Source organism: Tiliqua scincoides, chromosome 4 (genome assembly GCF_035046505.1).
Source record: "Tiliqua scincoides isolate rTilSci1 chromosome 4, rTilSci1.hap2, whole genome shotgun sequence".
Taxonomy (NCBI): Eukaryota; Metazoa; Chordata; class Lepidosauria; order Squamata; family Scincidae; genus Tiliqua; species Tiliqua scincoides.
The window spans coordinates 176,311,832-176,383,920 of NC_089824.1; positions in this window are offsets into that span (position 1 = coordinate 176,311,832).

Genomic DNA, 72,089 nt, shown 5'->3' on the forward strand with positions numbered 1-72,089 from the left:
AACAAAAGCCAAGATTTTTGTACCAGCCAAATCATCCCTTTCTTGTTCCTGATATCTTCCGAGCAGGCTAAGAATGTCAGCTAAAATGTAAGTGTCTAAACAAATTATCTCGCCTTTGAAATATTCCTTCCACAGATCAAAGTCCCTCCAGTCTTCAAGAAAATGTGTTCGCTACACCTCTTGATGCCTTTTTTTTTTGTCAAGCAATGGCTCCCTGACCCTTAATTACTGCCTATCCATTTGCTTACTCTGTGCAACAGTTTTTGTGAGATGAATGTGTTTCTCCATATACGACCAGGATTTTGATCTGGTAGAAAATTATTGGTATCTATGTGGACATCTTGGGAATGGTGTTCTGACTAGCAATCTGGTATAAGCTTACTCAAATGGTCAGGTAGCATGCATAAATAAAAGGCCTCAAAGGTGGGGAGATGGACACATTTGTTGGGTTACAGTATATTCACACAAATCCTGAATTGTTGACCACCCAATCCTTCAATGTTCACTGAATAGGATGGGGTTTGTGAAAAGGCTAGAAAAACTCAAGTGACCAAAGACATACAGGTTGAGTTTCTTTTTTTCATGAGGGTTCTGTTCCCAGAACTCACAATGAATGGTGACAATCACAATAAAGTAAATCCATTTAAAAAACAATGTCCCTTTTCTAGGCAGTTTAGAAACAGCCTTGTTGACCTTTGAGATGTAAAACAAAGTCATTAGGCAGACAATCCATCAGTCTCCCTCCAGGTGCTTAGAAATGCTTCATTCTGAGCCAGTGATCCCTCTTTTCACCCAGAGTGCAGCACTGGGAAAGAATAAAAAGTGAGTTTTTCTCTCATGTGCTCAGGGGGAAAGCTGAGCTGTTGCTTGCTTTGGAGTGAAGCTGTTCTAAGTGCCTGGAGAGAGAATGATTGATGAATTGTCAGCCAGCTTCCCTCTCTCGCATTAACGAGGCTATTGTTAAACTACTTTTTTCATACTGTTGAGATAAAACCACAGATGAAAAATCCATTATTAGGTTATACCTGTATGTAATTGATGTGGCTGGGGCTTAGATAATGAGATTATCTACCTGCCTACCTGCCACTGAAATCTCACTCACCCCCAAAGGCTACTCACTGTATGTGCTTCAGTTCTCCAAAAACAGTTGGGGGGTGGGGGAGCTGATCTCTCATTTTGGCTTTCCACTCAAGCAAGACTATAATTAAAATGGACTCAAGTCAAAGCTTCCAGCTACTAATTATTAAGCCATCTGGTTTGAAAATGCTGAGCTTCAATGCAGTTTTTAATAGTGGGAAGGGACACTAGCCATCAGCTAAATATTCCTAAATATTCCTATATCCCAATGATTTTTCCCCCTCCAAATATCAGTGGGTGGGTGGCAGCAATTATCCTTGGATCAGATGTGCCAGTCTTAAATCTGGTAGTTTTGAGGCCCCATCCTAAGAAGGTATACTTAAGTGAGGGGAGGTAACTATCCTGCTCAGACAGCTCCAAATTCAGAGCTGTTATAGTATAGTAGCAAACTGTTCCATGTTATCTGTTAACAATTCCTCAAGGCAGCACTGTTGCTTCAACAGAAGGTGTGGCTCAGTGGTAGTGCACATACTCTGCATAAATCACCACAGATACCCACCTATAAGTCGATCCCACAGATAAGTAGAGGGCAGATAAGTCGAGGATTTGAGCTGACAATCATGGAATTTTCTATGACCCTCAGATAAGTCAGGGGTTAAACTTAGGGGGGTGTCTGACTATAGTTTTGTCTGATTTTACTGGAGGCCAGATCCTGAAAAATAACCCACCACTAATTGTTACCTAAGAACTGTAGTCTCCAATTTATTAAAAACATAGTAAAAGATCATAAGATACATTTTATGCTTTTTAAATTCTGGTCTTCATCACCTTTTTGTAAGCACTATCAGAGTAAGTGCACTGTAAATAACATACCAGTAAAACAGTGGTTCCCAACGTGGTATTCATGTACTCCCAGGGACACTCAACAGAACCTTTAGGGGTACTTGAAAAAGAATGGAAAAATGGTAGAAAATGGCAGGTCATGCTCTAGAATGCCTTGCAAGGACCAGGAAGGCAGGAACTTCCTGCCAGGACCAGGAAGGCAGGAGGTAGCTAGTTGGCTGTGAAAGCCCCACCAATAGCTAGTTTTTGGTCATCAATTCATGTATGAACCAGTGATTGAAAACCAGCACAGTAAAAAAGCTGAAACATAATATGGAAAGTGATCAATCACCCAGAATTTCTCAGCACACTTCTGCTGCAAAACAGTGCAAAGGCAGAGTCTTCTGTTCTTCAAACAGATAAAAAGAGAAAACACTGTGATAAATACATGAAGCCTGGGCTTTCCATATAGAGGAGATGAGGGCTTGTATTATTAATTACAAACATTTTGCTAATACGAAGGATACAATTTATGGAAATGGGCTGCCAAGGGATATGCAAGTGAAAAAGGTTGGGAACCACTGCAGGAATCAAATCCACCTTTAAGGTGTCTGGTGTGATAAGCCAGAAGCTCTCCATACAACATACAACCCATAACTGGGAGTGTGCAATTCAATTCACAGCAGAGAGATGCAGCTACATATATTTGCAACCCTTTTTACTCAGAAGTAGACCCACTGCTTTCCATGAGTGTTATTCTTATGTAAGGGTGCACTGAATTGTAGCCTGCTTCAGATGGAAAGGAGGATTCCCATCCTGGTGTTTCAAAAAACAGACCTGCTTTGCAAGCATTTGCAAAGCAGAACCCGGCTGCAGCAGAAGGAAGGAGAATAAAAGGTTAACAGATTGTTTCTAAGGAGCTGTGCCTGCCTGCTGCTTGAGAAACTTGGTGCCTGTCTGTCTGCTGCTTGAGAAATGAAACTTTTCAGAGCTGAAAGGCTTTGCCCTCTGATTGACCCAGAGATAAGGCGAAGTGATAATTTGAGCTTGATTACTTGGCAAAAATTTCACGTACTATAGGCCAGTATCTACTACGGTATATCCCAAGTTCAAGCCCTGGCATCTCTAGGTAGGGTAGAGAAATACCCCCTTTGCAATACCTTGGAAAGCTGGTATCAAGTAGTGTAGACAATACTGAGCTAGATGGAGCAAGGATCCCTCTTGGAAGCTATTCAAAATAGGGCAGCTCCCTATATTCAAAGATATGGCATTTCTCAGAGTAATCAAATGAACAATAACCTGTTCACTGCTATTTAAATTACAATGTTGAAGCAGATCAGGTGTCACAGGCACCTTTGGATATAGGTCTGGATACACTTAGTAACCACAGTTCTAGGGAATTTGCAATTTTGACAATTGTGTCTTGTTCAAATGTGTCCTGGTCATTGGCATTGGGAATATCCAGGATGCACCAAAAAAATGGCACAGATATCCTATACTGGGGCACAGTTGGGACACAGGATGCAATGGCCCTATTGAGACAAGGTCATGAAAGCCACTTATGCTACCAAACCAAATGTTTACAAGATTAATGAAGCAAGTGCGTATGCTATGCTATAGGTGTAAACTATAGGGAAAATATTCACAAATAAATTATTAATTAAAAAACTACATAGAAGTTTAATAGGGGATGCTCACATGTTTAAAACCAAAAAGCATTTTTCTGGTCTCTGTCTGCAAATTGCAAGCTGGCTGTTAAAAATAGTCTCAAGGAATGTCTCTTGGCAAACTGCCAAAGCATCAGATAGAAGTTCAAACAATACCCACTTCATGAATACAAGGGAGGAAGGGAGTGAAATACTCTCCCAAGCTTGAATGTCAAAACAAGTGGACAGGAGAAAACCTATGGAAAATCCCTGCTTGCTTCTAACCCATGGCAAGAAAGGCTTTTTTCAGACTTAGAACAATAATTCAGACAGGCTTTCCCTTTTAAACCAAAATACAGTCTAGTATGCACTGGGAAGAGCTATTTACACCAAAGCTTCATGTCAAAAAGAGCTATTTAGAAAGTATTATACAAAGATCACAAAGTTAGCATGCAAGCCAAATAATTAATAATTATGGCTTAAAAGTGTAACTAACACATATATAAGGAAGTAATAGTTTAGGAATGAGTTTTAACAGAATGGTTTGATTAAAGCATAAATACACAGAATAGTAGAAGCCATTACATTAAAAATGCTTAAGTCTCAGATATGACTCAGATGCAACCTTGAGAGGCAGATGTCTGGCAAAAGACATTCCAGCCAAAAATCAAAAGGGTCTGTCTCGCAGACAGCTCACAGATATGGAATGTGGGAGCCTGTATCTCCCCTGTAGACTCAAAGTCCTGTTTGATACTTTTAATGTGAACAAGGGAGTAAGCATCCCAGAGACTTTTTAGCAACACCACATGGGAAAGCAACAGGGGAGTAACATTTCAGACAGTTTGGTTACAATATGCTAGCAGAGGCAGGGACTTGCAACATTAAGGCGAGAGCAGTGATATCTGCTGGCACCAAGAAGTAGGAAAATTGAAAAGTTATTTGCACAGGACTTGTGCAAATGAAGGGATATATAGCCAGCTATATAGTGAGTAGAGTGGCAGATGAGGACTGGGGATAATCAGATCTGACACCTTAATCAGTCCTGAATCACCTTGATCAACTTGAGCCAATCACACTGTCTCTGCTTAGCTTACCCTCCTGAATCATTGCTAGGATAAAAGGGAAGATGGAAGAACCTTGTGTAGCACCCTGAGCTCCAGGAGGATGGGATATAAAGTAAGAAAATGCATCTGTCTTCCACACTGTACTTTCTGTCCATGCATTTTGCTGCTGGAGATATATGGATCCAGTTTTGTTATTGGGCTCCTTGTGATAAATCAGTTAATAGAGAAGATGCCCTATTCCATCCTGTAGGAAGAATTAATCTTTCTGATGAACCAGGTATCCGAACACCACAATAACCATTATGTTGTGTGCATGTGCATGTGTGCCTTGTGTTTGCAAACCTGCTACAGGCTCACATTCAAAGTCTTATCTCCCTAAACATCACTCCCTGAATCAACACCATTTTTGTTCTTTGTTGTCCCCCCCCCCCCCCCCACACACACACACATTTTGCAGTTCTTAGGAATTCTTTTGGGGTTTGCTCAGAACAGCTTTTATTTGTTCATTCCACTAACTGTGTCTTTTCTCAGCTCTGGAGCAGATAAAAATCATGTCTCATTACAACTATTTTTTTCTCACTGCCAAATTAATTCGCCTAGTTGGTTGTACAAGAAAATGATACATTGTTGAGGCACCACTTATGTAAAGCAATATGTACATGGCTGTTGTTATCTTGTTAGTAACAATAAGAGATCCAGCTTCAGTTTCTAGATCCTTTGAATGACCTGGGCTGTCTTACTTTCTCTGAAGGTCAGGACTCAGATACATATCTGTGCAAGTACAAATTCCTGAACTATACAGCATGTATCAAGTATGCAATTTGCAAAAATAAGAGTTGATCTAAAAAGAATTGAATAATAAAATTGGAAAAAGGGTATTTGTGAAAATGGGGGGAAAATAGGCATTTACAAATAAGAAAGGACCAGTGACAGGAATAGCAACAGGACTTGTAATTAAAAGCATAATGAAAACAAAGATAGCTAGATACGGCCCTGCCAAAATTAGCTCTGTTATAGTTTCTTCAGCACCCCCTCCCCCAGCCTGGGAGATGAGCTGGATCCCACAATACACAGAGGCACAGCCAAAGCAACAGTGGCTATTCCAGAGGTGATCAGAATTCAGGGATCTTTTTTAAAAGGGCCTTGGTCACCACTCCAAAACAAGTCGCAAGATACAAAAGAGAAAAGGGGCAATTCCCAACCACCCAGGCATAGTCCATTTTTAGAATTTCAGCATCACCACCTTAGGAGGTGATAAGAGCCCCATTAGGCTAATCCAAGCACTCCATTCAGGAGCCTGCAGAGTAGGTTACACCCATCAGCAGCCTTTTTTTCTTCCTGAGCTTTTGTAAACTCCCCTGGGAAGACCAGCCCCCCTTTCAATCAGGAAGGAAGGAGGGAGGAGGAGCCAGCCAGGAGTATAAAGCTAGGCCTGCCATCGCGTGAGGCTCTCTCCAGACGCATGTGGCCTCTGGGACCCCAAGTGTCAGGTAAACTGAGAGTTTAGCATCTGGGCGAGTTCAGCAGCAGGGCGAGGAGGCCAGGGCCCCATACACTGCCCTTCCTCTTCCCTTGAGAAGAGGGCTGCTATCCAGTGTAGGGTTTTTAAAAGGACCCCTAAATAAAACAACAACAACAACAAAAAAGCTATGCAGTCAGACAGCCAGCAGCAGGGAGGGGGCTATCCAGTGTTCTGCATTGAGTGCCACATGTATGATTATATGCCTCTGGGGCATAAGTCATGGGTGTGTCCTCGGTGCAAGGAGCTCCAGGGTCTCAGGGAACGCGTCCGCTCCCTTGATGCCTTGGTGGCCAACCTGGAGAAGCGCAGGTAGGCAGAGGAGGACCGTGGGGAGACTTCTGGGGATGATCAGGCTTCGTCCCAACCTCAGGCATGCAGCTCCTCAGCTGCCCGGGTGGGAAGTCTCGGGACTGGAGGACGTCATCCTGGAGAGGAGGGAAACAATGCCCTAGGGGGGACCCCTTCTCCAGGGGATGGGCCCGTATCCGAACGCACTCAGGATACTCCTCGGCGGGAGGGGGTCGGGAGCTTCTTGTAGTGGGGGATTCAATTATTAGAAACATAGAGAGGGGGGTTTGCGACGGATGTGAGGACCGCCTGGTGACTTGCCTGCCTGGTGCGAAGGTTGCGGACATCATTTCTCGTCTAGACAGGCTAATAGACAGTGCTGGGGGAGAGGTAGAGGCTGTGGTGCATGTCGGCACCAATGACGTGGGCAACTGTAGCTGGGAGGTCCTGGAGGCCAAATTTAGGCTTTTAGGCAGGAAGCTGAAAGCCAGGACCTCAAAGGTAGCATTCTCTGAAGTGCTACCTGTTCCACGCGCAGGGCCAGCTAGGCAGGCGGAGATCAGGAGTCTCAAAGCGTGGATGAGACAGTGGTGTAGGGAGGAGGGGTTTAGATTCGTTAGGCACTGGGAAACATTTTGGGACAAGCGGGGCCTGTACAAGAGGGACGGGCTCCACTTGAACCAGAATGGAACCAGACTGCTGGCGCATAACATTAAAAAGGTGGCAGAGCAGCTTTTAAATTGATCCCTGGGGGAAGGCTGACAGGAGCCGAGGGGCATCCGGTTCCGGACTCCTCATCCCTATGGGATGAGGATGGGGAGGTTAGAGAACAACAAGACAAAGGCAGAGTAGGAGAAGAAATTGGGAAAGGTAGCGTGATGGGATGTGATAGATGGTTTGGCACAATGAGAGGATGCGGGGACAAAGGAGCTAATAAGCAGCCCATCCTAGGGCATTCCGTGTACAAATGCTTTTATGCAAATGCCCGAAGTCTACGATCAAAGGTGGGAGAACTGGAATGTCTGGTGACAAGGGAAAACATTGACATAGTGGGCATAACGGAAGCCTGGTGGAATGCGGAGAATCAGTGGGATACCGCAATCCTGGGCTATAAACTCTACAGGAGGGACAGGCAGGGGCGTGTTGGAGGTGGGGTGGCCCTTTATGTTAAGGAAGGGATAGAATCCAGCAAAGTAGAGATTGAAGGTGGGTCTGACTCCACCATAGAATCTCTGTGGGTTAAATTACCAGGCTTGTGCAGCGATGTAATACTGGGGGCGTGCTATCGTCCTCCAGACCAGAAATCGGACGGGGACCTTGAAATGAGGAAACAGATCAGGGAGGTGACAAAGAGGGACAGGGTTGTAATCATGGGGGACTTCAATTATCCTCATATTGACTGGGTCAATTTGTGTTCTGGTCACGATAAGGAAACCAGATTTCTTGACATGCTAAATGACTGTGGCTTAGAGCAGCTAGTCAGGGAGCCCACCAGAGGACAGGTGACTCTGGATTTAATTTTGTGCGGTACGCAGGACCTGGTTAGAGATGTAAACATTACTGAGCCATTGGGGAACAGTGATCATGCTGCGATCCGTTTTGACATGCACATTGGGGGAAGAATACCAGGCAAATCTCTAACAAAAACCCTTGACTTCCGACAGGCGGACTTCCCCCAAATGAGGAGACTGGTTAGAAGGAGGTTGAAAGGGAGGTTAAAAAGAGTCCAATCTCTCCAGAGTGCATGGAGGCTGCTTAAAACAACAGTAATAGAGGCCCAGCAGAGGTGTATACCACAAAGAAAGAAGGGTTCCACTAAATCCAGGAGGGTGCCCACATGGCTAACCAGCCAAGTTAGAGAGGCTGTGAAGGGCAAGGAAGCTTCCTTCCATAAATGGAAGTCTTGCCCTAATGAGGAGAATAAAAAGGAACATAAACTGTGGCAAAAGAAATGTAAGAAGGTGATACGGGAGGCCAAGCGAGACTATGAGGAACGCATGGCCAGCAACATTAAGGGGAATAATAAAAGCTTCTTCAAATATGTTAGAAGCAGGAAACCCACCAGATAAGCGGTTGGCCCTCTGGATGGTGAGGGAGGGAAAGGGGAGATAAAAGGAGACTTAGAGATGGCCGAGAAATTAAATGAGTTCTTTGCATCTGTCTTCACGGCAGAAGACCTCGGGCAGATACCGCTGCCCGAACGGCCCCTCCTGACCGAGGAGTTAAGTCAGATAGAGGTTAAAAGAGAAGATGTTTCAGTCCTCATTGATAGATTAAAGATCAATAAGTCACAGGACCCTGATGGCATCCACCCAAGAGTTATTAAGGAATTGAAGAATGAAGTTGCAGATCTCTTGACTAAGGTATGCAACTTGTCCCTCAAAACGGCCACGGTGCCAGAAGATTGGAGGATAGCAAATGTCACGCCTATCTTTAAAAAGGGAAAGAGGGGGGACCCGGGAAACTATAGGTCAGTCAGCCTAACATCCATACCAGGTAAGATGGTGGAATGCCTCATCAAAGATAGGATCTCAAAACACATAGACAAACAGGCCTTGCTGAGGGAGAGTCAGCATGGCTTCTGTAAGGGTAAGTCTTGCCTCACGAACCTTATAGAATTCTTTGAAAAGATCAACAGGCATGTGGATGTGGGAGAACCCATGGACATTATCTATCTGGACTTTCAGAAGGCGTTCGACACGGTCCCTCACCAAAGGCTACTGAAAAAACTCCACAGTCAGGGAATTAGAGGACAGGTCCTCTCATGAATTGAGAACTGTTTGGAGGCCAGGAAGCAGAGAGTGGGTGTCAATGGGCAATTTTCACAATGGAGAGAGGTGAAAAGCGGTGTGCCCCAAGGATCTGTCCTGGGACCGGTGCTTTTCAACCTCTTCATAAATGACCTGGAGACAGGGTTGAGCAGTGAAATGGCAAAGTTTGCAGACGACACCAAACTTTTCCGAGTGATGAAGACCAGAAGTGATTGTGAGGAGCTCCAGAAGGATCTCTCCAGACTGGCAGAATGGGCAGCAAAATGGCAGATGCGCTTCAATGTCAGTAAGTGTAAAGTCATGCACATTGGGGCAAAAAATCAAAACTTTAGATATAGGCTGATGGGTTCTGAGCTGTCTGTGACAGATCAGGAGAGAGATCTTGGGGTGGTGGTGGACAGGACGATGAAAGTATTGACCCAATGTGCGGCAGCAGTGAAGAAGGCCAATTCTATGCTTGGGATCATTAGGAAGGGTATTGAGAACAAAACGGCTAGTATTATAATGCCGTTGTACAAATCTATGGTAAGGCCACACCTGGAGTATTGTGTCCAGTTCTGGTTGCCTCATCTCAAAAAAGACATAGTGGAAATGGAAAAGGTGCAAAAGAGAGCGACTAAGATGATTACGGGGCTGGGGCACTTTCCTTATGAGGAAAGGCTAGAAAAGAGACGCCTGAGGGGGGACATGATTGAGACATACAAAATTATGCAGGGGATGGACAGAATGGATAGGGAGATGCTCTTTACACTCTCACATAACACCAGAACCAGGGGACATCCACTAAAATTGTGTTGGGCGGGTTAGGACAGACAAAAGAAAATATTTCTTTACTCAGCGTGTGGTCGGTCTGTGGAAATCCTTGCCACAGGATGTGGTGCTGGCGTCTAGCCTAGACGCCTTTAAAAGGGGATTGGACAGGTTTCTGGAGGAAAAATCCATTATGGGGTACAAGCCATGATGTGTATGCGCAACCTCCTGATTTTAGGAATGGGTTAAGTCAGAATGCCAGATGTAGGGGAGAGCACCAGGATGAGGTCTCTTGTTATCTGGTGTGCTCCCTGGGGCATTTGGTGGGCCGCTGTGAGATACAGGAAGCTGGACTAGATGGGCCTATGGCCTGATCCAGTGGGGCTGTTCTTATGTTAAAAGGAACAACAAGGGGATTCATCACAATCCCTGGCTCACCTCCAGTATTTGGAGGCCAGGAATGGAGGTAATGGATTGAAGTTTAGTAGGTTTCAGGAGGGAAGAGGATTCACTGCCCCCCTCACGTTAACTAAGATTCAATCCTATCCAAATTTATTGGTGAAAAGGACAAACATATTAATGATCTGATTCATGTCTGATTTGATCCAAGTACTAGAGATAAATTATGAACATAGCAAGGACAACAACGGGCATCTTCTTTGCTGCACTGTATCTTGCCCATTCTCTAGGGTGCTGCTCATGTTGACAATGGGCCTTTTTTCAATTGAGAAGGAGGTTCCACGAGGGAAGCTTCAGTCTTCTAAACCAACATGAACTGCACTATTTTTTTGCTTTTATTTAAATGCCTGATTTAATATGAGAAGTTTGGAATCTCATGGCTTTAAGTATTTATATATATAAAAACAGAGAGGACTTGCTGCGAGAGGACATCCTGTGCCTCCCCTTTGAGTTCCTGGCGCTGCCCTAAAGAGCCGCGCCTCAGTTAGAATAACACTGCACTAACCTAAAGGTACAGCTAAACTCAGCCATTCTTGCTTGTTTTCTGAAATGCTGTCATGTTATACCCTTTGCAAGATAAATTTCTTCATACCAAACTTCCTACTGAACAAATTGGCAAATTTGTCTTGATTTATGATCAAAAGACTGTTCAGGCTTTATAATGACAGAATGCCGAAATATCTGCTCACCCTATAGAGCTGCTTCATGATTCTGTGATCAGGACGATGGCTATTTTGCCTTCTGACCTTAATGTATAACCTAAAGACAACTACAAATATATGGCCTTTTCCCAGAAAGTTTGGTCAACTGTTGTCATTTGCTAATTCACTTCCAGAAAATTATAAAATAAATTGGATGGCTTTGATTTTGGGTTCAAAGGAGAATGAGGATAATCAGGGGGCTGGAGGACAAGCCCAATGAGGAAAGGTTGAGGGAACTTGGCATGTTCAGCCTGGAGAAGAGAAGACTGAGTGAGAGGTGATATAACAGCTCTCTTCAAATACCTAAAGGGCTGTCATATGGAGGAAGGGAATAATTTATTCTCAACTGTTTTTGAAAGTGGAGCTAGAACCAACGGGTATGAACTGCAAGAGAGGAGATTTCGATTAGACATCAGGACAAAATTCCTGACAGTTGAGGTGGTTCAGCAGTGGAACAGATTGCAGAGAGAGGTGGTGGACTTTCCCTCACTGGAGATATTCAAGCAGAGGCTCGAGAAGCACCTGTTGGAGATGCTCTAAGAGGATTTCCTGCCTAAGGCAGGGGGTTGACCTATTAGGCCCCTTCTGCATCTGATACTATGATTTTAGGGTATTTTTTTTTTAAATACACAGGCAGCCTGTATATGTTCAAGGTTATGTTCCAGAGTCAGAGCATAAAGCTAAAATCATGTACTCTCAAAATTACTTTGAAAATCCCTTAAATCCTAAAAAATATGTATTCTCTTTAAAAATTATGAGAGGCAGGTGGGAACTGAAACTGGCTGAGGGAACAGCAGTTTTATTCTTTGATCTCACTTTCAGGCATGTATTTAGTAGGTGGAATGGTGGCTGGAGTCACCTTCACTATTCAGAAGTTTGTTTTTCTCTGATCTTGTTTGTCAAGTCCAGGTACTTAAATTTGTGCAAGTAAAGTGCACCTAAGATGCAGACCAGATGTACTGGTAACACTTGCAAAGCTGTTTTACTTGCCTGGCTTTTATGTTGCTCAAGTAATTGATCACTAATTGTTGTTGCTTCTTCATTATCCACCATCATTACTGCAAAGGGCAAGCCATAATGTGTGTGCTGGGTCTAGTGACTTGGGCAAAAGTCATGCCTGTATAGAAATGATCTAAGAGAGATCCTCCTGTGCTATTAAGTGCATCTCCATAGATCTCAGCAGCATCCTTCTGATTTATACAGGTTAAGGTTGTAACCCGGAATAAAACTCATGATCTGTCTTGCTCTTAATGGCCTCATTTAGTAATCTGGGGAAAATAAACTTTCCCTGTGACAGACAGCACAACCATCATCTCAGAATAAACAGGCTCTGGCATTTAGCTGTCCACAAATTATAGCTATGCTGAGTGTTTTATTAGTAACAGTTCTACCCTGACAATTTATATTTGGCCAGGCAAAACCTATTTGGAATACTAAAGCACTCTGACTCTTTGATAAGTTGTACTTTGGTCTTCAAATGCTTCTCATTATAAACAAAGGGAATGAGTTATATATAGTAAATGGGAACCCTGGCAGGATTGTTGGGTCAGAAATACATTCTCCACCTTGCAGCAATAATTGCATGAGGCTATGCATGTGATAACTTGCCTTTTACTATGTGAATGTAGTGCCTTTGTCAGATCCTTCTTTGACATGGAGCCAAAGAAACGGAAACTGACTGTGAATTCTGATTGGCCCTTAGCTTAGCTGATGAACAGATTCAACAGTATGTCTGTGCCAAAACCACAAAGCACTAAAGTTCAATACCCAGCCTGACACTATCCATTATGCTAAGCATGCAGCAAAGTTGGGCCATACTAGTTCTCCATTTGTGGTGTAATTATGAAGGATCTTCCCACTGTGAAGAGCATGACCTTAGCACTGAGATCAGAAAACTGTGGTTGCTCCTCAACACAGTTAACATTTCCAGTTATAACACCAGTGGGCAGGCCAATGTAAGGGGGGGAAAACACACCACAGTGTTTACAGAAGATGTCAGGGGCCACACTGGAAGCCACTTGTAATGTCTCACTGCATGTCTTATGTGGGATTGAACATGTCCAGAGTTCAAACTTTCAGTGCACTGAATCAGTTGTATCATAATTCCATGAAACACTCAGCTCATCTCCCTAACTGGTACAGGATGAAAGATTATATGCTTCATTGCAGACTGATGGGCCATTCAAACCTTGTTTGGCTACATGCAAAACACATGCCTTATCTGTGGGTTTATCTATGGAAAGTGTCTGGAAACATTTAGACTCAACTCTGTTCTATTTATTCAGGTTAAGAATTTTCCAGGCAACCCTCCTAAAAGATTAGTGAATGCCTTTGTGTGATAGTCCCCCAGATCCCACTTCAAAGACAATACGAGACTACATGTTCCATTTGAAAAACTGGAGAATGGGAAGAGGAAATTATCTGGTTGTGGACGAATAGCTAGACTGTTGCTTCTCTCTGTTTTTATTGGGTTGTTGTTTTTTTTAAAGAGGATGTAGAGGAGAAGCAGAGCCTTAAAAGAAGAAATGAAAAGAGTTCACAAAATAGTGTGCATTGCTGTGGGGGAAGAAGCTAACCTTGCTGGAGAAGGCTTAACTTTACTAGTGCCTACCAAGTATTAGATGTGTTCTTCTGCAAGGGAATGGTACAGTGAGATGGTGTTTTGCCTCCAGTTCAAGCCATTCCAAAACAAACAAACAAAAGCCACAACCAGCAAGAGCATTGGGTATAGAGGAGGGCTTAAGCTGCTTGTCACCATTCACATATTAGCATGGGGTGGGGAGCTGTGTTGCTTATGTCACCAGTCACATGACAGGCAATGTTCAACAGATGCCTGTAACACTTGCACAACCCCTTCCACTGGGCAATTACAATGCCACCACAATCTAGGCAAAGCTACATATTTCCTATAAGATGACATTTTGAGTCCTCTAGCTAGAGACAGGCATTGGGGGAGAAGTTCCCAGAAAACTGAGCCATATTGTCTATAGTGCAACTCTTAACCCATTTTTGCCCAGCCCACAGGTGTACACATTTGGTCCCTGTTGCATATATGCAACATTGGGCAGAAATGGCTTAATTCCATTTTTCCTCATTATCGTTGACATGTTTGCGCAATGCTTCAAAATGCTGCAGAGCCTGTTTGACCATGGGCAACAGGTGGACAAAGGGAATGGGCATTGAAGGAAGGGCCATGGGCAACAATGGCTCATCCCACTAGCTTTAGCTGCTTTCAACAGGATCGGCCTTAGGAGGTGCAGCGCCCAATGCTGCATGGTTCTTGTGGAGGGGTTCACTTCATGGTCCTTGCTGGGCCCCTCCATTTACCCACAATGAGCCGCAGCAAGCAGTCTGAGCCAGGCACCTACTGCTTCCAGAATGGCCCAAGTCAGGTCAATCGGAAGCAGCGATGGGCAGGAGGGCCCATGAGACCTCCATTTGCCAAGCTGGCCTCTGCGCTGGCTGCAGTGGGGGTCCCCCCAGGCACGGGGCCCAATTGGGAAAAATAACTGAAATTATGTTAAAGCCGGCCCTGACCTTCACAGTATCTGCAGTCTCAGAAGATATGAGTTCCTGCAAGAGAACATGCTCCTTTAAGAGAAGGCATCTGGAACACAAGCAACAAAAAGAGCAGTAATTGTGTATTTGTTGTGTGTGTGTGGGGGGGGCAGATAGTTGTATAAGAACCTCTGTGTTAACACCAGCAGAGCAGAGAGCCTATTTTATAGGTCAAGAGAGTGGGGCATCAGAATGTGAGCTCCCATGCCCTTTGAACTAAACTTACAAGGATTTGCTCATTCCAGAAAAGAAAAACCCTTTAGCCAAGGCACCAATGTCATGGAATATTTAGCATCAGCAGAACTGACTGACACTAGTCTATGGTACATGGCGATTTTATTTGCCAAGGTGCTCACAGCCCATTGGTCACAGATAATTGGACAGTCATGTCTTATATAGTGCATAACCAAGCGCACACATACCAGGAGAAATGCACTGCTTACCGAGGACTGGCATAAGATCTATGCACATGGATAGTGGAACCTTGTTAACTTTAAACTTCCTAAGCTGCCCATTTCATAACCCTTTTGAAGAAAGAAATTATCCCCTCCCTACTTCAGTTTAAATTTAATAGCAGATGCGTTCAGTTACAACTGATGGGTGGCGGGACACCATCTGATTGCTACAGAACATGAGCCTTATCTTATCTTCCTCCTTTGCAATTGCTCAGGGAAAGTAATATAAACTGGTTGCCTGGGAGACAAGAAAGGTGCTGCTTTGGGTAAAGAAGAGCTCTACACCCAGGGCTGGCTTAAGGCCACCTCACAGTATTACACAGCAATATAAACCCTGGTTTGTCACTGACTGAACATTCAATATGGAACTGCAGCCAAGCTCAGCTCCCTAAAAAGCACACAATATATTTGTTGCATTTACACTTTACATTTAAAGGGGTATACTTAAAATGTAGCCAAAAGGGGGAAGGAATACATAGAGGGTGAAACTCTAATAAGAGTGTTGGTGCTGAGGCTCAAAACCACCAAGAAGCTACATTTGTTACTGAGGACTCCTATCTCTAATCCAAAGGGTATGAGCCAAACTATGGTTGCTCAGTGAAGCAATTTTCATAAGCCACAGAAACCCCAACAGGGGTGGGCAGAGTAAGGAGACGTCCAAGATTATCTACTCTGGATTGCAAGCTCATTAAACATGAGGGAAGAAACAGGTGGCTAAATTGAAGCTCATGCTTTAGGAAGCTTATGTCAACACTTTCCTCTGCTTCTATGGGAAGGGGTGGGGTGTACCAGATTCTGTGAGATGTTCTAGAACAGTGGTTCCCAAACTCCCACAAGGGAGTTGGGAACCCTGTAAATCTTGGTGGGGTGCCTGTAAATGATAGGGGGTGCCATTGCCTCTGCAGCAGTTGCACTGCTGCCACAACCAAAGGGCATTTAAACTTATCTAGGTGGTAGCGCCAGTCATTGGGAAGGTGTGGGGGTTCACAGCCCCCTCTGCAGTCCTTCCCACTTCTGCAAACTGCTCTGATCAGAGTGTTACTAATGTGAAGTGGCTCTTGGAAATTCTAGTAAGGAAGCAGAGAAGACTGATACTACCATGTGTGTCTCTCCTGTTAGAGAGAGAGTTGCTGTTTGGAAGGCTAGTCCTGTTTCACTGGTTACAGGGGGGGGGGGAAATAACAGTTCAGTAATGCTAAATTTGTGCTATTCCATAGATCAGTACAAATTTCACAGATTTCAGGTGAGACCTTGCAGGTAAATTTAAACGCCCCTTGGTCACTGTGGTGCTGCGATCGCTGTGGCATCATCATGAATGTCCTTTCCAGGTCATTCCCCTTAAGGCGGAATGGCTGTCTTCTGGTTCCTCTGGTGGGTCATGGCCCACCAGTTTGGGAACCACTGTTCTAAAACCAACCCAAAGCCATGTTTGACCAGAACAAAGTTTTTTGTAAGCTGCTTTGAATCTTATTACTGGAAAAAGGTGGGGTGTACAATTATTAAATAAATGAAGTACAAATTAGGCAGCCAGAAACAGAAGGAACACAAATAAAGGGTTATGAAGAAATTCAAGGACACCAATGTTTTGTTTTTCCAAAACACACAAGGTCTTCTGTTGTGCGGGGGTGGGGAGCCCAAGTTTGTATTGGACCCAGGGAAATGATGCTTAGACACAGATGCCAAGAGGTTGTGCTCAAGCACAATATAAAGAAAACCAGTAACTGAGATTGCAGTTCTAGGAAGCAACAAGGGCATGCAACAATGGTGAGGGACTCAAAAGGAGGATGCAATCCTAATATCATTGAACTCAATGGAAGGCTGGGACTTGCCTTCTTTTCAGCCTCAGGTCTCATTTCCTCTAGAAAAACATTATGCTCTTGCTTCTATCAGCTCCTGCACATGTGCCCAGCAGAAGGAAAAAAAGACATTATCTCAAAGCACTCAGGGTCCTTAGACCTTATCTTTGCCACTCTAATTTCTCTAGGGAGGTTTTCTGTTTGCTGTCTCTACTTTTAGTGCTAATCAGCCATTTCCGGCTGCAAGGATGTATTGATCGGATAACGTGGGCTGATAGGCAGGGGTGGGAAAAGGGGAAGTGAGCAAGTACAGGAGAACATTCCCTTCTTTAGATAACAGAGCAGCCAGCTTGGAGAATGGCAGCCAATACAGAGCTATCTACTAGTGGACAAAAGCAAGGACTTTGGTATACCCTCTAAAGCAGCAATTTTCAATCTTTTTCATCTCATGGCACACTGACAAGGCACTAAAATTGTCAAGGTACTCTATCAGGTTTTTGCCAACTGACAAGGCACACCATGCTGCCAGTGGGGGCTCACAACCCCATTGGCCCTACTAATAAATGACTTTCCCCCAAATTCCTGTGGCACACCTGTGAACCACTCGTGGCACACCAGTGTGCCCACGGCATAGTGGTTGAAAATGACTGTTCTAAAGACTGTCACAGGACTGCTGCTGCATGTAGAAGATGCAGTCCAGGTGGTCAGACTGCCATTTCTGACTGCAGCTATTCCAGGAGCTTTGTTTTGATGCTGATTCCTGGAGATTCCAGGAGGGGTTGGCAATCTACAGCCCAGATCTGGCAAGCCAGTTGAAGTCATCCAGCCTGTGCAGCATTCAAGTCAGGAGGTAAAGCCCAAGTCACCATGCCCCAGATGGGGAATGGCAGAGCCACCCACCCAGGCTCACAGAGTCCCTGTGCCACTGCACTGCATAGAGACTATGAGCCTGGGCAGGTGGCTCTGCCATTCCCCATCTGGCATGGGAGAGGGTGCTTTGCCTCCAAAGTCAAGCTCTGCATAGTCACTTCTGGGTGCAAGGCAACAGGGCCAGCCTTAGGAGCTGCAGGGCCCAATTCAAAACCATTTTGTCCCCGTCCCCCCTGTCATGGATATGTACAGTTTAGGCCTAGGTTAGCATGGGAAGCCTGAACCAAACTAAGTCAGTAACAGAAGTGGCTAGCCATTCCTAGCTGCAAGAATGTGAACAAACAAACAAAAAGATTGCTGTCTCTCCTTTGCTGGCCAGAAAGGACAGACAAGAATTACAACCCATTGGAATGTTTAACACCTCAGTAGACTGAGGGGCGCCTGATCAAGCGGAATGGAATGCAGCTATGGATCTCTAGTTAGGAGGGGTAAGAACTAGGAGGGCTAGCAACCAGACCCACTCCAAGATGGTTCTGTCCTCAAAAGTTTGACTGGACAGTCTAAATAAGTATGAAGTCACCTCAGTACTATTAGCATAAGAAGTATAATAATGAGTTCCCCAAGGGGTGTGTCCGGTTCTTCTTGGGCAGAGTTTTTGGGTGCAACATCCTGCACGCTTTGAGCTCCATTGTCCACCATGGGCATCTGGTCTCACAGGTAGCCTGGAGCTAAGACCCAGGTGAGAGATAGGTATTAATAGAGATAGCCAGCTAGCTTTATTATTTTATTGCTCATATGTTTCCTAGATGTTTATGCCTCTAGCATTTGCTGCCTTATGTAACCTTATGTACTCAATAAACTAAAATCTCTTTTACCAAGTTGTTTCATTGTCTGTTGGGGACAAAGGTGCAGAATCCTGCCTAGCCGTTCAGCAAGCTGCCAAGTGCTCACTGAGGTATAGTAACTTGAGGACTGAAGCTTTAATTGGAGAAAGACCTCAGTGTCTGCAAGGGATAGAGTTAAGCCTAGAGGGTCTCAGTGTCCCTGGACTGAGGCACTGGCACATACAGGGTGGTGGCAGTACTACTGGACGGGGGGCCTTGAGGGCTTTAGGGTTTGAGAACCAAGAACTCTGAGCACCCCAAACCCCCCTAAGTTTGGCCACATCTGGAGTATTGTGTCCAGTTCACCACATCTCAAAAAGACATAGTGGAAATGGAAAAGGTGCAAAAGAGAGCAACTAAGATGATTACGGGGCTGGGGCACATGAGGAAAGGCTACAGCGTTTGGGCCTCTTCAGCCTAGAAAAGAGACGCCCGAGGGGGGACATGATTGAGACATACAAAATTATGCAGAGGATGGACAGAGTGGATAGGGAGATGCTCTTTACACTCTCACATAACACCAGAACCAGGGGACAGCCACTAAAATTGAGTGTTGGAGAGTTAGAACAGACAAAAGAAAATATTTCTTTACTCAGCGCGTGGTCGGTCTGTGGAACTCCTTGCCACAGGATGTGGTGCTGGCGTCTGGCCTGGGGATTGGACAAGTTTCTGGAGGAAAAATCCATTATGGGGTACAACCATGATGTGTATGCGCAACCTCCTGATTTTAGAAATGGGTTATGTCAGAATGCCAGATGCAAGGGAGGGCACCAGGATGAGGTCTCTTGTTATCTGGTGTGCTCCCTGGGGCATTTGGTGGGCCGCTGTGAGATACAGGAAGCTGGACTAGATGGGCCTATGGCCTGATCCAGTGGGGCTGTTCTTATGTTCTTAAGTTTAAGACACCCTCCCACTGCACAGTCCCCTACTCACCAGGAAGAGAGACAGGCTGGGGTCAAATGTCCGGCCCTGTTAAAAAGATTGCAAACCCCTGCTGTAGGCCAATCTTTGAGAACTGACTATTCTTAAAGGGGGATAGTACCTAACTTGAGCAATGCAACCCATAAGTTGGTCCTAAGGGAAGATTGTTTTCAAACCCCAGCAGATAAAAAAACGTCTTTCCTCTAGAACTGCTTTCATCCCATACCTCCTACACATAAACAGGCTTAGTCGGTCCTAATCTTATTTTAAATAAATACTGAATACAGTGAGACATTCTTCTGAGTAAACATGCCTAAGACTGTGCTGTTAGTCTGCTGGAGGACTGCTGGGGACACAGGTGGTTGGAGGCTGGATCTTATCAGGAGTCCTGGATTGAGACAGATACATCCTGATACTTGACACCATATGGAGTTTTATCCCAGCCAAACCGGCAAGTCTATCTTGTCTTGCCAATATGTCCATAAATATAGTATTTATGGACATATTGTAAGCTAACAGCAGCTGAGCCATGTGGAGTCAGGGCCAGTTTTAAGCCAACTGGACCAATTACTCCCAATGGGTCCTAATGCCTAAGGGGCTCCATTCTAGGGTAATGTAGTATGCAATTTATATTAAAATGTGCTTAAATCAACTCACATGCACTTTTTAACAGTGGCATCACTAAGGGAGGTGCAGGCCACACCAGGTGATGTGCACGGGGGGGAGGGAGAAGGAGTGACACCACTACTGGCCAAAATTTTTAAAATCTTGGTATTTTTGAATAATACCATCATGTTACATATCTCTTGATGGGTTATTTCATGCAGAATGCAATGAAACAAACCATGTTGCAATATCTCCATTTCAAAAGTTATAGCCAAAAAACCAGCAGGGGTGGGAGCGATGGTGCTTTACCATGCCCAATGCCCAGGGCACTGCCCCTCCCACTGCATGGGGAGGAGGTCCATCATGGGGGTGACATGTTGGTTACCTGCACAGGGTGATGCAAACCCTAGCAACTCCACTGCTTTTTAAGGGCACATTTTGATTGCTTTCCATTCTACCATAGGGAAAAAAGTTTATAATAAATTTAATTTGTATTTCTAAGATTCTACAGAACTTGGTGGTGAACATGGGGCCCCACAGCTCCTGTGGCTGGCCCTGGCTCACAATATAAATTCAGAATAAATGAAACTTCCCTCTCCCTCTGCAAAAAACTCAAGAGGAACATTACTCCTGTTGGATATCCACCCAATGTGCTCATCTGACTCCCTGCCCATGACACAAAGGACATGAGTTCTTTGCTATAGTGATTGTGATAAAATAATGCAGCTCTGCCCAGTATCAAAGCTGAGTGCCAGCTCATAATGAAAAATGGTATATAGTAAAACTTGCAAAAAGCACATGGTACTCAAGACTACAGCACAATTCTCCAAATGACACAGGAACAGCCATGGTATGGTACTGAGCAACCGTGATAACTTGTTAGCTTTGTGCATGTGCAAGGCTCTGTCTTGCCACAGCTCCTCCCCACTGGGCCTCATGCCCACTTAAGGCTGAGTAGTTTCCCTTATGGAACTCACCAGTGCAGCAAGCAAAAGTCAGAGTCCAGTTCCAGTCCACAGATTCCAAGTAAACCAGTCCAATCAATGAGAGTCCAGAGCCAATAAGTCAAGTTACAGTCCAAGATCAGATTCCAACGTCTATTCACCAATGTCACCAGCCTCTCCTCAAGCTTTTCCTCCTTCTGTTACCCACACCAAACTCTCCCTTCATCAGGTGCTTTTATACCTGAGGGCCTTATTGCCTTCAAGTGGCTGCAGCTGTGCAGCACACTCCCTGGAAGCCCAGGCCTTACCCTTAAAGGGACCACTGCTGACACCACACCCTACCTCCTTGCCAGATCTACTGAGATTCCAATACAGGCTCCAAAACAGGCAGGGACTTCAGAATGGGAGTAGGCAAAAGAAGAGTGGAGCAGAGCTGAAAAGGAACCCAAAGAATAGAGGGAAAGACACTGCAGAACCAGTGAGGTTCAGACAGCCTTACTTTCAGCCATCCACTTCAATGGTTACACTGCTCGTCAAAGTACCTAAAATGAGCTGCTCCTATGCAAAGGTCTCTTTCATCATTGTATGCGCTGCAGCATGTATTTCCTGCTAGCAGCACATACATTCTCCAAGTATAAAGCTGTCCTAAACAGTGTTTATTATTATAGTGAGGCTGCAGAGCTGTAAAGCAAGGAGCTTTGCACAGTGGAGTTTAATAGGTGCTGACTGTTTAGCAGAAAGCTGGGAAAGGAGGTGACAGGCTATTTCCTAAGCCATGGAGTTATATACAGTAATTATACAAGGCAGTGTTAGCAAGATGACTGACTGTGGCCAAAAACCCGCCAATGTCAAGCAGTGCTGCAACATTATATGTGGGGGAACTATTTTGGCTAACAGGAGCTGAAGAACACTAGCACTGCAAACAGAAAGACCACAGTTTTACAAGGTTGATATCAAAATAGTGCTGAGTTATTCTTTTGCATGGCTCATCTAGCAACTTTCAATGCATTTGTAGTGGTTGTCAAAAGCTTTTCCATACCATTATGGAAGACTTACATTTTCACTACATGATGTGGGGGTTGAGCAGATTCCAGCAGAACTGGTACTTCCAGTGTGCTTGTTACTGGTTCCAGGGTGTGCCTGGTCAGCCTCTATGTTTGTAGCAAGCACACAGATTATTACAAAGGTTTTAAGTCTCCAGCACTATCTCTTCCAAAGGAGTCATCGATCCATTTGTTGATGTGACATGGCCAGATAACACAAGGAAACTATTTACTTGGTTCACCAGCTTGTGACCAAACTGTGAGCTATTAGCATACTTGGGCTGCAATCAAACACACACTTATCTAGGAATAGGTTCCATTGAACTTGAACCTACTTCTGAGAAGACAGGCCTAGGGTTGTGCTGTTACAGCCTAATGCTAAACATGTACGTGTGAGGGTATGCGAATATACACTGGTAGTTCCATGTGTGCTGGATCAGGATTGCAGCCTTAATGGAATGCATCTGTTTTCCTTCTTTGGTACTGGAAGGTGTGGATCATTTTCAGAAGAGCACAACTGTTCAGGTTAATAGACGTTCAGCTCTCACCTGCAAAGTGGAGGTTGCCTAGCTGGAAATAGTGTCTATTCCTGATCGTGCATAAGGTAGGGAGAGGGGGCACCTGAGTCTTTCACATGTAGATACAAGCCATCCACAATTCTCACTACCACTTAGGTATCACCAGGACCATGATGCTGCACCTTTAAGATTTGCCACCTCCAGTTTTTTTGCAAAAGAGAGATCAAAGTTTCATCCTGTGTCTTTGCCTTGTAAAGCTATTGTGTTGAGGGCTAATCAGCACAATCAGCGCTTTGAAGTGCTTCAGAAGCTAATGGAGCCTTGTAAGCATTTAGTATTAATATTTATTACTCTTGATTAAGATAGGGACTAAATTGAGTTTCTCATCAGTGACCCTTACAACATCCTCTCAACAAATATCCTCTCTCAGCTGCAGCCCAGCTCTCCAGGATTGGGCCAGTATTGTGTTGACCTAAGAAATTCTCATGGGGGTGAGGTTGGGAATCAATTTCCAGGTCAGCAGACATATACAAATATGAAGCATTTAGTAACTTTGTTCAAGTGAGCTGTGTATTCCAGGGTGAAAGAGTTGACTTCCCAGTTCCAGGCAGGGAAGAGATGCTATAAACCCATCTTTTGAAGACAGCAGTGAAGTACTGTCACCTAGCCAGACATTTCAAGGATGCTGAGAGCACCAGTTGCCCAAACAATAGATTCACATGACTTCAAATAGTCCTTTGCAAGGCAGCAAGCTCCAGGAAAAGGACGCTGTCATTAAAATCCATTTTGGTCAGCCCATATGTGTACACATATGCAACATTGGACAGAAATGGCTTAACATAGCTGGGTATATTAAATGAGTATCTTCCTTTCAGATTTTTTTTTTTTTAAAAGAAGCAGGGAGGTAGCATCTGGAGCACAAAGGAGGAGGATTTTTTCTTCTCTTCCATGCTAGTTTTGAACCCCTACAGTACACCAACCCCGCAGCTGCTATTTGCCCCCAGAAAGCTGCTAGCAGGAGAAGGGCAAAATATTTGTCAAGGGACCATAGCACAGCACGAAAGTTTCTCCCTCCCCCCTCTGCTATTTTTTTTTTTTAAAGGATGTGTTTAATGTAACATGTAATTTGACCCCACGTAGCTGGCTAGAGAAATGAGAAGTCACATGGTTGCAGGAGCAAAGGCAGAATCATTAGTCAAAACAGGAGTTAATGACTGGCATCTTTAGTCAGCCATGAGATGCTGGCTTGATGTAGCTAAAACAGCGCAGCTTATTATGTTGGAAGGAAAGGAGAGCAACCAAAAAAGGTTTCTAAGGAAGCACACAGTGACTTCTAGCAAATAGATCAGATATCTGAGTCCCAAACCAAATTCTGCTTTCTGAAGAGTACCAGCTGGCAGTTCTTCTAGTTGAAATTGGTGGCCAGGGTGGTGTATGGAGGAAGTTTCATTTGAGACAAAAGAGACTTGCCAGCATTCCACTGTGGGCATATGGGGAAAAAGTGCACTGCCTTTCATCTGTTTAAAGCCACTCCCATCAGTGGCGTCACCAGGGTTCACGTCATCCGGTGTGGGAGGCCAGTGCGTCACCCCCATGCAGTGGGTGGAGCAACGCCCCAGGTGGTGGGCACTGGGTTTCTTGGCTGTACCTTTTGATAGAATAAAGATATTTCAACGCAGTTTGTTTCATCGCATTCTGCATGAAATTACACATCGATTGATATATAACATGATAGTATTATTTTTGCAAACTATGATTTTGGTCACTAGTGGTGTCACCTCCCCCCAGGGTGTCAACTTACTAACACCTTATTGCAGCAGTTCTCAAACCTTTAGCACTGGAACCCACTTTTTAGAATGACAATCCGTCCAGGACCCATCATAAAGCAAATTAAAATAAATAATTATAAATAAATTAAAGTAAAATAAATAAATAAGGGAAAGCCAGGCCTGTTCCACCAAGTGAATTTTCACTGTAGCCTGCCTGCAATAACACGCCCCCCCCAATCAGTAAGATTTTCACCTCTACCCAGTACCCAGTTCAATTTAATTTCTTATATTTCAAGCATATCACTATCAGGACCCACCTGGCTTTACAAGTCTGAGAGCCCAGTCCTATGCCTGACTACTCAGAAGTAAGTCCCATTATAGTCAGTGGGGCTTACTCCCAGGAAAGTGTGGATAGGATTGCAGCCTAAAACAAAAAGATTCACCTTATCCTGTCAAGCCTCTTTTTCATTCTTTTTATGGGGGGGGGGCTGCCTTCTGGAGCAATTGTTGAGCTCTGTTTGCATCAAATCAGGACCATTCTGGTCGCCTCACATTTCCCTTTGCCTGAACTGCCCAGGAGCCAAGGCACGTTTGCTTACTTGTGAGTAAACGTGACCATGTGGCTTAGTTTCGCTTTCCATAGGGCTCAATACATTCACCAGCTTGGAGGGAGGGACCTCCTTCTCGGGTGTTTTTGGGGGGCTACATTCATTGGATCAGGACCATTCTGGTGTTGTTGGATTCCCCTCAGCCTGCCCTTTCAGATGGACTAAGGCATGTTCGCCTACTGTAGAATAAACGCATGATATGGCTCGGTTTCCCTTTCCATTGGGCTCCATGCATTTTTTGTTTTCTGGTTTTTTGCCAATAACTTTTGATAGAAAGGAGATATTTCACTCCCATTTTTTGCATTGCATTCTGCTGGAAATTCCACATCCAACGGAATAAAACATGATGGTGTTACTCCTAACCACCGCAACTTTAGCACATCACCTTCCCAGTGTGCATCACCCCCCTTGCACGTCACCTGGTGCAGCCTGCACCCCCCGCACCCCTCTAGCAACGCCACTGACTCCCATAAAAGTGTTTGCTGTCTAGCACAGGGATGCTCAAACCCCGGCCCTGGGGCCACATGCAGCCCTTGAGGCTTCTCAATGCGGCCCTCAGGGAGCCCCCAGTCTCCAATGAGCCTCTGGCCCTCCGGAGATTTGCTGGAGCCCGCAATGGCCCGACACAACTGCTCTCAGCGTGAGGGCAACTGTTTGACCTCTTGCGCGAGCTGTGGGATGAGGGCTCCCTCCACTGCTTGCTGTTTCATGTCTGTGATGCAGCAGAGGCAACAAAGGAAAGGCTGGCCTTGCTTTGTGCCAGGCCTTTTATAGGCCTTGAGCTTTTGCAAGACTTTCATTCATTCATATAAGTTCATCTTTAATATATTCATTTATGTAAACTTATGCAAATTTATGCAAATTTTAAATGTAAATTAATTCTTTTTTCTCCTCAGCCCCTGCCCTGACACAGTGTCAGAGAGATGATGTGGCCCTCCAGCCAAAAACTTTGGACACCCCTGGTCTAGCACAAGGGCACATCATTACCATGAAACTCAGATGGTTTAGGCAGCTTCTTTTCTCCTGTCACACCCTTCTATGAATCCATGTAACTATTGGGCATTGGAAAACCACCACTCAGGGTGCAAATAGCTGCAGAGACATTCATGTTGCTGTGATTTCAACTGGATGCCCTCTCAAGTTGTCCTACATGAAACCTTAATATAAGCCCAGTCCATGCAATGAATTCAAGAGTGTGAACATATGACTGTAGTGGAAAGCAGAACTGTGCCTGCTTGGCCCCACACTTCATTCTTCTCTACCTATTCATCCAGAAATCCATCTGAACAATGCCTATGCAAGTAGGCTTTGTTCTCAGACCTTCATATGAATGAGTGATGGATGGGGGTGAGCCCAGCAGATGTAATCCCATTTTCTATCACTTCATGCACTGATATCTACAAATATCATGGACAGAGCAACTCTGTCTGCAGAGAGCTGCTGCAATCACAGGCTAGGCTCCTAAGCATAAACACTATTTTGACTTGTTCCTGCGTCACCCCACATATGGTATCTATTTTTCATCTTAAATCAATATTCCCCAGGCCTTTAGAAGGGGCCTGGAGCCTTGTCAAAGGGACTCAGTGGCAAACAATAATGAAAAAAAAACATCAGATGCAATTCTGGTAGAAATCAGCACAGCAGGCATTAGGACTGCATGTCTCTGGGCTCTTCCACTTCCATCAGAAGCTCTTTGGCTAATCAATAGGACTTGGCACTAGGAAGAATTTTAATTATTCTAGGAGAGATGTGTGAAAATTACTATCCTTCCACAAAGGGACTGTTTTATTTTTTTCCTGCACAAGGTAGATAACATTTTTAAAAATTCAAAATCAGGGTTTGCTGAGTGGGACTGACAAAAGGCTGCATTAAAGAGAGCCATCTGTGCTAACAGTGCCATTGTTGAAGCTATCCAGCCATTACCCTGCATTTTTCTAAATGTATTTTATGCATGAGCCTGCACATGGATGCATACTATGTATGTGGAGTGGACCTGAGTGGATGCACACCCTGTACCAAGTAAACTAAAATAGTAAATGGTCATGTTCATCCCATCTTAAAGTCCAAAAGTCACATTCTCATACTTCTGTACATGAGTCTATCTGTGCCTGGGGGGGGGGGGGCGACTCTTGCCCATTCCTCAATTATCTGATGTGGGACTGGAGGAGATGCATAGGAAGACCTTCTCAGTGGTAGTCCTGCCTTGCAGCACTTGCTATCCTGAGAGGTTTGTTGTGCCTCCTCCCTTCTCTCCTTTCAGCATTCTTTAAAGAAATGTTTATTTTGTCATGATTTTCAGAGATATATTTAGTTGTTCTCTCTCTCTCTGGCTGTTTCTGTTATGTTCAAGGGGGTTGTATTTCATTGTATTTTAAATGATACTGTGAGGTGCCTCAGGTCTCTATGAGAATGAGATGCAGAATATGTTAGGTTATAAATTCAGGTGTGTCCTGTTCATAGAGCAGGGTGCAAAAAAACCAGCAGAGTCCTTGAATTAGCTGTTGTCAACAGTTAGTCGGTCATCAAAGTCTCCAGCAGCAGTTTCACAGTTTACACCTACTGCACTTGTGGAGCTGAATACTGAGGCTTAAGTAGTCTGAGCACCCAATCAGAGTCTGCTCAGTTAACTAGGGTGTGGCAGGCACAGGTGCAGTGTACTTCTGCTGACTCAGCTGCCTGCAACTTTCCTTGAACCAACCTGTTTTGCTTTGCCTCTGGCTATGCCTGAGCAGAAAGCTAACAGAATACGCCTTTTAAAATAAAGGAATAAATGCAAATACAGGTTGAGACTGATTATTCGCGATAGCAAATCAATTTAAAAAACAAAGTTTATTTGCTCCAGTGATTCAAAAACAGCCTTGCTGACCTTTTGACTCTATGATAAGAGTCATTAAGACAATCCATCAGCACTTCACTCAGGCCCTCCCTTCACCAATGCAAAATGATCACCTTTCTTTCACATGCTAGAGGAAGGGAGGGGTCTGCAGGAGAGAGAAGGATTGATGAATTGTTAGCCTGCTGCCATCTCTCTCATTAAGTAGGCTGTTGTTAAAGGACTGTTCAGTTTTTAAAACTGATTTTAAAGGGGTGCTTTTTCCCCCTTCTCCAGGGATCAGCACATTCTTTCTCATTTGCAGGGGCCATTTGTGTAGAGTCAAATCCGTGTATAAATAGGCTGGACCTGTAGGTCCTTTTGTTAGGACCAGCAAAATGAGACTAAGTCTTAAAGAAATTTTTGAGTTCAGTAGAACTCTTCCAGTGCAATCCGGTGAATGTCTACTCAGAAGTAAGTTTCCATTGTGTTCAATAAAGCTAACTCTCAGGGAAGTATGTATAGCAGAGGTTCTCAAACTCCAAGAAAGTTTGTAAGTGTACAAGGGAGGAGCTAAGTCAGAGATGCGATCCCCAGGATTGCTCTGTTGCCAGGGATGGGAGGGTTTTTTACACTTACCTGCAGCCAGTGCCAGAATTCTGGGGGTCCAGGGAACCCACGGAGCCCTCCACAGGGCTCCCCATGCTTCCAAACATCTAAAAATAACAAAAAAGGGAACTTTCCGTTTTCATTGCGAAAATGGAAGTGTCCGTTTTTTGTTATTTTTAGATGTTTGTTGGCACAAGGAGCCCTGTGGAGGGCTCCACAGGCTCCCCAGACCCCTCCCCCCAGGATTCTGACTCTGGCTGCAGGTCAGTAAAAAAAACACACTTCTCCCATCCGTGGCAGCAGCGCAATCTTGGGGATCATGTTGCTTCCTTCCTCCTTCCCCCACCCCTTAAGGAGCCAGAGGCAAGGCTTCTCTGGCTGGGGCAACATGACATCCCAGTTTGAGAACCCCTGGTGTGCAGGATTCAAGCCTTCTTCCAGCTGAATGTTAAACATGTTGAAAGGTCTGCAGTTTATAAAATTTTAAGATTAAATACTAGGGGAATTATGCAGCGTCCAGTGACTAGTATAGCGATTTTCAATCTTTTTCATCTCATGGCACACTGAGAAGGCACTAGAATTGTCAAAGCACACCATCAAGGTTGACAAGGTGCAGTGCACTGCTGGCCAGGGACTCATATCCCCCAATGCCCTATTATGCATAACCCTCCTCCAAACTTCCATGACACACCTACATACCATTTGTGGCAAATGTGCCAGGGCTCAGTCATTGAAAATCACTGGACTAGCACCTAGTGAGCTTTATCAACTTATCTCAGGTTGTTCCTATGGCTTTTGAAATAAAGAAGAGACCATTTTGGCTAGCCTCTATTTATAGAAAACATAAAATCTAGCTGAAACCTTGCAGACTAGATACTAGCTACAGAGTAATCTAAATGTACCTACAATATATGCATATTTTTTACATACACAATTTGCGATTTTTAAAAATCACCTTAAAAGAGACACCTTAAAAATCACCTTAAAAGAGGCACCTCACAGTATCATTTAAAATACAATGAAATTACAACCCCCTTGAACATAAGAGAAAAAAACTACCTTAAAAGGTAGTTCACCTTTAAAAACTACTTTAAAGTAGACTTTAAAAAGTCTACTTTTTAAAACTGAGACTAGTGAGAGTAACATTTGTGGTGAAGAACAGCTCCCCAGAAAGACAGTCTTGAGTGCCATCTTACCTGCCAATTCATATATATCAAGATCCACACGGGTTTTACAACCACACATTTGAAAACCCACTCGGAAAAATCTGAACTCATGGACTCAGTGGGCAATGAGTGGCAATGAAATACCAGGATATGGCACAAAACCCACAGGATAAGGAAACCCATGTGAGTATTGCTTCCTAACACACGCTTATTCCATGGAAAATGCTCTTTACAGCATGGATTTCTGCATGTTTGGTTTGGACTGATGTGAAAGATCTGATCTGATCTGATTATCTCTTCCAATGTCTCATCTAGCTTGGCACTATGACTTCTGATCTGCCTGTATCTACATTTCCCACCTTTAAAGAGAAGTAGGTTTTTCTTATTCTCTATCCCTTAAAAATGTTCAGGACTGGAATGGTCACACTATGGCTGATCTTTACCTGATTTTTAGATTTTGCTGCAAGTAACCAAATCCGTATGACCTAAGCTAGATATAACCCCAAACAAGTTGTTTGGACTTCATTTTTTTTTGGCTTAATAGCACCTGCAGTAGCCCCTACCCAGACTGGGACCATGGCAGGAGGAAGAAAAGTTAACTCTTCCCCTTTGTTGTGGCCCCAATTTAGACCCCGATTTAGAGTGGGGCACAGCTGACATTGGGCTAGACCCAACCATGTGCTTAGAGTTCAGTCTACTTTGGACCTATCTAGCTGCTCCACAGCCTTGAGCTTTAACTGGATTCTAGTTCAGGACAGTGTTTGGTTTGGGGAGAACAAGCAAACAAGGAAGAAGCTGCACAAATAGTATAGTCTAGCAAACCAGAAAGCAATTCATAATATAGCCAGGGCCAAAGCTACAACCGGAGTCAATCATCTCCCATGTATTGACTTTTGGGAAGCAACATGAGTTTAGAACAATGAGAAACCACCCTGCCCCCCCCCCCCAGGATTTATTAACACTTCTGCTTATCTTTCATTTACAGCCTAGAGCTGCCCTGTTCCCTTCCAATTGCCAAAGGGATGTTCTTTAAACAACAACAGGCTCCAAAAGCAATAGCAGAAAGCAGACAATTCTTTTGAACTTCAAATGGCCAGACTCTCAGGTCTGGCAGGTTTCCAGTTCTACATTTTGGATGCTAGTTTGCAGAAATGCAGCCACAGTAAACCTGCCAAATCCTTTTCCTGTTCAAAGAGGCATCTGTTGGTGGAGTGTTGGGAGAATAAAGTTACTTGTCCTCAGTGCCTTTTTTGGCCATGTAAGCTGATGAAGGTCAGTAAAATTGTTCACTGGAAGTGTTGCTGCATATCGGATCAAAATGCTTTTTTAAAGAAAATTACAAGATGACCATGTCCTGGCTGCCTGAGGGCCCCACTTTAGAGAAATTCTGCATCCAAAACTAATAAATTAGACTTGCAGTTCCTCACATTTAAAAACCTGTCAAGCTCTGGTCAAAAACATTTCAGGAAACTTTTAAGTTATCGCTGCCTGGGGAGAAGGGGGGAAAAAAGCAAACTTCCTGCATGCTGTACAGATGAGGTATAGGCCTGAGGCAAAAGCTGTATTTGATGTCTTAGAAGAAGAAATTAAATACCTTTAAAAAATACCATTATGTGATGAAGTAGGCTATACATGCTCATTCCACCTCATGAGGAAAATTCTAATCAGGTTGAAATCTCAAGTTCCCAGATCTCAATAAATAGGATTTTCCTCCCCTCCTTATCCTCATTTCATTACTAACCCAAGCAAAGACCAGTGTTCTCTTACTGTCTTCAAAATGAGGATAAGTAAATGGTAATACTGGTTAAATGCCCATGCACATGTAACTTTATCTTTAAAAGACTGTGTTTTATCATTAAGAGGACTTAGATACCACTTTTCAACAAAAAGTAGTTCACAAAGCAGTATAGAAGCTGCACCTTACCCTAGGTTCCTCCCTTAGAATAGATTCTCCATGATGTGATTATGGACCAAAAGTTCCAACTTTTGGAAGTTTTACTCTGGGATGAAAGAATCACAAAACACAAGAAACTTCCTTCTCCCATTCACTACAGATATCATGGTTATTTAGAATAGACCAAGAAAAAATAAAATCACACAAGTTTGATTTTTCTTAGAAAATAATACAAATGTACTAAGTTAATTCTTATAAATTAATCCTTGTATTTTGAATTAGCCCAGTCATGAGACAAGTTGAAAATTTTGCTTCAGGTGATGGATTGGAGGAGGCAGCAAGCTGGCAGGGGTGCCCTGTGCCTCAAGCCTGCCCACCACCATTCCCAGCCAGCTGCCTGCTTGGAGGCTGGCCTTATCCCCTTCTCATGCGCAAGCACATGAGGGGGAAATGGGGAGGATTTACTTCCTTCAACCAGCCACAGGAGGAAGCAGCACCGTAAATGGTGCATGTGCAAATAGTGTCTGCTGGTGAGATAGAGGGATGGGCAACAGAATTTGTGCAGGGAAGATGAGTTGGTTCAGGATACATCATCCCTGCTAAAGCTACGAAACAAGCAAGCAAAGTTATATTTTACAAGCTTATGAGCCAAAGATGGAAAATAAATTTTGGAGATAAAAACTGTTATCTGAAGAAAGAAGTAGGCCTTTCCCCTTATAATTACAGTTTATTCCTTCAACTGTGTCTTAGACTGAGGCTGCTTAACCAGTAACCTCCATTTTTTCCTGTCTGTCTAGAAAAATGCCTAGAAAATGTTTTCAGGAAGGATAGTGAAAAGAAAAAAGAAGGAAGTGAAAAGACAGCTAATAAAAAATGCCCCCATGCAATGTACCTTTCTACCATCTCCTCTTTCCTGGAAAATGCCTTCCCTCCTATGATTTCCAGCTAGAATTAGCCATTGTCATCCCCGTCCCCCTGTCCCCCCATTAGTGGAGGAATGAAATAGATTTCACTACAGCATACTCTGCACCCAGCTAAAAGCCAATAATTTTTCTCCAGAGAAGAAAAAATGAGACTGTAGGTCAACAGCTTCTCTAACCATTGAAGCCTTTGTAAAGAACACTTCAGTTTTCCTTTCCCCATCTCAAAGAGAGAGAGAGAGAGAGAAAGAGAGAGAGAGAGAGAGAGCTTGCTCTACAATAGTTAGATGAAGGTAAGAAGATTCCATTGCACTAAAAAAAATTGTGTGTGTGTGTCACGTACAGTTTTGGAAACAATAATTATTCAAAAAACACATCCCTGTGGCTGTCCCTATGTTCTGTTACTATACGTGAGCAAGATATATTAACAACTCCTTCCAAAGGTTTATTCGCTTTAGAGATGTCACTGAGCTTTGTTATTCCTCGGCTTAGAATATGAACCTCAACAACTGATTCTCACTGTCAAATTGAGGTGACCTTTTGAACCCCCAAATTTTAATCAAAGCTGGAAAATAATCCCACCCACTTATCTAGTATCTGGATCTGCTGCTCTGTAGCAATGAAGGGTGGCAGGGTAAGGTGTCCCTCTTCCTTCCTCCCTTTTAACACCTGGAAATGTAATTCAGGTCCTTCCTGTGAGAACTAAGTTTCCCAGCATTACAGACACAAGAGTAGGAGAGAAGAAGAACAGAGGGAGAAAGGGAGAGAGAGACACCACCGCTAAGTACAGCCACTACCACCACAGGCATGGTGAAAGGTAGACACATAGTCTGACACCACTAGGTAAAGAAGGTTTTGCTCATTTATTAGCAAATTTAGAATCTCAAGGAAAAAAACCTTTTCCAAAGCTTTTTGACTTTTGCATATAATTGCCCAGAAGAGCTTGCCCATCTCTACCCATTGCTGCTTTAGGCCAGGGCTGTCCAAACTTTTTGGCAGGAGGGCCACATCATCTCTCTGACACGGTGTTGGGGGCCAGGAAAAAAAGAATGAATTTACATTTCAAACTTGAATAAATTTACATAAATATATTAGAGATGGAACTTAAATGGAGGTCTCACGATAGCTCAAAGCCTATAAAAGTCCTTGCGCAAAGCAAGGTTGGCCTTTCCTTTGCTGTCGCTGCTGCTTCACAGACATGAAACAGCAAGCAGCAGAGGGAGCCCTCGGCCCACAGCTCATAAAGAGGTCAAATGGTTGGTCCTCGTGCTGAGGGTAGTCACATCAGACCAGTGTGGACTCCAGTAAGTTTCTGGAGGGACAGAGGCTCATTGGAGACTGGAGGCTCCCCATGGGCCTGATTGGGGGTCCTTGAGGACCACAAATGGCTCCCAGGCCTGGGTTTTGGCATGCCTGCTTTAAGCAAATGCAGAGTGGCTTTAACTCACTAATGAGTTACCACAATAGTTATCCTCCCCCTTGCACACATACGCACACATGGAATTGGGAGACTGGCTCCAGTGGGATACAACCTCTAGTGAGACTTGACACCTATAATTTTAGCAATTAGCCTGGCACAAGACCACTCTGGCTGGGTATATCCTGGTTAATATGGAGAGGAATGAAGTATTCTTCTGGGTTCCCAGCAGGGATGCTTGCTCCTTTGATGGAGAGAGGAGAGAGTAAAAGGATTTGTCTGGTAATAGATGTTTCCCCTGAAGGTCTGCTTCAGAACCCCAGGTGGGAGCCTGGCTCTAGCTGCTGATATTCAATTCCATCTCACACATAAATAAGGGAGAACAAGCCAGTTCCTATTTTTACAGGCCTTTTATCTTTCATGCTCCCCGTCTCTCATTCTCGCTCTCTCTCAGAGACTTGTCCTTTTCCTCATCTGCTTTGCTTTGCAGTACAGCGCTAATTAACTTTGTTAATTAGCTCAAGCTTTTGCTCACCAACAATAAATATGCAGTGCAGCATGAATGCAACATCTTTTTAATGGAATGCACACTGACACCTCCGCCAGGGACGGGAAGGCTTAAGGAGTATGTATGAAATTGAATCAAGGAATAGAAGAGCTGGGGGGATTTGGCTATTCCTTGGCCTGTAGAGCTTAGGATATTTCCATCCAGTGGTGTCGCTAGAGGGGTGCAGGGGGTGCAGCCCGCACTGGGTGACATGCATGGGAGGGTGACTCCACTACTTGCCAAAATTTTTAAAATCTTGGTAATAATACCATCATGTTATATATCAATTGATGAGTAATTTCATGCAGAATGCAATGAAATAAACCACAGTGAAATATCTCTATTATATCAAAAGTTATAGCCAGAAAGCAAGCTGGGGTAAGGAGATGGTACATCACCATGCCCACCACCCAGGGTATTGCCCTGCCCGCTGCATGGGAGGAGATCTATCATAGGGGTGATGCACTTTTCCTCCCACATCGGGTGACACAAACCCTAGTGACACCATTGTTACCATCTGTTAGAGTCACAAACACCAGGAAAGAGACAGATGGGGGAATGGGGATCCTATCAATGGGGAGTGTGACCAGATAACAGATAGGGTTCATGGGCCTTTTAGAATCATATAAAAGAAGTAATCTGGGGCAGGTGCAGTGTCCCCCATTTGCATGATAAGCTTGCATGTGCCAAAATTCTCTCTTCTGTACAATGTAGTAGAGGATTTGCCTAAAGGTAGAAGCTTCCCCTGCACAGCATCTGTGATAACTGTTGACCTTTGAATAGCAGTTTTTGAGTCTGCACAACATTTCACATGTCTTCTTACAAGACCTTCTGCAATGCAAATAAGTATTACTATCTCCATATTGCAGCTGAAACTGAAAGTGACTTGCCTAAGGCCACCTAATAGGTTCATGGCCGAGGCAATATTCAAACAATGGATTTATGAACTAGATGGCCCGCCTTCACCGCACTTCCTCTCTCCCCTTCCCCACCTTCTCTGTCTTTTGAAAGGATATCAGGAAAGGAGCCAGGAAGGTGAGGTGCATGGCTCCAGTGGCAGCCAGTTGGTCCATGGCAGCCCATTAGGGGGAGTCCAGCAATCTCCCTAATGTGCCATGTGGTCTACTGGTTTCTAGACGGATGGTGATGTATGCTTTAATACAGAGTTTACTAATTGTTGTGAATGACTAATGGAATGCAACCAGAACTAGATCAGATCAATTTAATTGATCTGATTTCAATGGAGCTTTGAAATTTTGTATATATGGTACATGTATATATGAAATGAATTTTGGTATCACTACTGCATGGGAATGACTCACACTGAGCTTGCAAACAGGTGTTCCCTAGTGGTTCATACTGTACACGGAATGACTCTCCTCATTTTGCACTGCAGAAGGATGCAGGGTCTCATTTGGATGGTTCAGATATATCACCTGGAGGGATGTTCAGGATATAAGAGCTTTGTGCCAAAATCAATGCATGGAATTTAGACTTAGCATCCTTATTCACAATAAGACTCTTTCCCCTGCATCTTTGGCTTGGTGAAAAGCTGCTTCTGAAGTCATTTTGCATAAAGGATTGAGGATGGAATAAACTGGATTGCTAGAAGTAATGAGTGCTTAGTTATTATGTACATGACTCACATCAGTCTCTCAGCCACTGACATGGGAATACAACAGCCTCTCCTTTATGAATACCAATGACTAGTCACTGTGTTATTCCTTCTGAGTTCTAAAAAATCATGCCTGCCTTATTGATATTTCCCAGCACCTGACCTTTAATCAGGATCTATCTAGGCCAAGGGTGCTCAATAGGTGGATCGCGATCTACCGGTAGATCACGAGGCAAAATGAGTAGATCGCGGAGTGCCGACCCCCCCTTCAGGTGCCTCTGGGAGGAAACGCTGGGAGTAAGGCCCATTGTACTCAATGGGGCTTACTCCCAGGTAAGTGTGGCTAGGATTGCAGCCTCACAGCTTAATCCTAGGCATGTCTACTCAGGAGTAAGTCCTGTTATACTCAGTGGGGCTCAAGGTACACCAGCATACATTGTACACATAAATGTTATATGTTATGATGGCGCGAACATTGTAAAAAAAACTCTGGTAGATCTCCGGGCCTTGCTGGGTTTGAAAGTAGCTCTCTAGCCAAAAAAGTGTGAGCACCCCTGATCTAGGCAATAGAGACAAGTTGTCTAAGCATAAAAAATAAAAATAATTGATGAATAGGAAGATCCTTGGACCAGATCCCTGGCTAGTATAAATTAACTGCACTCAAGGAAGCTATGCTGTTTGGCAGTAGGAGAGGATATAACCTATTGACTTCAAAAGTTGACACTAGTTCCCCCCCCCCAGCCATTTCTTTATTCATCTTGCACTTCCTCCAAGAAGCTTAGGACAGCAGATCTGGAGGACTCTCTTCCAACTTGTTTAATCCACACAACCACCCTGTGAGGCTAAGAAAAAATTATTGGTCCAGGGCTACCCCTTGAGCTCATGCTGAACTGGCTTTGAAATCTAGCTCTCCCTGGTCCTGATTCCAATTCTCCAGGCATGACAACATGCTGGCTGTCAACATGCCAGTGTGCATTCAGGTTTTCTTCTGCAGTTACATAATGGGTTTTGAGTCACATGCTGAGTTTCCCCTGTATAACACAGGAGGTCAATTCAAGGAGGTCAGACCTATGGATTATCCATGCTTGATCCAACAGAGGCTGCAAGAAGTAAACTTACATGATTGTGGCTTTATGAAAAGGTGGGATAAGCTGCCTTGAAGAGGTTGCATTGAATTTGTAAGATAACTTTGGCCCAGGTGAATGAGACAGACTCCTTCTCAGAAACCTAGAAATAGCCCATTTTTCCATCACTTTGAGGCTTTTGGTTTAAAACAAATTCTGTTCTTTCTCTGGACCCTTCTAAATTCCTGACCATAAACATATTCTGTGATGAATGAGCTCCTCGGCCAAATTACACTCTATGGGATGGAAAAACTGCAGGATTGTCAGAGTCCCAGGCATAGGAACATGGCCTTCCACCAAAAATGTGCAGAGTAATGGCAGATAGTCACAAGGACAGAGCTATAACATGTTTTTCTGTCCACTCCTTTTCCTCTCCAACCTTCCCCCCACCTGCTTTCCCCCCTCTTGTGAAACAGTGCAGGGTGGATTTGCAGGGAAAGTGGCAGGTGAGGAAACAGTTAAGCACCGCTCCCACCAGTTTTGCAGCTCCTCAGATAAGAGGTCTATGAAAAGCTTTTTCTTTGCACACTTGGTTCTCAGTAGCCTCATTTCCTACGTGCTGGAATCCCTAGCATGTATTCACTGCTGAAACAGAGACGCCTGCGTTGGCTTGGTCATGTCGTGAGAATGGATGATGGCCGGATCCCAAAGGATCTCCTCTATGGAGAACTCGTGCAAGGAAAGTGCCCTACAGGTAGACCACAGCTGCGATACAAGGACATCTGCAAGAGGGATCTGAAGGCCTTAGGGATGGACCTCAACAAGTGGGAAACCCTGGCCTCTGAGCGGCCCGCTTGGAGGCAGGCTGTGCAGCATGGCCTTTCCCAGTTTGAAGAGACACTTTGCCAACAGTCTGAGGCTAAGAGGCAAAGAAGGAAGGCCCATAGCCAGGGAGACAGACCAGGGACAGACTGCACTTGCTCCCGGTGTGGAAGGGATTGTCACTCCTGGATTGGCCTTCTCAGCCACACTAGACGCTGTGCCAGAACCACCTTTCAGAGCGCGATACCATAGTCTTTCGAGACTGAAGGTTGCCAATACAATACATTTCCTACTCCAAGGAATCCAAGGGCTTGGATTTCAAAGAGACCAAATTTGATGCTTTGGTGCTTCCAGTCCCTTCTGTACACATGATGGTGCTCCAGTAAGACTGGCTTGAAGGAGAATAGGGTGGGACGACAGCAGTTTGTGTCACCCATGTGGTTTTGACTTTCCATGGTCAGCAGAGGCAGGGCTATCACAGTACAGAAAGTACCAGCCTTTCTCCCAGGATAGAGCCGACACTCCTAGATGTGTGCTCTAGCATCCAGCTTGGAAGGAAAGAGCCATCTGGATTTCTTTTGGAATACTTATTTATTTAGTCCCTCATCCATTTGAAACATTTAAACCCTACCTTTTGGCCTTGCCAAAAGGGTTCCCCAGGTGGCTCAAAGCTAATTAAGAATTGCATTAAGTATGATTTATCAAAGTGATACAAATGCAACAGCAATAAAATGGAGAGCACACTCCATTAAAAATCATACAGGAGCCAGCAGCTAGAATCACATCAAACTAAAAGCGTGGCAGAGCAAACAAATGCCTCTTTGCCTCCTGCTGGAATGCCATCAATGAGTGAGGGGGGGCTATATGAGCCTCCCGAGGAGGAGCATTCTGTTGCCGAGGTGCCACTGCTGAGAATATGTAAGTATTCTGACAATCACTGCTTTTATTTTAGCAAATCTAACCATCAGAGATGATTTTTCCAAGCCACAACACATGGAACTGCTAATCTAAGCCAAGCAAATGTTTTCTTGCTTTATAGTCATTGTGCATTACAGACATCGCTGCACTTTATGCATGCTGCCATTGGTTTGAGAGCTTATTACAGCCCGGCTGATCTTGAAATGATGTTGCATTGCCAATCCACAGGCCCACTTCCTAAACCTACCATTCAAACAGCTGCATTTTCTTCACAATGGCTGTCTTTGTCTGAAAGTTCCCAGCAACTCCCAAAGTAGTGCTGTGAAAATAACTATTCCGCTTACGGAACTATGGAGCTGCCTATCAAGACGTTTAATTATGCAGATTGGAAGTGCAATGCTGCAGAAAGTGAATCCTGTTCTCTTAGCTCTCCAGCCACTCATGCCATGCCTAAAGCCCAAAGTGGATGGTAACACACGATTGCCGCATTTGCTGGTCTCGTATTCTCTTTCCTGACTTTGTGGGTTGGAGCCCTGAATAAAATTATTTGCAGGGCTATCCTGATGCTTTGCAAAACAGGAATTTGTCAGAAATAAATCAGCAGTCTCAGAAGCCTTTGCCAGTTCTGCTTGCAGAACAACATGTGAGATATACCACAGTAGTATATACCATAAATGTGGGCTACGTGACTCACATTTCCTGTTGTGATCATTTCAACTGAATTATTCCTGGAAATACTCATGTCCTACTGTTTCCATATAACTTCTAAGAGAGCGTGGGCTGAAATGTGGGAAGGGTTCGTGTGACTACCGGCGGAACTACTACTATATGATTATCACTGGTGTGAAGAAAATGAACGGCAAAGGGACATTCTGTCTCTCATAAAATAAGAAAAACTAGAAGATAGTTTGTGATGGAACCAGATGATCTAATGGAGTTCTAAGAACATAAGAAGTGCCATGCTGGATCAGGCCAAGGACCCATCTAGTCCAACTTCCTGTATCTCACTGGCCCACAAGATGCCTCTGGGAGTACTTAAGACAAGTGTATCCTTTTGCTATTCCCTTGCATCTAGAATTCAAATATACACTATCTAGTTGTCATGGCTCATAATCTAGGATGGACCTTTCCTCCATAAATCTGTCCAATCCCCTTTTAAAGACACATAATAATAATAATAATAATAATAATAATAATAATAATAATAATAATAATAATAATAATAATAATAATAATAATAATACATGTATTTATATACTGCCTTTCTTGGTCATCAGATTTCTCCTCAGACTTTATTCAAGGAGGTTTACATGGGCAGACTGTTCTAAATCCCCGTAGGGATTTTTACAATTGAAGAAAGGTTCTATCTTTCAAGAACCACAACATTTCAGATGGATCTTTTTGATCTGGTATCACATTCTGGCCTCCGGTTTCCTCCCACGCAAGCTGACAAGCAGCTCCTTCATCTCTCACATGGAGGGCAGCCAAGACGCTTCTTCGCTCACACCAAAGAGCAGGTGGAATAACCTAGGCCTGATCCCATCACAACATTCTGTGGCAAGGAGATACTAATTAAAAAAGGGATTGCGTCCCAAATGTTGTAGCCTTTTATTTCAAGGGAGGTGCCTCAGCCCACTAATCATTTTAGTTGCTCTCTTCTGCACCTTTTCCAGTTTCACTATGTCATTTTTGAGATGTGGGGACCAGAATTGAACACAATACTCCAAATGTGGCCTTACAATTAATTTGTACAATGGCATTATAATATTATTTTATTCTCAATCCTTTTTTTAATTATTCTGAGCATGTAATTGACCTTCTTGACAGCTGCCACACACTGGGTCGACACTATCTTCAAGCTGTCCACCAGCACCCAATGATCTGATCCAGCACAGTCAGCTCATAACCCATCAGAGTACAACAGGCCATCCATATCTGTGGATCCCACATCAATGAATTCAACCAATTGCGGATTCAAAACTATTTTTTTAAAAATCCAGGAAGACTCAGGCAAGTAAGTCACTTTCTCCTGGCCATATCTTTTTTCCAGCCAGGCTCTGCTGGAGTGTCTGCTTTCCCCACTGAAGCCAGCCAGGCTAGCAAGCTGCCTCACAAAACATGGCTGTGGGCAGGGCCCCTGAGAGGAATTTCATCAGGGGTTACAAAGTTTCTTTGGGCCCCTTTGCAAAGGGGAGGGGTGAAACAAAGCAGGGCAAGGTGGTGATGGGTGAGCAGAATGGGGCAGGGAGGGGTAAAACAGGATGGGGAGAAGGTAGAGACAGCTGGAAAAGTCTTTGGAGCCCAGGTCTACCCACCCATGTGGCATCAGCAGCTAGATACAGTAATACAGAAAACCAAACACCCTCCTCAGTCTCTCTAAAATCTTTTAAATAGAAAATCATTGCAGAAAATTAATATCATCATATTTAGGCTCACACTAGAATGGAAAGTGTCCTGTGCATACCAAAAGTTGTTTCTGCAGCAGCTGTAGTCTTGCAGCTGAGTCCCTGAGCTCCCATACACTCCTTCATGGTAAGATTCACAAGCCAAAGAGCTACTGTAGTTTCCTCCCAGATTTGACATTGTGTTAAGGAGTGTCATGGATGAATTCCTGGGCTCAGCATATATGGCTTGCCAGTAGCTGCAGCCACAGCTCGTGGTCGTGTCCCCAGCACCCCATGTGGGCAACAAGTCTGACTAGATCCCAGGACATTTCTGGGCCCGCTCCTTTGGCTCCTGGGCCCCCTTTCTGACCCTGGGCCCAGGTACAAATTACCCCCTTTACCCTCCTCTCCTGGGCCCTGGTTGTGGGGCAGCAGCAATGCTGCCAATCACGTGTGTTCCTGTTCCTTGCCCTGCTCCTCTCTGCCCAGCTGCTGTTTTCCTACCAGGCTAGCTGGGCACTGGACTGCCATTTTTCAGAATACTATACAAGCACTGTGCTGACCCCTAAATGCAGTACTAAGTGTCAGGTGAAAGGAGGGAGGAAAAGAAACCACTGAGTCCCAGTGACTCCCTTTCTGCGAATCTGAATCAAGACCTATTGGCATCTTCAAGGCTATGCAGATAAGAGGCCAGCCGGAGGGGCTGCCTCCTCCTTTCTTTCAGTTCTCCCAAGATGCCTGCCCTGCCAGATCCCCAGGATGGAGAGGGGATAGCAAGTACACCATTTCATATAAGGGACTTGAACATCTGCAGATTCTGGTATTCGTGGACAGTCCTGGAACCAATCCCCACAGAAACATGAATTTTTTTTTTTTTTTGCCCAAATGGCCAAAAAAAGAAAAGAGTTCTCTTTTTTTCAGACATTGAATATAGGGATCAGTATACTCATGGTGAAGTTCTCATCCACCATAGTTGGGGCCTTCATAAAGGAATTTGCATTATACTGACTTGGACTATTGGTCCATGTAACTGATGTTGATGCTGATTCAGTATTTCAGGCAGGGGCCTTGGGGATGCAAAGCTGATGCCAGAACACTGAACTACCACTTCTCCCCAACACAAAGTCCTTTCCCTGCCTCAAACCCATGTCATTGTTAGGGATCCCAATTGCAAATGTTGCACTTTCTAGAGTTTCTCAAAGTGTGCTTCTAGGAGCCCAGGGGCTCCTTGAACCCCTTCAGGAGCTCCACATGCACACCATAAGTTGCCACCATCTGCTTGGTGCTGCACCACTGAGCAAGCAATGGTGCTCTGGGACACCCCGAACATGTGCCAATGTGCCCCGAACATGTGCCAATGATACATGTGCCAATGGGGCTCCCTGAGACTCTGTTTAGGAGTGTAAAGACCCCCAGATACAAAAAATGTGAGAACCGCTGTTCTAGACCAGGGCTGCCCAAACCCCGGCCCCAGGCCACTTGCAGCCCCAATCCGGCCCCAATCCGGCCCCCCAGGGAGCCCCCCCATCTCCAATGGGCACTCAGCCAGCTAGAGATCCACCGGAGCCCTCGCTGCCCCCAGGGACTGCTCTTTGCAGCAACAGTGAGGAAAGGCTAAGCACTCACAGGAGAGCAGGAGCCCCGCCCATCTGCAACCCTCCCATTAGGTTGGGGAGGCTGCAGCTGAGTGCAGGCATCAGATGGGGGTGAGAAGTCCTGGGTCTGTTTGTCCTGCTTGAGTTTGGCTTGGGGGGGGGCAGGCACTGAGGAGGGAGTGGAGACTGTGAGTCTATTTGTGCTGCTTGCGTGTGCTTGGGGGGGGCGGTGCTGCAAGGGAGAAATCGCAGGATGTTTGAATGCCACTAGAGAGCATGTCTACTCAGCAGTAAATTCCATCAGACTCAGTGGGGTTTACTCCCAGGAAAGTGTGGATCCGATTGGACTGTGAGTGTGCTTGGGGTTGGGGGCTGGCACTGCAGGGGAGAAGTCCCAGGAATGTTTGAATGCAGCTGGAGAGCATGTCTACTCGGCAGTAAGTCCCATAGAGTCAGTGTAGTAGTAGTAGTAGTAGTAGTAGTAGTAGTAACTTTATTGTCATTGTGCTACAGCACAATGAAATTTATGCACCTTTGAGATACAAGCATAAATATATACTACAGTTCCAACAATCACACTCTACACACTCACCCACACATTCTATATGACGTGCATCGTAATATAAAAACAGTATAACAGACCATAATGCCTAGGAGCATGGTAACAACTAAATTACCTTATTCAATGTAATTATGGCTGTGGGATAAAAACTGTTCTGGAATCGTGGGGCTTACTCCCAGGAAAGTGTGGATCTGATTGAGCTGTGGGTGCTTGGTGTTGGAGATGGGTGCTGCAGGGAAGAAATTGCAGGGATGTTTGAATGCAACTGGAGAGCATGTCCACTCAGCAGTAAGTTCCATTACTGTCAATGGGGCTTACTCCCAGGAAAGTGTGGATCGGATTGGGCTGTGAGTGCTTGGTATTGGAGGCGGGCACTGCAGGGAAGAACTCATGGGATGTTTGAATGGGAAGGAAACCTACTACTTTTGCTTGTTGGGGTTGCTGGCAGAGAGGGAGGAAGGTGGGGGGTCTGTTTGTGAATGGGGAAATATACATAGCTCTCTGCCTGCTTCTAAGTTTGTTTGGTGCTGGGTGCAGGCTGGGGGAGGGAGACAGGCAGCTCCCTTCTCTGTGTGAATGAGGAGAAACAAACTCCTGTTCTGAGAGGTCAGGTGCCCACCAGCTCCCTGACTGATTGTGTTCCTTTGCTGCTGCTTGTTGCCAAGATTGGGGGGGGGGGGAGAGTGAGAGTCAAAACATACTCCTGCATGGGGGGGGGACTCCTCTTAAGTTTGTTCTGTACTTTTCCCTAGGAAGTGGTGTGTTATATGTGTCAGGAATTATTTTAACAACCCCCCTTTTCTGGATCTCATGTGTATTACAGAAAAGCTCAGTAAAATTCATTCAGTCATATAAGTTCCATCTCTAATATATTCATTTATGTAAATTTATTCAAATTTGAAATGTAAATTTCCCCGGCCCCTGACACAGTGTCAGAGAGATGATGTGGCCCTCCTGCCAAAAAGTTTGGACACCCCTGTTCTACTACCTGGACACCAACTGACAGAGCCCTGAATTCTGCATTATTTACAAGAGGGCAAGACTTATCACTAATCCCAGGTTATTTCACTGCCACCAGCACCCATCTATCCTTCCTTCTTTCCATTGAAACATTTATATCTTATACTCTCCTTTTGCCTGAGGTGGCTTACATGATTAATAGAACACAAAGAATAATAGCAGCAAGGGCCTAACCTGGAATTTCAACAGGGTTAATTATGCTGAACTTAGTTTGTGTCTCTCTTGCTCCTTGAGCCCTATGACTATTCAGCTTTTCCTGAGTCACCTTAAAACACAATTACAGTCTCTAAATGTATTAAGACAGGTAATATTTTAAGGCTTAGAAGACGGAGAGTACTTAAGAACATCCAAAGCAAAGCCATCAGGAATAAATTTTTCTTTTGTTTTCTTTTATATGTATTGTTATTCATAACCTAAAACAATAACGCATCAAACAAAGCACTTAGGGAATGGTAATGAAGGAACATTTCATTTGTTGTTACAGATCAACAAGTGGACAGGAGGGAGAAAGAGGACTGTCACAATATCTCAGTGTTCTAACACAAGGACCATTTTCTCCCCTAAAACCACCACAGTTGGAATTCAAATAATATCTATATCACATCCATATATCTTCAAACATATTACTTTTTTGTTTTAATATGTATCATGCTTTGAATTATGGTTGCTCATGTACTCTAAATTGCAACTAATATGAAGGAATTACTTAAAGAGTATATTATCATCACAGTCCAAAGAAATATAGTTAAACAATTATTTTTTCTTTGGAAAATAGAAGTTTAGGTTTAGAAAAAGAGTCAGTAGTATATTTAATTTTCATATTTCTGGATGTGGTTTCTTTTGGAAACCTGCTTATATTCCAGTGGTTATCAAAATACTGTATTTGCCAACTTCCTTGGGTTGCACAGGAGAGAACACCTGAAGGGAACATTGAGTTCAGGATAAGGTAGGGTCCTCCTAAGGCAGGTAGAGCTTTCCTGCCCCTCATCAGCAAAGGCATGGGATGACTGACTGCTCCCTAGCAGAGAACCTCACTGATCCAGATCGAACTCGTGAGGATGAATGCATTTTTACTTCTCCAGAATTGCTGCTTCAAACAAATGATTATTTCCTTGTGCATTACTTTAGGAGAGGGTCAGAAATGTCCTGTTCTAGTTCTTTTCCAATGGCAGTATTAGATCACAGATTACAGAATCCAATCCACAGATCATTGTCAGCAGTATCACTAGGGTTGGTGTCACTCAGTGCGATAACTCAGTTATCAGCTCCATGGACCTCCTTCCACATCAGCCACAGCTGGAAAAGTCTCTGGAGCACAGGTCTACTGGGCTTCCTGAGGTGAACCTGTTCAGTAGACCTGGCCTTGTGAAGAGTGAAAGACAGAGGCTTAGACAACCAGGAGGCCAGGTGGTAAGATTTGGGTTCCACTTTGGGAAGCCCAAGTAGACTTGGGCTCTGGGAACAGGTAGATCTGGGCTTGCAAAGGAAAGGTCTGGTGGACTGACCCAGTTTACCAAGTGGTTACACCTGGGCTCCAGAGCTTTTGGTGTCACTCTCCCTGATAGTTTTAGGGTGCAATCCTAACCAACTTTTCAGCACTGGCATAGCTGTGCCAGTGGGGCATATGCTGCATCCTGCAGTTGGGGGGCAGTCATGGAGGCCTCCTCAATGTAAGGCAATGTTTGTTCCCTTACCTTGGAGTTGCATTGCCCTTATGTCAGTGCTGGAAAGTTGGTTAGGATTGTGGCCTTACTCAGTGAGATCCACACCACTAGAGACACCACTGTCCTGCATGAGGTAGCAGCAAACTTCATGCATCTGGACATGATCCTCTCCATCCCTGTGGAGCAGACTGTTGGTGTCAGAATGCATTACTGGACAGGGAGGTTATGTTCAGAAGACAATGCTCAAATTTAAATTTTTTTAGAAACACATATTCATAAGCAACAAGAAGAAACAAATGTAAACTGCATATATCTCCCAGTAGTTAGTTCAACCAACAATATTTTACATCAAAAAAAGTATTTCTAAATTCAGTGGGTCATTCAAAGGAACAGATTGCTTTAAGGGGTACCACTTAGCACTTAGAATTCAGAGCCTGTCTAGGGCAAACATTGACAAAGGAAGAGGTGTCTGTACCAAGTTGAATTTTTATGTGTTGGAATTGGTGCAACTCCGTATGCTCTCAAGGGGTGGCAGGAGACTGTCCTAAAAAGGGTTAAACCCAGGCAACCTCTACCTGTCCACTTCTAATGACCTATGTGGGAGGGGCATGACCCAGACCCTATATAACTCCTGAGCATGCTCTCCTCCCTCTCTCTTCTCTCTTCCTCACCACAACTGAGCAGACAAGATGGCATGCAGCAGGGATCTGCTGGCGCCGCCATCTTGACCACATGGCACGCAGGACAAGGCAGCTGTAGGGCCTTGTTATCTTTAAGTCAGTGTACCTCTGAACATATTCAGATGTTGTAACCTTACTTCCAGTGAATTGTGAGTAAATGAATCTGTTCTTGCAACTTCAACCAGCCAATGTTTTTTGTGTTTCTTGACTAGCAGTCAGCCAGGTGTGGGAGGCTCCCTGGGGTTGATTCCCAGCAAAGGGGGGTTCTGCTGCTGAAGCGACTCTGCTCCTCCCCCCCAACGGAGGAAACCAGGTTTAAGAGATTCCTCCAACATTATGTTCCCACCAAAGCAAACCCTGTGATATTATAACCTGGAATTGAGCGGAACAAAACATGGGTGCCATTTCCTTCATAACAAACAAGACAAATCAGAATATGATAATTCATGTAACCATACAGCCAGGACACCTTGACACATGTGATTAAGGTTGCTGGAGATCAAAAGGAAGGCCTTTGTCTGTGTAGTGCTAATTGACCTGTAGAATTCACTGTCCTTGTGCAGTGAAGATTGATGCTCTACAACCATGATTTTTTTTTTGATGGATACAGCAAAGTAATCCATTTGTGATTATTATCCAAAATGATCAGGACATATAAGAACTGGAGCAGATGTGACACTTGCTAGAGAGATTCCACTGAAAATCGCATCCCTATAGTATATTCTCCAGTCTCAAGGTTCAAGCTGCTACATTCAAAACAGCTTACTACAGGGATGTCTGCCATCACAGTATGAGTCTATAAGCATCCAACAGCAATGGCTAGGAATTTAATATACAGTAAGCCATTCCATAAGTTACAGCCATATGTGGCTCTGTAGGGGAACTCATCACAGAGATGCCATTTTTGAAGAAGTTCCCAGTAGTGAGTGAATTGGAAGCTCCAGCTCTAAATTTGTTCAACATTATACTTCTCCATCTTGTTTAACATGTGCTTCCACCACTAAACTTGTCCATGGACATCCATGCAGAACTCCTATTGAGTTCAGCAGACCTACTCCCAAGTAAGTGTGTACAAGATTGCAGCTTTAGTTTCCAATAACTTTTAGAACTCCTAAAGTAAATGTGTACAAGATTGCAACTTTAGTTTCCAATAACTTTTAGAACTCATTACTGCCTTCTCTTGCATGTACCTGCCCAAATATTAAGATAATCTCAGAGGTCCTCTCCAAATCCATCCACCTTCAAAGGCAAGACAGATGGTGACCAGGGATGGATCCTTCCTGCTGTGGCACTCTGGATATACAGTGTTCTCCTACCATCAGGTTTAATACCTTTTTGGCATCATCAGCTGAAGATATTTGATAGCTCTCTATTTTAGACTGTGAGTTATCATTCTGCTTTATGCTGGTTTTGATGTTTTGTCGGTTTTAATAATTCTTTCTCATTTTAATTATGTAAACTGCTTTGAAAGTCTTATGGTCTATAAAGTGGAGTCTGACATTTTTCTAATAAATAAGTAACCATGATGTTGTGAGCACATTCAACTTACATTTTTCTCACTTTCACAGCTCAGTCTTTTACTGAGCTCCTATTTCACTCCATGCCTTCTTCATACTTGGATGGAAGATACCATCACATTCCTGTGCCCTGCTATTTATGTATTTGTGGTGCTGATCAAGTGTAAAATGTGGTGCACTACACAGTCAAGAAAAATTTCTGCCACTTATTCTGTCTTTGAGTACCAATCAGTAAGCATCTTACATTATTGGCAGCTTATTTATATGTTGATACTACATGTTTTGCAGTACCATCTATCAGTATCCTCCAGCTTGGGGCTTTCTGAGCAAGCAGTATGATGGTTCACAAAGTACCCGAAAAGCACCCAAGTGCTGCTGATTTAAATGCCCCTCCCATCTGACCTAAGGCAAGCCTCAATATGTTTGCCTCAATATGAGGGGGGGGGGGGAAGGTAGTGGTGGCGATCACGGTAGTCGGCCACTCCAAACCATCTCCACCACCACCTCTTCCCCAAGGCATCATGCAAGTTACCAGGCCTGAGTGCCCCTTCCCCACCAGGGCTGCCCTGGGACTACAGGTTTCCAGCAGCCTTCTCTTTTCTGGGAAAAGGCATGTAAAGCACCATTTCCTTGCAGGTTGCTGGGACTAGTAGTCCCAGGGCAGCCCTCTGCTGGGAATGCCACCATGCTGCTTCCACCTCTTCAGCCTCTTCTGTAATGGCATCTTTCAGGATCACAAGACATTCTCTCACAAGAAATCAGAGGAGTTCAATATTTGAAGCTCCTTTGATCATTCTTGCGACAAAAAAGGAGAAAAACACAAACACGCACCTTTGCCAAAGAGTCTGTAACTATTTTGGTGGCTCTTTGGTTTAATGTCATGCATCTGTAAATAGATGCTAATAATCGAGTCTTGTTTTTTATCTGTACAATGTGTGTCTTGTTGTAATGGCCAATGGCTATGGGAAATATAAGTCACTTGAGCTGACGGATACCATGTCATTACTGTTGGGGAGGTGGATTGATTAAATCAAGTTGTCACTGTTACCCAAACGGTCAGGAAATCTAAGGGCCCAATCCTTTCCAACTTTCTAGCACTGATGCAGACGCTCCAATAGGGTGCACGCTGCATCTTGCAGTGGCGGGTAGTCACAGAGGCCTCCTCAAAGTAAGGAAATGTTTGTTAAGAACATAAGAACAGCCCCACTGGATCAGGCCATAGGCCCATCTAGTCCAGCTTCCTGTATCTCACAGCGGCCCACCAAATGCCCCAGGGAGCACACCAGATAACAAGAGACCTCATCCTGGTGCCCTCCCTTGCATCTGGCATTCTGACATAACCCATTTCTAAAATCAGGAGGTTGCGCATACACATCATGGCTTGTACCCTGTAATGGATTTTTCCTCCAGAAACATGTCCAATCCCCTTTTAAAGGCGTCTAGGCTAGACGCCAGCACCACATCCTGTGGCAAGGAGTTCCACAAACCGACCACACGCTGAGTAAAAAAATATTTTCTTTTGTCTGTCCTAACCTGCCCAACACTCAATTTTAGTGGATGTCCCCTGGTTCTGGTGTTATGTGAGAGTGTAAAGAGCATCTCCCTATCCATTCTGTCAATCCCCTGCATAATTTTGTATGTCTCAGTCATGTCCCCCCTCAAGCGTCTCTTTTCTAGGCTGAAGAGGCCCAAACGCCGTAGCCTTTCCTCATAAGCAAGGTGCCCCAGCCCAGTAATCATCTTAGTCGCTCTCTTTTGCACCTTTTCCATTTCCACTATGTCTCGGAACTGCATTGTGGCTGCAACAGCACTGGAAGGTTGGATAGGATTGGGCCTTAAGAATCAGAATACACATGACACTAAGGGCACAGTCCTAACCCCTTATGTCAGTGCTTTCCAGCAACGAAGCTCCGAAGTAAGGGAACAAACATTCCCTTACATTGAGGAGGCCTCTGTGAGTGACACCCAACTGCAGGATGCAGCACACGTCCCATTGGTCCTGCTATGCCAGTGCTGGAAAGCACTGACATAAGAGGTTAGGATTGTGGCCTAAATAGCCCAATTCTATCCCTGCCATGTTATACCATTCGGCTGTGCCAACAGAGCGCATGCTGCATGTTATGGTGAAAGGAACAATCAGACAGCCTCCAGGAGGTAAGTAAAAATATTTTGCTGATTGCCCGATTGCCTATGGGTCTCTTTGCACCTGCATTAGCCGTTTTGTTAGCACAAGTCTGAGGAGAGTCAGGAGGCATGTCAGGTTGGAAGATGGGGGTAGGATCTGCTGGGAGTTGCTGCTGCCAAATCCACCCCTGCCCTTGACACGTCTCCTGGTTCCTCCTCCTGCCCAGTCACTCCCCTGCGCTCCCCTTTCCCATCCATAAACTATCAACCCAAGCCAGCCTACTTGCCCTGGTGCTGTCAGGAGCCCACAGTTGAGGGGAATCGCTGCTGCAGTCACCTTGCAAGAGAAGCCTCAAATGACCCAACAGCGGCATGATCTTCATGCTGTTACAGGGCCTTTTACACCACTGGGATGCTAGTTCTGCTATCATGAAAGGCCCATAGAGTTGGGCTATAAATATCACTGAACATGGCACCCTTCCAGGTGCATCTAGCTATAATTAAGTGCTTCCCCTACCATGTGCTAGCTATCTATTGGGCAGATATTTGAATTTTCATGTGGAATTTACTATCTTTGTATTGTGACTGTTTATTGGGTTGAGTGAACATTAAAGCTTTTAATAGGACTCCTGCCCCTTAACTCCATCATCCTCACTCTCTTGCCTGGCAAACAACTGCTCTTGGTTTTGACTTCAAGGATAGGAATCAAGGATCTCCTTCCAACAGTTGCTTGAAGGTCTCCCACTTAGGTTCCCAGGATCACTTAGGTCCTGAAAGTGCCTCTCATAGGGCACAATCCAAATCCATGCTGGAGCAGGCAAGCCAGGAGGCTTGCGCTGCATCCAACGCGGGTTTCTGGACAGCAGCAGCTCAGCCAGAGGCAAGGGGAAGCTCGTCCCCTTACCCCTGGGTAAGGGCTGCTGGCCCCAATGGGTCACTTCAGACCTGCGCCACCTCTGGAGGTGGCGCAAGTCCAAGGAGAGCGGAGAGGCTTGAAGCTTCTCCATTCTCCCTGGGGTTGGGGTCCCAGCACTGCCCCCGGCTCCCCCCGTGCCTGTCCTGGGGCCACCCATAGCCCACCCTCCCCCTGCCCAGAAACGCCCCCTCCTGCCTCCTCTCCGCCCCCCCACGCCTACCTTCGCCGCTTGTGTCGGTGCAAGTGCACTGGCACCTCCATGTGTCCATGTATCTGGATGCGCCGACACAGCTTCCTCCCACGGAAGCACAAACGTGCTTTATGGCACATTTGTGACCCTCCCGGGCCTCCTATGCTGGCAGAACTGCCGGTCAGGATTGCACCCATAAGAACATAACAACAGCCCTGCTGGATCAGGCCAAAGGTCTATCTAGTTCAGCTTCCAATACCTCACAGTAACCCACCAAATACTTCAGGAAACACACTAGACAACAAACACAATCTGCATCCTGGTGCCCTCCCCTGCATCTGGCAATCAGAGGCAGTCTACCTCTACCTTGCACATACCTACCATGACTTGTAACCCACGAACTTTGAACGCCACGATGAACCCACGATGAACTCCAGAAATTTGTCCAATTCCCTCTTAAAGGCATCTAGGCAAGTTGTGCCATCACTACTTCCTGCAGCAAGGAGTTCCACAGACTAATTACATGATGGGGAAAGAAATATTTTATTTTGTCTGTCCTAACTCTCCCAACACTCAACTTTAGTGGATGTGCCCTGGCTCAGGTGTTATGTGAGAGGGGAAAAAGTGTCTCTCTATCTGCTCTATTTAGCCCCTGCATAATTTTGTATGTCTCAACCACATCTCCCCTCAGGAGCCTCTTTTCTAGGCTGAAGAGGCCCAAATGTTGTAGCCTTTCCTCATAGGGAAGGTGCCCCAGCCCAATTCTGATTACTCCCTTCTGCAGCTTTTCCATTTCCACTATATCCTTTTTTGAGATGTGGCGACCAGAACTGGACTCAATACTACAAGTGTGGCCTTACCATTGATTTGTACAATGGCATCATAATATTAGTCATCTTATTCTCAATGCCTTTTCTAATGATCCCAAGCCTTCTTGAATAGAAGAATTGGCCTTCTTCACTGCCGCCACACATTGGGTCAACACTTTCATCAAGTTGTCCACCACCACCCCAAGATCTCTCTCTTTTGTCCTCTTACAGACAGCTCAGAACCCATTAGTCTATATGTAAAGTTTTGATTCTTTGCCCCAATGTGTCTCTCAGCCATCTTGGTGGACTTAACCCATAGTGAGAGAACTAAGGTTGCTTGGGCAGATGCCTCCAAAAACCTGAGATTTCAGAGACAGGGAATGATGATGTTGCAGGCCCATTGAAAGAAATTTGATACCAAGGCATAATCTGGCAATAGCTCAAAAATAGCAGGAGAGAATAAACATTGCTGCCCCTCCCAAGCTGAAGAAACAGGGTCTCTATTAGTTACCGGCCACCCTATTGAAAACCTAGGTGCAATGGATACTACTGCAGCTACCAAAATCAGGTAAGAGTGACTGAACCATTCATTGTGCTATGGTTTCCTAGTACTGTGATAGGGAGGTAATGTTAAGGACAGATTGTGTAGCAATCTGACTCACATTATGACAGTCTTTCCATGACTGTATGCTTCTAGATTGCACCCAGCATATGGTGTTCTACACTTACTCACTTCTTCAGAAGAATTTGCAGATCAAAGAATATTTCACGGTGTTATTTTAGTGAAGCCCAAGACAGTTACCTGACAGCACACCAAAAAAGTGCAGAGCAACCTTTTGATTCTGTGAAGGGTGTACGGAGACCAAAGCTTCATCGTCACTTGCCATTGAGAAACCTGTGATCTAGCAAAGCACTTGGATACTTTTAGACATGTTACATCACCTGCTCAAGGATTTTGTGCTGTAGTTCTAGCAAGTGTCGGGACTTTGCCTTTCTCCAAAGCTCCCCCTCACCTCTGGCTCATGCTGGGAGGAAGCAGTAGATTCCTTCAGTTCCAGTCCAGCAGACACAAACCAGCCTCCCAATGCACCCAAGAATTACTTGCTGCATCACTCTGGGTTTCCCTTACTAGCCATGACAAGGTCTGGCTCTGCTTAGTGTGAGAAATGTGCTGTACATCAAAGATGAGTGGAATAGCCTCAAGCCAGTTGCCAGTTTGATCTCAGGATTGTGCTCAGTTGCTAACTTTTCAGTGTTTGTGTTGAGAATGTCAGGCATGAAGTCCCTTCAGTTTGCATTTGGCTCTCCCCTTTCTGCAGCAAACAACAGAAGCCCTGAACCAGGAACAAATGATAGAACCCCTAATATAAAAGCTGCAGGGCATCTGTGGCTGGTGAAGGAACTGTCACATCTTGTTCATTTGATTGCTTTATATTCTGCAACACCACGTGACCAGCTTGACAAAGGAAGTAGCTAGCAAGATCTCTGTACTCTTTGAATCCAGAATACATGAAACTCAAGGTCCCTAAATCCTTAATCCCACCACCATCTCCAACTAGGAGAAAATAGCACAATACGCCCTGTTGGGCAAACTTGAATGGCAAGCGTCACCAGGCTTAGGTATGCAGAGAAAAACAAATAAAATGTGTCATCAGTCATCTTTTGTCTGGTTATGTGTGGTGTTCTTCAACAAAGGAGCATGAAGATATGTCTTATGCCAAGTCAAACCACTGGTACATTTAGCTCAGTATCGTTGATGCTGATTGGCAGCAGCTCTCCAAGGAACAGACAGAAATTTTTCTCTGCTCTTTTGGCAGATGCTGGCAATTGAACCCAAGACCTTTGGCATGTGACTGAGCTACTGCAAAGGGCCCAAGACTGCAGTCATGCTTTTCACTTTGCACAGATCACCAGGAAGATCATCTGAAGAAGTACAAGAGAACTCTCTGCAAACCCTACCCTTTTAAAGTTAACAGGCCTCACTGAGGGTGCCTTGCCCATGAACTTACCAAATCCCAGGTCTGACACAGATCTGGCATTTGGGCTGAGGTTGACAAGGAAGCAGGATTTAATCTGAGCAAGGATTCATCAGGGCTCAGAAGAAATACTGAAGAGCAAGATATACAGTAATTTTTAAAAAGTCAGTTTATAATTTCTGGGCTAAGTAAAATAGTAATTATTGTTATAAGAATGTTTCTTCTGAGCATGTGCAGAGTGCATATTCCTTCCTATAGAACAGAAGTGGGCAAACATTTTGGCAGAAGGGTCACATCATCTCTCTGTCACTGTGTTCCAAGCTGGGGGGAAAAAAGAATTAATTCACACTTCAAATTTGAATATATTTACATAAATTTACATAAATGAGTACATTGGAGATGAAACTTATAGGAATGAATGAATTTTACTGATTTATAAATACACATGAGAACTATAATACAGGCAGGTGGAACCATGTGAGAACTATGTACTATTTGCCACATACTTCTTGCACAGTGAAAACATATAGACCAGCCAGAAACACATGGAGACATAAGTTGTTCAGAAGCAAAGGGGGGGGGGGATTAAACTAATCTCCAGGGAAAAGCTGAAAACACATGGAGACTATAAAAGTCTTTGCTGTAACTCAACCCACAGCTCACATCAAGGGGTCACGATCGGCAGTCATGGGCCAGCATGGGCTCCAACAGACACTGATGGCCTTTTTACAAAAGCCTAGGGAGGTACGTGGGGCGGTGGCAAGAAATAGGGCCTTCTCAGTAGTGGCACCAATGCTATGGAACTCCCTTCCCCTTGACTTAAGAATGGCTCCCTCTCTTGAGACTTTTCGGCGAGGCCTGAAGACCCTTCTGTTTAAACAAGCCTTCCGAGTTCTCGGCCTTTTTAACATCTTTTTAACATCTTTTAATATTTTTTTACAGGCCTGATTCTTTTATGACTTGCTGCTGCTCTATGCTCTTTTTACCTGACTATTTTTTATCTGACTGCTGTTTTTATGATATGTGTTAATATGTTTTTATTTGTTTTAAATTATGTTTTTAATCTGTTTTAACCTGTTGTAAGCCGCCTTGAGTCCCTTCGGGGAGAAAGGCGGGGTAAAAATAAAGTTGTTGTTGTTGTTGTTGTTATTGATGGAGCAGAGGCTCATTGGAGACTGAGGGCTCCCTGTGGGCTGGATTAGGGAACCCCAAGGGCCACAAATGGCCCCCGGCCCAGGGTTTGCCCACTCCTGCCATAGAATAACCTAGCCACTCACCAGACATCTAGGGTTAGAGGTTAGGGTCACCTATCAGAGTATGTTGATTTAAGGGAAACTTTAACATGCCTCATGTTAACAGCTAGAGGGAAGGTGATTGTCATGGCATAGGCAGGTGACAAGAAAAATCTTTTTCCTAACTTCCCACTTCTGCTCACTAAATGTTTTCTATAACCAAATGTTTTACATCTACAAAATCTCAGCCTGTGGCCACCATCTAGGAATTCAAGCAGTTAAAACTATAACATCTTGTTTGTCCTAAACAAACTCCCATATTATCTGGGTATTGTATCCATCTGGTACAAGTGCACCACAGAAGTATATGTGCAGGCAGTTGTTTAAGATTCACTATGCAATTAAATAGTAACATTGAATTTATTTTAAAAAGTCAAAACATTTTTTACATTTAAGCCATTTCTGCCCAGCATTGCAAATATACAACAAGGATCAAATGTGTTCACCTCTGACCTGGGCAGAAATGGGTTAAGCATAAAAGGCAGATATATTTTAACTGGTGAAAAAGTATAAATAGTAAACAAATGTATGACTACTTATAACACCTTTCTGTGCTGTTGGCTCAGGCTTGGAAAGGTTCCCCCCATAATGTCTGTCACTCCAAGTGTTCCCAAGCCAAACTTACATTGGCTAGAATGCATGTTAGCCATTAAAAATAGCTCTCTTTTCCTTTCCATCCTATGTTAATAATATTCAATGTACACAGAAACCGCACCAGAGATGCTCAAAGTACTTACCATGTGATGCATAGAAAGTAAATTACCCAAGGTCTGTGTCCAGCAGGTCCTGTTGGAATGAAAGAAAAAAAGGAGCATTGTCTAAATGGAGAGATGTTCCATGTTTAATTAAGCCCAATTGTGCAATTCAGATGAAACCCTTGGAGGGGCACACAAGTGAAATCAAGTATCTCTTTCCAGCTTATTCTTGATTCTGCTTCCAAGAAACCTAGCACTTTTATTCAGAAATTAAAGTTCCCACAAAGGAATTTCTTTCTATTTAAAATTCACATTTTCAGGTCACTTGAATTCATTTCACTGTATAGATGAGTCCCCCTGCCCCTACATTCTTCACTAATAAATCCCTGGAGCATAAGACAGATGAAATATTCTTCCTGGGGACATCTACAAAGAAAGCAGCAAGCTGCTGCTTGGGGGAAATACTCATTTATTAAATGTAGCAAGTTGTTAAAGATAAGATCAGGAATTTAAGGAACTATTCCATCTGACCCAGCGATTTTTTTAAACTGTGGTATGGGGAAACTGAGGGTTCCTCAACCTTTTTATGTCCACCATTACTGGTCTTCCTGGCACTGTACTACTACAGGGGAGAGTTGAGTATGTTTTATGGTGCACTCTCATTCATGAGTGGTGATGCTGATGCCCAAAAGACTTGGCTGATGAACCACATGAATGCAGCATGCACATTAAAACATGTTTCAGAATCCTCTGCAATGTGCAGGAGTTCCTCATTAGACAATGGCTTACATCTGCTGCATCACCAGCAGATTGCAGGGTGGCAAACTTGGGGTGGCCTTTGCCCTGAATCTGCCACTGCCTCCCTCCAGTCTTCATTTGTTGCAGTCTTCTCTGCTTCTTGTGTGGTTTCTCCAACCACAGAAGTGCAGGATTTCTGGTTTGATTTACAAGTACCACAGAAATGAAGGAGCTCCTTAATTCACTTGGTTCTTTTAAGTTGAATGTAGAGGTCCTACACTTCCATAGCTTAAGACACCATGGTAAGTGGCTGCTTTTTTATTTTTTATTGTGTAGAGGCGGTGAGCCCAAGCTGGCACTAAGTGGTTTTCCACCATTGCTGATTGATGAAATAATGTAGTTTTCCTGCAGCAGATGTACTATCTTGAAGAAACACATTTGGCTTACTCACAACAAGAGAGTAACATTGTGCTTCACTGAGGAAAGTTTGTGGATACTCTACAATAGCAGAATAATTAATATTCACATATACAGATACATATATACATATATAAGTAAGCCATCAGTAAACATCACACATCTCCAGGGTTGGGAGCATTCTGCTCAGCAGGCACAGGACCACATACAATCTGGGAGAGACCAGAAAGGTCTCATGCAGCATGGTGTGGGGCGCGGCATCAACCTGTGGAGCAGAGTGTGCACCCACTGGAGCAGCAAGGCCCTACAAGTGTCCATAGGTGCCTTCTCACCTCCCAGAAGAGGCTTAGGACCTAGAAGGTGACCAGTCCAGGTGGGTGGAACCAGGAAGGGATGAGGGACCAGTCAAGGCCAGGAGAAGGTCTGCTCAGAGAGGGCCAGGGAGAGGGCCAGGGATGAGAAAGGGCTGGAGACTAGCTAGAAAGGAGCCTTGTGATAAAGGAGAACACTCTGAGGCTGAGAAGTAGGTTGCTGTCAACCTCTCCCTGTCTCTGCTCCAAAGCTTGGGAATTGCCTCCTCCCCCCAGCAGCTCACCACCCACTTGCTCTGCCACCTCATGCCAGCCAGTGGAATAGCTAAGGCATCTGTCTGCTACCTGAGGTAAAAGAGGATTTGTAGCCCCCCCAAGTCAAAATCAAATCAAATTAAGTAAATAAATAAAAAGTGTGCCCCTGATTGGTTTGAGACACTGTGCTAGCTTGAAGAGGGATGATTATTCTCCCCCGGCTAAGTATAAGAAGAACACCACTTGAAAAGTGCCTCTTTACCTAGTTAGCAGGGGCAACTGTATTATGATACATGGAAATGAAAGCTGACTCATATTAACACTTTATTGGTTCCATGCTGTATCATAACAACATGTCAATAACATAATAACATGTCTCAGAACATGTGTTGCTTCTCAGAACAATCAGTCTCATAGGTCAGTTTTGAGTTGAGAAAATCCACTTTTAGTTCCATAAGGGAGTTGTGTTTTCATTTTCTGGTTAATTGGCCATAACTTTTGATAGAATACAGATGTTCCAATGCGGTTTGTTTCATTACATTCTGCATTAAATTACCTTTCCAATGATATATAATATGATGGTATTATTCATACATACCAAGATTTTCACAATTTTGGTCTCTAGTGTCAAGCTCAGCTTGTTGTCCCCCTAAAGATTGATGCCCGGTGCAACTGCTACCCCCTTCACCCTCTTAGCTACGCCACTGCCCAGGTGACAGGTGGGAGTCCAAGACACCCCCTTCTTGGTGCCCTGACAATATGTTTACAGACATCCTAATTCTGTATTGTTTCTTTTGCATCTAGTTCCTTCTATAAGGTGTTCAGAACAGCATTCATGGGGCTATCTCATTTTATCCACGTAGCAACCCTGTGGGGTAGGTTAAGCTGATGGCTAATCACTGGCAAAGTGTCGCCTAGTGTGTTTCATGGCTGACTGTGAATTTAAACCTTTTTTTTTTTTTTTTTAATCTACCACTTTGGGCACAATCCTATGCATGTCTACTCAGAAGTCTCATTGTGTTTAATAGGTCTTACTCCCAGGAATGTGTGCAGGGATGAAGCCTCAGTCTATTGAATTGTTGGCTGCTGAGATGTGTCACTCTTGTTAAAAAAAAAAATTATATAAGAACAGAAGAAGCTTATGATTTCCCAAACTAGTTAGGCAATTTGCAAAGGTAAAAAGGGCATGAAACTCCAGGCCATCACCTTGAGTTATCTGAAGTGATGGAGCATGCCACTGGCACTGTGAACATTGTCTGGGGAAGGGCAAGGCCGTGGCAAGTGGCTAAGAGCAGAAGGGAAAGGAGGACAAAAACCAACTTCACTGAACAAAGTTAGGACATTTCAAAGCACAAAGAAGAAAATTTAAAGTGTCATCCCTCAAATCACCTTGGTGACAGCAGGGATGTCTGGGGCTGGCCCAGCTGATGCATTTGCACTTCAGTGCCTTCGGGGGATGAAAATGAGAAGATGAAGGTCAACCAACTGAAGCAAGATGCATACTAGATACCATCTCAGTCCACCCTGTATTTACCTGGTGTACCTGTACTGCATGCAACTCGAAGGATTCAGCCCACTTAAGCTTCCTTTCAGCAGAGGCATTAGCGTCACTGAATATAAAATATGTTGGTTTTAAAAAAGTAGCGTAGATGACATTTGACAGGCATAATATGCAGTCATGCCATTGCATGGTGTGGCACACACGCTCAGATTCAATGCATTTAAAATTGGGGGAGGGAGGGAGCGGAAAGCAGGGGCAGATGCTTAGCTGCTCTGTGTGTTGACCCTGATCCATCAACATCAGTGAAGTTGAGTTAACTCACACTAGCTGCAGATCTTGGCCTTTTAGAAGTAACTGAAGTTGCCCTGAATATTCAAGGATTCTGAACCAAAGTCTAAATCTGGATTCCAAAAGCCAGAGAGCACTCTGGTGGATTGGGCCATCATCATATTTTGTATGCTTGACTCTTCACTATGGTACCAAACTTTTGATGCAAGGCTTAAAAGAATTTTTGCAATTCTGTGCAATTTCTGGCCTCTCCAGGTGGACTCCTGTCTGAAACTCTACAAAGCTGCTCCTGGTGCTTATATACAATTCTTCTAATAACTGTTAATAATATTCATATACCAGTATTCACAAAACAGGACAGTATACATAGCAAAGGAATAGGAAGATGGATTCTGTATCCCACATGGGCTCACCATCTTCTGAAAACATACACCAGCAGCAGCCACTTGGAAGGTTGTTGGGATGAATAGAGAGGGCCACCATTTGAAAAAGGTGCCTCTTTGATCAGTTAGCAGGGGTAACCTAGATGATCCAGGTCAGTGGTTCCCAAACTGTGATACATGAATGCTGAGGGAGGGGTACTTGCCAGGACCTTTGAGGGTACTTGAAAAAGAACGGAATAATGCTGGAAAAAGACAGGTCTGTATTCAAATGCTGGCAAAGCAAGAAGGAAGACAGCTAGCTGACTGCAAAAGCTCCAGCAACTACTAGTTTCTGGTCATCAATTTGTGTATTTTTCTGAGTGGTGAAGACCAGAAGTGATTGTGAGGAGCTCCAGAAGGATCTCTCCAGACTGGCAGAATGGACAGCAAAATGGTAGATGCACTTCAGTGTCAGCAAGTGTAAGGTCATGCACATTGGGGCAAAAAATCAGAACTTCATATAAAGGCTGATGGGTTCTGAGCTGTCTGTGACAGATCAGATCGTGGGCTGGTAGTGGACAGGTCGATGAAAGTGTCGACCCAATGTGCGGTGGCAGTGAAGAAGGCCAATTCTATGCTTGGGAGAAGTGTATGTACAACCTCCTGATTTTAGAAATGGGCTATGTCAGAATGCCAGATGCAAGGGAGGGCACCAGGATGAGGTCTTTTGTTATCTGGTGTGCTCCCTGGGGCATTTGGTGGGCCACTGTGAGATACAGGAAACTGGACTAGATGGGCCTATGGCCTGATCCAGTGGGGCTCTTCTTATATATGATCAGATATGGATCAGTAGTTGAAAACATACACAGGTGAGCTTAGCGATGCTCCAACCAGCAACAATCCACCTATGCAATGGCCCCTGCTAGTCCCTGTTCACCCTCCCAGCCTCCAAAGCCGAGGGGAGCCACACTCCCCTTGCCTCCAGAGGCTTTTCTGAGCCTCACAGAGGCAGCGCGCATCTTCGCACTGCCTCTATGAGGCTCAAGACTGAACATTTTGGCCAAAAACACCTGACTTCTGGTTTCCCGGGAAACCCAAAATGGGCATTCTGTGCCGTGTAGAGGCAGCACGTGGATACATGCTGCCACTGCAAGGCTTAGAAAAACCTCCAGAGACAAGAGAAGCATGGCTTCCCTCACCTTTGGAGGCTTTGCATAATGTCAAGCCTTGCTTGGGATGCCAGTCTGCATCCCTGTCACTAAGTGACACACGACTATACATTTGAAATAACAGCAACTATATTAATTGCAAACATGTTGATAATATGATGGGTTCAATTTATGGAAATGACCTTCCAAGGGGTAGGCAAGTAAAAAAATGTTGGGAACCACTGGTCTAGATGAACCAATGGTTTGATTCACTATAAGGCACCTACCTATGTTCATGTTCTCAGTGTATTTAAACCTCTGACTAGTGGAAAATGCAAGCAGAGAACAACACAGTGATAAATAAACAACCCACAGTTGATCTCTGTCTTTTGTGTTCTACATAATCTGTACAGTACTGACCACAACTGGAGACCCGGCACTTGACAAGATGGATACTTTCAGAATAGGACACTTTATGGCTTTAAGAGAGGCTGGAGAAGACAATTTCTCAAGATAGTTTGATAATATCCTGTAGCGCAGTGGTTCCCAAACTGTGAGCTGCGACTCACCAGGGAGATGCAGAAACCAGCCAGGGGAGCTGCAGAAGTCTTGTGAAAAACCTGCTGCCCTACACAATGTATAGGATCGTAGCCCTAATGGGGAGCCATAGCTAATGGCCCATTAGGTCAAGGGAGTCACCAGTTGAAAAAGTTTGGGATCCACTGCTGTAGCATATGAGCAGAAATGGAAAGCTGGACAGTCCAACTCCTGTTGGGGATCCTGAAATCAATAGAAAATTGGGTTCTTATGCATAGAGGTGTTTATTTCCGGTGAGTAAGATGAGATTACAGCCTAAGTCTTACCAAACACAGTAGAAGGCATCTACTTGGCAGAGGAAAGGCAGGGTTAAAATCTTTTAAATAAATACTACTAAGTAAAATAACTCCATTTTCAAACACCTCTACTTATTTGCTATCTCTGAATTCACATCTCAAGGGAAATGATAAAATCCAGATCTCAGCTCAGACCAAAAAGTGTGAAGACAATTGGAAATCTGGAGAAAGACACATTTGGGAGGGGCACACAGAAGCAAGCAAGGAGCTGCAATCCAGGAGCATCAGCATATCAGCTGGTTTCGACTTTGTTCCTTGATGACATGGGGCTGTCAGGTACCATCAGTGTAATTACAGAAAATTGCTACAGGATAAACATCAATGTATTTTGAAGAGTAATTGTGCTGCAGCCTCAAGATCCTGGCTGCATGTCCGGTAGGCACCAATTTTAGCTCCTTGCATTCTGACAAGCTTAGGAACTTGTAAAGCCATTCCATCCTTCTTTCTTCTCATTTGTATTTATTTCTCCTTCCTCAAGTCACTCTGTCTTTGGGAGATTGGTTTCCAAAGCAACATTCCCCGGGATGCTGGCATTTCCCAGAGTAAGCTTTGGTTGTGTCTTCTTTTTCCTTCTGCAATTATGCTTAACTACATGCACAGCTGAGACAACTGAATATTCTTTCTCTGTTTATTCCCACCTCCATTTCCCTCTCCAGCATCTCTCCAGATCAAGATCCAGCCTCTGGCAGAGCCCTGTCCTCTGCAAACTGCCATGTACACTGATGGCCCAACATTATAATAAAATAATAATACAGATCTAAGCAAAAGATCTCGAGGATAGAACCCAGAACAATCCAAGATATACTTTCCAAGATTTTTATTTCATGTCTGAATCTCTATAGTTCATGTTGCTATGAATCAAGGATGGCCCACCCATGAGGCCACCTAGGCAGTCTCTTCAGGTAGCAGATTGGTAGCAGGAGCCCACCTCCATTTGCCCAGTAATCTCCAGTGTTCCACCTCTCCCGTGTCCACTCCTTGAACTGGAAAAGGAAGAGCAGAGCGGGAGAGGAAGTGTGGAGGAGAAGAGAGTAGTGGGCTAGACTGTAGCCCACAACTCTCTTCTTCTCCACACTTCCTCTTCTTTTTCCAGTTCAATGAGTAGAAGGATCAGAGTTTGGCACATTACTAGGTAAGGAGAAGGGCAGCATTTGGCATTCTGCCTCAGGCACCAGGAGGTTTTGGGCCAGTTCAACTGCCAGTGTCAAGGCTCAAAAAGGATGCCAGACTGAGACTATGGCACACCACTTGCCCTCAGAGTAGTCAGTAGTGTTCTGGACCAATGATCTGGCTCAAAGGAAGCTGTAGCAGTTAACACTAGAGGGAGAATGCAAGAATTACTGTGGTTCCTCAGGAGTGGTCTCCCATTTTCCAATGGGTGCCTACCAGCAGGCAGATGACAAGCAGCCCTTTCCAGGGTCCAAGGAAAGCTTCAATGTAATAAATAAAAATGATAGTTGGCTCCCAAGAGAACTTGAGAGCATCTGATCTATAGTAATGTGATAGGCTTTAAATACCAGGGATTATTTTAATTTGCTTCAGTCCATGTATAATAAGTATACATGTGTTACAGAAACTGTATGAGTCTTCATAGGACTAGACAAATACATATTTGTTTGTGTGCATATTCCCACAAACAGATTAAGATATCTACATGTATAGTTTAGTTCATCTGGATTATGTGTAACTTGGAAAAAAAAAACCCTCAACAGACAAAAAGAGTGCCCCAATCCTTTCCCTTGCATACCCATTCAGTGCTCACAAGTAGGGAAAGTTTTATGCAGAAATATAAAACCCAACAGTGCTTCCTCTGCTGACTTCTTCAGTGCATTTGTCATAAGTGAGAAGCTTTTACTGGTATAGTTACACTCAGATTTTCTTTTTAAAAATATGCCTCTCATTGAACCTTTCCATTATGAAACAAGTGCTAGCAGACAGGGATAGAAGGTGAACACAACGGGACCATTTCCACAGTCATCCCAAAGCCTCATCTCATGAAGACGCATGAGACATTCCATGGAGGCTGATCATCTTTTTGAAGAGGTTAGATGCTGGATGGCTTGAAATAACTGATGACACTTCGGCAGCCTTTGCTACATTTGTGTTGGAAAACCTGCATTTGTATGAAGAGTCTGAAATCTGTAGTATCCCACTATGTGGCCACATGACTCCTTTATTGTGCTCCCACCACCACCATTGCAAGCACTGACAGCACCATAATTTTCCAAGTCACAAGACACAATCATTTCATGTTATTCAACACTAGTTACAAGAGCAGAGACTTTGGAGAAACTTCTTTACTGTAAGGGTTGTTTGATAATGGAACCAAGTCCTTAAAGGTGAGAGGGACCTTCTCTCACTGGAGCATTTCAGGTAGTCTGCACATACACTAGATGGTCTAGAAAGTGCCCCCCCCCAACTCTATGGTTCTACTAGAGATTAAATATAGGCGAACTGATCAAAGAGGGTTAGCAATTGTATATTCTTGATAAGTGGCAGAGCAGAAGTTATGACGGTCTTTGTTCTCAGGGAGGACCAGAATGTGGCAGGGAGAGGTAATAACCATCAACCCCTGGTTTCACATCTTTGATCAGGTGAGTTTTCTCTTTCTACTGGCCATGCACCTGTAACTTCAGCTACATTGCATGACATGGCTAGCTTGCTTTGCATGCTTTACATACAAACATACAGAATTTATTCCTTCCTGTCTTTTGCCTGTGAGTACCAAGTTGAACTGCGGGGTTTCTTATTATATGCAGCCCAGATCTGACTGGTGGTTTAGCTTAACACAGTGTCTCTGGAGAGAGAACCTTCCTACCCCTGCTCTTACTTCTGACTGGAGATGTGAAGTGCTCTAGTATTGAGCTCTGCAGGATTGGTCTGCCATTTATCCCACATTTTCTCCCCCCCCCCCCAACTTTTGATAGTTGGTGCAGAAAGGTTTCCTTTTCCTAGGGTTAAAATTGGTCATATTTCATTTTTACACTTAAAGATATATACTATAACTCAATCAGTTTCTAGAACAGGCAGGCACCTACCCTCTCTCCCAATTCTAGGATAATTACCGTACCCAATCAATATTGCCTCTCACTGTCATGTCCTCTCCTTTGAGAAGTCAGTCAGGGCTCAGACATGGGTCTGTGGGTTCTGGACAATGGTGATGCTTCTGAGATTCTCCCTCTGTGTTAGTGATTCTCTCTGTGTTAGTGAACACAGTGTTCACTAACACAGTGTCTCTGTGTTAGTGAACTCTCTGTGTTAGTTATTCTGTATCCAGGAATCCCAGAGACATCCTCCCTGGCACAGTGCCAATGTTGACAGTGCTACAGATGCTGCTGCTTGCTATAGCCCACCATGCTCCACTCCACTGCCTCTTCTTTTTGTATCCAGGGCATGAGAAGAGGAATAGTGGCAGAGGTGGGTGGAGGTAGGCAGACAGAGGCAGGCACCCCCCAACAATCTGATCCTGAAGTGACCACCTCAATCTACCTCATGGATGGTCTGGCATGACTGCACCTCGAAGTCAGTGCCAACTTATCAAACATTTAGCAGCTATTTACCTCATGTCTGCAAATGGGCCTCCATTGCCTAAGTTACTGGGTGTCCATTCCCGGACTTACCAGGGTGACTGGAAAGGGCTCACAGCAAGTTCAGCAGTTGGGAAGCTTGTGATCCTGAAGGCAAGCTGAGCAGGCACTTGTTAGCTTGCCTCAGCTAACACAAATGAGCGCTCAGGGAGAGCTCCTGGGAGAACAGGGAGGAGAGAGGAAGAGGAGGGTGAAGTCCAGCTGGCAGGGAAGCTACAAAAGCTACAAATTATCTATATTGGATAATTATCGACCAGTCTCAAACCTCCTGTTTCTGGGCAAAGTGATCAAGTGGGTGGTGGTGTCTCAGCTCCAGAGGATCCTGGATGAAGCAGATTATCTGGATCCCTTTCAATCTGGCTTCAGGCCTGGCTTCGGGACAGAGATGGCCTTGGTTGCCTTGGTGGATGATCTACGCCGAGGGCTGGGTGGAGGGAGTGCATCCTTGCTAGTCCTTTTGGACCTCTCAGCGGCTTTCGACACCATTGACCATGGTGTCCTTCTGGGACGGTTGGCCAGGGTGGGGATCGGGGGCACTGTTTTGCAGTGGTTCTGGTCCTTCTTGGCCGACAGGTCCCAGATGGTGGTATTGGGGGACTCCTGTTTGTTACCCTGGCCCTTGAGGTGTGGGGTGCCACAGGGTTCTATATTGTCCCCCATGTTGTTTAACATCTACATGAAACTGCTGGGAGAGGACATCCGGGGATTTGGAGTTGGGTGCTATCAGTATGCTGATGACACTCAGTTCTATCTCTCCTTTCCACCTGACTCCAGGGTGGCTGTCTCTGTCCTGGAGCCTTGCCTGGAGGCAGTTGGGATCTGGATGAGGGCAAACAAGCTGAGAATAAATTCAGACAAAACAGAGGTCCTCCTGGTGCAGAAATCCACAATGCAGGTGCTGGACTATCGCCCTGCTCTGAATGGGGTTGCACTCCCCCTGAAAGAGCAGGTTCTCAGCTTGGAGGTTCTCCTGGACTCGCAGCTCCTCCTGGATGTCCAGGTCTCAGCTGTGGCCATTTGCCCAGCTTCGGCTGGTGTGCCAGCTGCGGCCGTACCTGTCTCGGGCGGATCTGGCCATGGTGGTCCATGCCACAGTGACATCAAGATTAGATTATTGTAACGCGCACTACGTGGGGCTGCCCCTGAAGATGGTCTGGAAGCTACAACTAGTGCAGAATGCGGCGGCTCAGGTAGTTGCTGGGGGTCGGCAGGTTGACTCCGTCACGCTGCTACTCCGGCGGCTGCACTGGCTGCCCATTCGTTTCCGGGCTGAATTCAAGGTGCTGGTTATGACCTTTAAAGCCCTAAACGGCTTGGGACCAGCGTATTTGAGAGACTGCCTTCTTCCGCATAAGCCGGTCTGTTCTCTAAGGTCATCAGAAGGGGCCCTGTTGGTTGTGCCGTCATTGAGAGTGGTGAAGGGAATGGCGGCCAGAAACAGGGCCTTTTCGGTGGTGGCACCTGCACTATGGAATTCCCTCCCCTTTGAATTGAGAGGAGCTTCCTCATTATTAACATTCTCGCGGGGCCTGAAGACTTTTTTATTCAGGAAAGCCTTCAAGGCACTACAAGGGCTGTTTTTAATTTATAACTTATGTCTTTTACTGCGTGCTTTCAGTCTGCTGCTATGTATTTTATCTTGTTTTAATTGTTTAAGTGTTTTGTATTTTTAATGTTTAACTGCCTTGTATTTTTTAACTTGATCGTAAGCCGCCTTGGGTGCCCTTTGGGGAGAAAGGCGGAATACAAATCCAGTCAATCAATCAAATCACATGCCTGTCCGTGATGAGAGACCTTTGGAGAAGTAGCTGAGGGAGGCAAGGAGGCCTGACTTGCTGGACACCAGCCATAACCTCCCTGGGAGGCCTCTTGAATCCCCAGGGTGAAGAAGGAGACAGGGTGCGCCTTCTGACCCCAGCTCTGAGGCAGCACTAAGGGTCTGTCTGGCCCACAGCAGCTTACTGCCCCCACAATTGTTCAGTCCTGAAGGGGATGCACTCCCTCAGTGGCATGGCCCTCTCAGTGCAGTACCTCATAGCTTACTCCCCACAAGTGGTGGGGAAGCAGCAACACCCCCATTCCATTCTGAATGTAGAACTGAGATTTTTTTGGTTGCGAAAACCAGAATCCTATACTCAATAGTTTTAGTATAGGATTCTACTTCATGTGTATGCAAACCTACAGTCATCCAGTCCACAAGCGAAGACTCTTTGTTAAGCTAATAATAGTAGCGCAACATTTTCAGAGCTGTTTAGCCAGAGAGAACCACAGAGACTGCGGAGACTGAGCAGCTTCAATGAAGAATCCCTTTTATGATAATTACAGTCAGCATTTTCAGACTATTAAACTAAATCAAAACAGGATGCTCTTAATCTGCAATAAGTGTGTTCACACAGAAACTGCATCAGACAAATTAAGGATATGAATGACAACTGATTTAGTTATTTGAATTTGCATTTGTGTGGAAATAGCAAGCCTGCAGGCGTGTACTTTGGGTAAGGCAGGAAAGAGAGAGACACCGGGTGGACTAAGACATTGATATGCCAGAAATGTATGAAGAAAAGAGCAGAAAGAAGAGGAAATGGCAGAGGAAAGAAGAATCTTCATTCCTGAGGAACTATTTGATTCCCAAGACAAGAAGGAAATTCATATCGACTCACTCCCATATATACATATTTAGTAAATTACAGAAAATGATTTAAATCAGATTGATAGCACAAAACATTAACAATCCAACCTGGCACATTCCTTTGAAACAAGCCAACTGTCTTCCTGATGATAGCGCCATCAAGTAACTATCTTATCTATAAATGCATTCCGGTTCTGCCAAATCTGCTACTTGACAGAAGATTGCTGATTTTTATAGTACTCCTGCCCCCTCTTTCTGGACCCAAAGCATGCCCACCAAACCTGACAGTCTCTTGGTCTTTTCCCTGCTCCAGATATCCCTGCCAAAAGAACTATCCCATGACATGCTTACAAAAAGGAAAACACAAATGTTCCATACTGGGGAAAAGAAATATTAGAATTAAAGAACATTTCCACCTTTTAATGGCAACACCAGGCCTACCCTGACTTCTATCCATTTGATTGTTCATCACTTTCCTGTTTCAATCACTTTCATTATAACTTCATTTCAAATTTTGACCACATGCTTTCCTCTTTCATCCAATTCCGACCAACCTTCCATGATGTTCATCAATGTTCTTATGTTTATTTTTCTTTTATTACTGTTTATTTAAGTTTCAAATGCATTTGCATGTGTTATATAGTTAGTTAGTTATGTTTTTCAAGGGACGAAATAAATTTGCAAGTTGAAGAAGGCTATGCTTTGACATTCATCCATTTTTGACTTTCATCCATGTGCTGGTCCCTTTGCTATACCTTATTCTGCCTCCTGGTGGGGCAGGCCATGCTTGCTAGTGCTCAAATACCAGCCATCCTGTTCTTAAGTGCCCAGCTTTAAAGTATGTCACCAAATGTAAGCAAACATGGTGGTCACTATTTTTAAACTGCAAATGCACCATATAAGTTTAAAAGTGGTTGCTGATATATTCAAGACTTTGCAGGAACATAAAGAGAGAGACAAGGACCTTTGCGATGATAGGAAGAGAATAAGGACCTTAGCAGATGAGCAAATGAAACTAGAAGCACCAGCATTCCCTTGCACAAATGGTAGCAGGTGTGCCATGCACAATAGTTTGCCTGAGCAGCTTCCTTTTTCAGGTGTCTTGGCACGGACCTCCACATTCAGGCAGGGAAAACCAATTTCCATCTGCTTTCATTCTGCAGGTGGATTTGAGGCAACCATCCAGAGACTCAGATGATCTGCTGCCTTGATTGCCCATTAATTAGCATTGATTGTTAGTGGCCAAGCTGTGTGAGAGAAAAAGGGAAGTGCTGAGTAACTGAATCACATTGCATCATTGCAATATATCCATAATTTACATCTATAAATTTGGGAGCACTGATACATTTGACTGTGACTGTTTTCATTCAGCTATAACAATTGGTCACTAGGGAGTTAAAAGTTTGGCTCATGGGCTTGCCCAGTGATTGTAAGATAAATTCAAATGGTTACGGTCAATGCATTGCAAATACAAAAAAAATCAATCATATTTCAAAAAAGTGGGGGAAAGGTGTAAAACTGGGAAGAATATTTCTACGACTGGGCACAAAACATCTAATTTAAAGGGTTTCTGGTTGTCATCTCTCATGCAAGGTATGTAAGCTTCTGAACCACAACTGCCTTCAGTTGTGAATGTTGCATAACATTCTTTTTTGCCTGTAAATCTGGGTGTTCCTCTTTTAGTAATATCCATGGCTCAACTGTGTAACTTCATCAGCTAAAAGGGACACACTGTCAAGGTTACTACAAAGTTTGTAATCAGGTTTTCAACCTGTTTTGAAGACTACTAGAGCAGGGTCATATAATCAAGAGTTACTTTGTATGAGTCAATCAACAGGGAAATGTAAGACTGAAGCTGCAATTGTATACACACTTACCTGGAGTAGGTCCCATTCAGTTCAGTGGGAGTGATTTCTGAATAGACATGCATAGGCTTGAATTCTAACAGCACAAGCATATTGATGTCTACTCAGAAGAAAGTCCCATTTAAGTCAATTGGACTTACTCCTAGGTAAGTGTGTATAGAATTGCAGCCTGAGAGTTCAAGGCAGCAATTCTAGTTAACCCATTTTTGCCTGGCCCACAGGTGCACTCATTTGATCCCTGTTGCATATATACAACATTGGGCAGAAATGGTTTAAGGCAAATACCATCCAAAACCTGCCCATCCAATCCTACTTCTCCTGTGTATCATCACACACTAAAGGCTATTCTGTAAGGCAATGCGCAAATGAACCCAGATTCCTCTGCTAGTTCAGATGCAGATCTTGACTGGAGTCCATGAAATGTAGCACTTGATGCAGAAATGGGCAGACAAATTTCTCTGGCTAGCACTGTGGAAATAACAGGATTTCTCCTTCATATAATATAGAAATTGTTAGATCTAAATAAATATTGACCAAGGCTGCAATCCTAAAAACAGCTACAGGAGAGTAAGCCCCACTGAAAATAGTGAGACTTACTTGTAAATAAACTTGCATGAGATTGCACTGTAAGGCCTGTACACACCTATCTGTGAGTAAGTCCCATGAAACTCAATGGGGCTTACTTATGAGTAGACATGCATAGGATTGCACTGCATGGCTGCAATCCTATGCTCACTTATCTGGGAGAAAGCTCCATTGAACTCAATGGACTTATTTCTGGGTAGAAATGCACAGGATAGCATAGTTACATTTTTACTGCTTCAGCTAGAGGAGATCTTGGTGAGATTTCCAGTACTGAATGAGTCAAAATGCCCACTTCCCCAAAAGCTCCATGCATACTCTTCCCTTTGACTTAACATTTGTCCCAAAATCCTTCATGCTTCACCACCCCGTTATAGTAGATATCCTCATGCTCATTGCCTTCCAGCAGACTTGACTCTCTGGGGGGAAAAAAAGATTTTTAAAATATTGAAAAATAGGAATTCAGTCTAGTTACCAACATTGTACATAGATCAGGGGTGACTAACCTTTCAACTTTAGAGCTCCTGGACATTTAACAATTGTGTAGAAGAAGGAATTTCAGCAGGCGCAGCTTGTCATCTATGTCATCACCTCTACACAATTGTTCTTAACAATTTGCTCTTAACTAGTTGCTCTTAACGTTGAAAGGTTGGCCACCCCTGAATTAAACCAAAACATTTAAATATAGTAGTTTACTTTTAAATAAAACTTGTTTAAATGATAGGCATTTTGAACTATTCAACAGGAAAACAAAATTAGTCATGGTAAATATAACATTTTCGGTGGAGAAAAGTAGTTTTTAAGTGGGTGTTGCATGTCAGAAAATGTTCAGCTTTTGTCAAACTACATTTTTTCTGCTATTTGGGCATGTCGCCAAGTTGCCATCATACATCCTGGGAGCTGTAGTTTACCAGACCTTAAAACCTAACAGAAGGATTTTAGAAATTGGAGTTCCACAGACCGACCACACGCTGAGTAAAGAAATATTTTCTTTTGTCTGTCCTAACCCTCCCAACACTCAATTTGAGTGGATGTCCCCTGGTTCTGGTGTTATGTGAGAGTGTAAAGAGCATCTCTCTATCTACTTTATCCTTCCCATGCATAATTTTGTATGTCTCAATCATGGCCCCCCTCTTTTCTAGGCTGAAGAGGCCCAAACGCCACAGCCTTTCCTTATAAGAAAGGTGTCCCAGCCCAGTAATCATCGTAGTCATTCTTTTGCACCTTTTCCAT